General features: G+C 50.8%; 3 protein-coding genes, 1 long non-coding RNA gene and 1 pseudogene across 6 annotated transcripts; 2 read left to right on the forward strand and 3 right to left on the reverse strand.

Annotated features, from left to right (window-relative positions):
- Positions 1-296: 296 nt before the first annotated feature.
- On the reverse strand, positions 297-12492 carry LOC138099869 (uncharacterized; annotated as a pseudogene).
- On the reverse strand, positions 12427-14691 carry POLE4 (DNA polymerase epsilon 4, accessory subunit). The gene is made up of 4 exons (XM_068997253.1): positions 14470-14691; positions 13526-13610; positions 13193-13234; positions 12427-12871 (listed from the first exon to the last, which is right to left on the reverse strand). The coding sequence occupies exons 1-4, from the start codon at positions 14689-14691 to the stop codon at positions 12858-12860; spliced, it is 363 nt and encodes a 120-aa protein (XP_068853354.1). The 3' UTR covers positions 12427-12857.
- Positions 14692-15884: 1193 nt separating this feature from the next.
- PRAM1 (PML-RARA regulated adaptor molecule 1) lies at positions 15885-23645 on the forward strand. Of its 2 annotated transcripts, none has more exons than XM_068997057.1 (10): positions 15885-16080; positions 17717-18401; positions 19888-19960; positions 20365-20477; positions 20782-20836; positions 21114-21207; positions 21485-21647; positions 22273-22306; positions 22879-22913; positions 23368-23645. In XM_068997057.1, the coding sequence occupies exons 1-10, from the start codon at positions 16078-16080 to the stop codon at positions 23370-23372; spliced, it is 1260 nt and encodes a 419-aa protein (XP_068853158.1). In that variant the 5' UTR covers positions 15885-16077; the 3' UTR covers positions 23373-23645. The 2 variants fall into 2 exon arrangements, with proteins under 2 accessions (XP_068853158.1, XP_068853159.1); XM_068997058.1 differs by lacking the exon at positions 15885-16080 and having other exon boundaries at positions 17734-18001; positions 18115-18401.
- A 438-nt stretch (positions 23646-24083) lies between these two features.
- On the forward strand, positions 24084-53578 carry LOC138099543 (excitatory amino acid transporter 5-like). Of its 2 annotated transcripts, none has more exons than XM_068996824.1 (11): positions 24084-24668; positions 27331-27410; positions 30115-30327; positions 31009-31051; positions 31862-32084; positions 35049-35148; positions 35335-35568; positions 37054-37248; positions 37871-38005; positions 38774-38867; positions 38948-53578. In XM_068996824.1, the coding sequence occupies exons 1-11, from the start codon at positions 24492-24494 to the stop codon at positions 39113-39115; spliced, it is 1662 nt and encodes a 553-aa protein (XP_068852925.1). In that variant the 5' UTR covers positions 24084-24491; the 3' UTR covers positions 39116-53578. The 2 variants fall into 2 exon arrangements, with proteins under 2 accessions (XP_068852925.1, XP_068852924.1); XM_068996823.1 differs by having other exon boundaries at positions 24085-24668; positions 38774-38873; positions 38978-53578.
- Positions 36012-37904, reverse strand: LOC138099545 (uncharacterized). Its single transcript, XR_011146738.1, has 2 exons — positions 37819-37904; positions 36012-36596 (listed from the first exon to the last, which is right to left on the reverse strand). It is a non-coding gene; the product is annotated as an uncharacterized lncRNA (long non-coding RNA).
- Positions 53579-58589: the final 5011 nt, after the last annotated feature.

Consider the following 58589-nt stretch of genomic DNA (forward strand, 5'->3'; position numbering starts at 1 on the left):
CTCCAAAGTTTGTTAGCGGGAGCAGCCAACCCGTGCACACCCCAGCCCGTGCCAGACGGCTGCATCCTCCTGGGATGCTGGATGCAGAGGAGCTGTGGAGCTGCCCAGCGGAGCCCCAAGGACCTGCAAATTGCCCATGATGTTTATTTTACAAGCTACAACACATTTTGTAGAGGGTTCATTTATACCCGCTGGTTAAAGTAGCTTTTATTCAAAAAATAGCCTTCTCTCATTTACATATCCCACAGACAGTCTGGCGGGGTTTCCAGGAGCCCCACCCGCAGCTCCCAGCCCCGCTACCCCCGGCAGTGGCACTCCCGGATGGCAGCGACGGTGCAGACGTGGCCCCGGCGGCTCCGGAGCCGGTGCATGTCGTGGCCGTGAGGGGCACAGCGACTCGGGGCAGCTTCTGCCCGGGCCAGGCATTCCTCCCCGTCTTGTGACTCCCTGCAGTTAGAGAAAAAACAGCACATCCCCAGCACACCAGTGTGTACACAGTACACCACCGGCCCCCCATATCCTGGGCCTTCTGTTCCCACTCGGGAAAAGGGCAGATGCTCTGGAGCAGAATGGGGGAGAAGGGAGGCAGCTTCCTTCCTGCAGCATCTCTTCCTTACTCGTGGAGTAACTCGTGTCATCTCCTCTGCCTGAGCAGAGCAGGTCTTTCTTCCTGCATAGTTTGATTTGCTTCCCTTTGCATGCAAAGAATCCCAGAATGGTTTGGGTTGGAAGGGATCTTAAAGCTCAGCTCATCCCAACTCCTGCCATGGGCAGGGACGCCTTCCACCGTCCCAGGCTGCTCCAAGCCCCAGTGTCCAGCCTGGCCTTGGGCACTGCCAGGGATCCAGGGGCAGCCACAGCTGCTCTGGGCACCCTGTGCCAGGGCCTGCCCACCCTCCCAGGGAACAATTCCTGCCCAAGATCCCATCCATCGCTGCCCTCTGGCACTGGGAAGCCATTCCCTGTGTCCTGTCCCTCCATGCCTTGTCCCCAGTCCCTCTGCAGCTCTCCTGGAGCCCCTTTAGGCCCTGCAAGGGGCTCTGAGCTCTCCCTGGAGCCTTCTCCTCTCCAGGTGAGCACCCCCAGCTCTCCCAGCCTGGCTCCGGAGCAGAGGGGCTCCAGCCCTCAGAGCATCTCCGTGGCCTCCTCTGGACTTGCTCCAACTTTCCATGTCCTTCCTGTGCTGGGGACCCATGTTTTTATGTCTACAATCAACACACAGTCCTATCCTTCAGCCTGAGACAACTGTCTGGACCCACCCTGCCCCAGCCACCCCCGACTCTTCCTGTCCCACAGCATTGCCAGCAGGTGAGGGACAGGAGTGGCACATCCCAGGCTGCAGAAGCCACTGTCAGGATCTGTGTCGGCTATCCTGGGACACCACAGGCTCTGTAACCACCCACCCAAATCCGGCCCCATCCCGGCAGGTCCGGCTCTCCCCCCCGGCACAGCACAGCGTGGTGGGTGAGCTGGGGGTGCTGCCCAAACCCTGCTCCGTGTCCCCCCCACCCCGGCAGCCGCAGATGCGTTGGGTGAGAGGAGCAGGGGCAGCTCCCACCTGGCCCGGGGTGCGGATGTGCGGGAGGGAGGGCGGATGGGGCCTGGCAGCTGTGCTTACCTAAGCAAGCAGGGATCCCCCGAGGAGCAGCTGCCCAAGCACCTTCCCACATCGATTTCCTGCAAAGATTTGCAAAACAAAGGCACGAAAATCCCCTGCAGCACCTCAGCAGGGACACCCCAGCACCCTCCACCCTCCCTCCAGCCTCAGGCTCAGCATCCATCCCCAGAGAAGAGCAGCAGCAAGGCACAGCTGGTAAGAAATATTTTGGGGGCATAGCAGTGTTTTTGAGTCAGAGGTGCCTGTGCACAAAGGTATGCTCAGCGGGACAGCAGGGTCTCTGTTGAACTGAGGACATACTTAACAACTAAATATTTTAAAATATATATATAATTGTTGCTTAATTACTTTTTTAAAGAAATCCTCACTCCAAAGAAAAAGCCCTTTGTTCCTTTATGGCCCCGATGTATGCACGAATTAGTGGCAGCAAAATACATTTTATAGCACGAGAGAATACAAGTGTGAGATTTTTACCTCTCTAGTTTGATGCCAGTGTGAAGCTGCCGACATTAGAGCATCCACCCAGCAGTTCAAAGCTCGCATGAGGGCCCAGGTGAGCTCACCAGAGAGGAGCCAAACCCCTGGAAACCTGCCTTGAGCCGTTCCTCCCCGTGTCCTGCAGAGCTCTGGACAATTTCATAGTAACATTCCACCTGGGAGACAGGATAGCATTTTTCCTTCATTTCTCAGTTTTCCAGTGTCCGAACCACCTCCCCACCATGTGGGGTTTTGACCAGAGCAGTGCTGAACTTTGTGGGCACACAGAAAAGTCCATCTGTAAGGAAACAATAAGGAAAATTAACCTGGAGCTGCACCCAAGGCTCCTGTGGCAGCAGCACAGACCATCCAGCTTTTGGCATCCAGCACCCACTGGAAAAGGCTGTTCTCTGTGTCAGGGTCCCAGCTGGGAGTCTGGGGCTCATTCCTTCACCAGCTCAGGCCTTCAGTGGTAGGTTTTGTTCCTCCATCCCAGTTTCAGGCCATGAGGAAAGGGAGGTTATTGTGGGTGCAAGTTGTGAATGCTGTCCCTGACCCTGCAAAAGCTCCAGTTCTGGGGAGCGAGCACACGCCGCTCCGTGTTATCTCTGGGAAAACTGTATTTGAACACAAAATACCGATGGCAGTGCTTTTCCCAGAGCCACATTCTTACACCAGGGAATGGGGGAAAGTAACTTAGCACTTACTCATTCAGCATTTCCCTCTGGATTTGCCAGGGACTGTGCCCTGAATGGGCTTCTCGGATGCTGGAGCCAGTGTTACGGGCTCTCCTGGAGATACATTCCCCAGGCACCTCCAAAGGGTGAGCTCTGTGCTGGGCTCTCCACAGGAGCACCAGCTGTGGCATCTGCCACCGTGGGATGGGGGATAGAGGGAAGGGAAGGGAAGGGAAGGGAAGGGAAGGGAAGGGAAGGGAAGGGAAGGGAAGGGAAGGGAAGGGAAGGGAAGGGAAGGGAAGGGAAGGGAAGGGAAGGGAAGGGAAGGGAAGGGAAGGGAAGGGAAGGGAAGGGGGAAGGGAAGGCCCCAATTCTGGAGTGTGGGATGAAGTAAGGCTGGTAGCAGAGGGGTGGAAGGGGGAGGTGGGCAATGGCCCCAGCTTTGGGGGTGCAGAACAAAGTCCTGCTTTGCCTTTTCTTTCCCTATTCCAGCTTTAACTCAATGAAAAATTCCCAGGACACAAAGCAGTTCTGTCTGGATTTGACATTCCCGGTTTGGTTGCAGAGAGTGGGGTGGGGGCCTCTGGGTGGGCACACCAACAGCCACATCCCTGCTGCTGTGTCACCACCACACCAGGACATGCCACCGTGGCAGGTCCTGATGGCCCAGGCAGGGGCTCAGCAACTGGAGAGAAGGAGCAAGGGTCCTCCAGCTGCACCTACATCCACTTGGAAGGGCAGAGGCACAGACTGTCCTGCCTGGCTCAGTCTCAGCTGATGAGAACATCAGAAAGAAACAACCTTGTTTCTGTGTTTTTCTCCCCTCACCAAATAAATTAGGGTTAAAAATCTCCATTGCATGAGCTAGAGGAAGGGGAGAAGGATGGCTGAGCTGATGGCCACGTGGGTTTGGGCTCTATCTAGGACCTGGTCCTGCCCTGCCCCAGTCCTCGGGTGTGGGTCCTTCATGGGTCTGTGTTTGGTTCCTGGCTTTGAACAGTTTCCTGCCCCCTCCCAACCACTTCAGCAGCTGCTGGAGGAGATTTCGTTGTTCCATGATGGAGCTGTTTTCAGGGGAGGAAAAAGTGATTTCTGAAAGCAAGTATATCTGGGATGCCTTAAGAGTGGGACACAAAATGACAACGGATTTCTGGGTAAGATTTTAACACCCTTCTCCAGCCCCGCGCCCCCCACCCCGCCCCCGTTCCTCTCATGTTTCCAAGTTTTTATCATGTCACTGAAAGTATCAGCCCGACTTTGCAGGGGAAGATCCAGAAGGAAAAGCGCAGAGACCTGCCTAGGGCAGAGGCAAAGCTGGCGGCGAGTCCGCATTTGCCAGCCCTGGGCTATTACCGTGACTGAGATTCTCCCTCCCCGCTCCGTGAGTTTCCTCCCCGGGGCAACAGAATCGTCCAGCACCTTCCACTAACACGTCTGGGAAGTAAATGCTGATTCTCCCAGCTCTGGAAGAAAGCACTTCACGCTGCCTAATTGCCTTTTCCACTTGCAGCTGGATAACCAGCTGCTGCTGCTGCCGCCCGTGCAGGCGCTCCTGGCGCTGCCCCAGGAGGGGACCCGGCCCCAGGCACAGCCCTCGGGGGGCTCCGCCGTCCACCCCCAGCCCCTCCAGCGGACAGAATCGCGGAGTGAATTCCTGGGCCCCTGCGCTGCTCTCCGGGCTCCCTTTAGCACTCCCGCGGTCTCTGTCCCTCTCTAGCGGCGGTGCCGCAGCAGCTGCCGGGAGGTTTGAGGCTTGGGTGTTAGAAATGCCAAAAAAACTACATCAGCAAATTCCAGGACAATGGATGTGAAAAACAGGGCCACAACCTTGATAATTTAATGAATTTATTAAACACTGAGGTTATTAACTGGAACACAGACGATTGGAAACCACTGTGGCGGTCTGCGTGGCACAAAACAAATCCCAGCGCCAGACTCGCATCCCAGAACAGCTGGGCCACCCCCACAGCCCATGGGCGACACATTTTATACCCCAAACCCCGCCCTTACACCGCCCATTCCTCCTCCCACCAAAGTCTCTTGAGATTGGCTCGTTGATGTCTTGGGTATCTTGACTGGCTCCTTTCTGTTGGATCGTTGTCTAGGGTCCTCCTGTTGGTCCATCCAATGCTGCTCCTTGTCTTACCCTTTATGGTAATTCCTCATCGAGCCCGCCCCTTACCTTACTTCATTTGGGTTCTGCAAAGTTCTACATTCGATCCTATGAGGTAAACTCAGCAACTCCTTTTAATAATAAAACATTTTCAACATTGAATCCCTGAACTTATTTATGAGCAAACAATTAAGGTTAACTATAACAACCAAGCCCACTATTAACTTTAAACAAACCATCCTAATTATAATCAACTCTTTCCCTCTCACCGATTAATTCTTTATTGAATGCGAAAACCACATCCCAAAATTCATTTATAACAATGGACTTTGTCAAACAGTTGTGGTAAATCATTTCAACACAACTTTCCATTCTGATCAGTTCATCTCCACTGACGTGTCTTGGGTTATTTTATGAGTGAACTCACAACACGGCTTACCAGTTCACAATGAACCAGTTCAGCTTTCTCCCAGTGGGAGGTTTTGACCTGTCTGGAATGATTTCGTTTGGAGTTTCCATTTCCAAGTGATTTTTGAACCATCAGTGTAGTTCACTGGTACTAAAAGGGCATTTCAGGCTGTCAGTAAGGAAATTACATTTTCCAAGCTCTGTTTCCAGCAGAGCTTTTATCATCAGGTTGGTTTCCTTGCTTTGACTGGGAGGGTTGGAGCAGAGATCCCTGAGGTCCCTCCCGGCCTGGGTTACTCTGATTCCATGCTCTCTGGCTAGAGGACATTTCCCTGTCCAAAAGGTGGTTGTATCTCCATCCTCACCCATGCACAGGGCAGAGAATTATCACTGTGCCTGCAGACCTGCGCTGTAAAGGCCCAGCAACAGGAAACCCAACCCCAAAACACAATCCCAATACCTGCAAAGGCAGAGGCTCTGCTCAGCAGACTGGGTGCCCTGAGCTTGGACACTGGTGCTGGTCACACAAGAGGGCTCCTTCCCATATTCCCAGAGGGAAGGAGAGGAGCTCTCCCTCCTTCATACCTGCACTGTACGTTGGGTCAGAGCATTTCCCCACATCGATCACGACCTCCCAGGGAGAGTCTGGAAAGGTTTTCAGGGCCAGGAGCCGAAGACATTCCTCGGGACAGGTGCTGCAGTGCCTGCCCTCGACCACCTCCCCCTCCCCAAGGCCTTTGAGGAGCAGCAGCCGCTCCAGGTGCAGCCGGGCTGGCTCACAGCAGGACCCTCGGGGCAGGAACACAGGGCTCTCACCTGCAGCAGCACAGGACAGGGCCAGGGGCGTGCCCGGGTGAAAACACAGCACAGGGAACAACCTCCAGCATCAGCTCCTGACACAAACCTGCCCTGACCTGGAACTGGCTCAGCTTTTACTCCTCTCTCTCCCTGCCTGCCTGGAGGATGCTGCACCAGCAGTGCCACGGTGCTGGTAACAATGAGACAAATGGTAAAATGATTTGTCTTAGCTACAGGTGATCCCTCACAGGATACACAAGTGCAGCACCCACAGAGCTTGTTTCCACCCCTCAACAGAGTCTTTTTGGGTAGAGATAGGACTTTAGGCAATGTCACCTCTCCTGGGATGAGGAGAGCACCACAGCCGTGTCCCCAAATGCACAGGCTCCTTTGAGTCCCTCCCAAGAGTGACACATGGCACATCAATCGGGAATGACATTCTGCCATTCTTGCTCAAAGAGGCAGAAACAGGCCTCCAGGCTGTCTGCACGTGGGGAGCAGCTCTCAGGTACAGCAGCGGTGGCTGAAAGCTGCTGGGCTGGGAGCGGCCAGAACCATGCTCAGATGCTGCCCGGGCAGCCGGGTGGGCACTGCCACAGCCCCTTCCTTGGCTGAGCTCTGGCCTTTCCTCTGCCCCGAGGTATTGAGCATTGCTGGAGAGTTTCCATCTGTCTCACCTGCACAAGCCACTGCTCGGGCCAGGGGAGGACAAGAGATTCAGAGATGGGTTTTCTCAGAATCCAAAACCAGGTCTTTTAAAACACGTATAAAACCACAGCTCCAGTAACCAGCACATGACCCTCCCCCTGCCCCAAGCACTCACCTTCCTCCTCCTTAGGAAATCGAGCATGGAGCACTGTCTGGAGAGCCCTGGGAGGCCGAGGTGGAGGGAGCTGATCTGCTGGGATGGGCAGCTGGAGCAGCACTTCCCGACGTCCACGCTGATGGGACTGCCAGAGATGTCTGCGAAACACCGCATCCACCAAGGGTTACCACTCATGTTTTGGGTGATGCTGGGGAGGCCCGAGCCCAAACCAGGGCTGAGTACCACACATTGACAAAAAAGACATGGCCCACCCCTGGGAAGTCTGCCTGGGAGAGAGATTCCTTCAGTCTGAGGAGGAAATTCCTAAGGACAGTCTGGCAGTAGCAGTGCAGTGACATTGAACTGGTGTTTGCAGACCAGGAGTAAACCACTTCATATTAGACTGGTCAGTGCACACAGACTAAAAAAGAGTGCAATTAAAATTCCACTAGGAAACCACAGGCTTTTTCTTTAGTGAGCACGTGAGGGATGGGGTGAGAACAGGTGAATGCCCTGATTAGCAAAGGGAAAAGGGGATGCTCAGGCATGGCTGAACCACAGACCTTGCACATACTGAGCAAGCCTCAGCCCAGCAGGTCCAGGGCAGAGGGCTCTGTCTGTCCTGGAGCCCAGTGAAGCTGCTCGAGCTGGAAACAAACCTGTCCCCCCCAGCCAAACCCCAATTTTGCAGCTCTTCACACCTCCTGCACTGGCACATCAGCTCTGCATCAGAGGATGGGAAGTTGGGATCAGGTGTGGGAGTAGGGGAAACACAGGACCATGGCATCTAGCTTTGGATTGGTTTGCTCTGCTGTATTTTGAGTTTACAAATTATCAGCCTTAATTGGCTAAAGGCTGTTTCTTCTGGAAATCCTTTTGAAATGAGCTATTTTTCCTTAATAGCAGTGTCCGTACTCCAAGATTTATTGATGTAAGTCCTTATTTCATTAGATAATAGGGAAGAAAACTTGCATGAGAAGTGCCCGTGGCATCATCCAACACCACTGTAATCTGTTTGCTTTGACCTGCTGAAGCCACAGACCCAGTGTGTGCTGCAAAAAGATAAGTTTTGCATTGACTTAAAAACGGATTTTCAGTGTCCCCAGCACCGACTGTGATGGACCAGGAAACATGAAGGGACATTGAAACTCACACTTGGGGTACAGCTGCTGCTGGCTGCCTGAGGGTCCCTTTGCTCAAGAAAGGAGTGAGCAAGAAGCCAGGCAGCAACTCCCAGCTTATCAGCCATTCCAGTGGTGACTCCTGTGGATGCTCCTCGCCCACAGCAGGGTGCAGACAGCTGGCACTTGGCAAAGGACACCATGCCAGCTGATGACACCCCTGTTCTCCCAGCTCTCCTGCCATACAAGCTGTGATTTTTATTTTTAGGCAAATATTTTATATATATATCTTGATGACTTTTGAGCACTCTTGGAACTCCAAAGACGTTGCAGCTGACCGAAAGCTGGTGAACACTGTGCTGATTTTCAAGAGCAAGGAGGATCCCAAAAACTGCATGCCTGTCAGTGTCACTTCAGTGCTTGGTAAAGTTATGGAGATTATTCTGGGAGGTGTTGAAAAACACCTGGAAGACAACACAGTCACTGGTAACAGCCAGCACAGTTTCCTGAAAGTCCTGCTTGTCATACCTTTTATGACAAGGTGACCCACCAGGTTGACCCAGGAAAGCCAGTTGATGTAATCTTTCTGAATTTCAGTAAAGCTTCCAATACTGTCTCTCCCAGGATCCTTCTGGACAAACTGTCCATCCCACAGCTGGATAAACACATCATGGAATGGGTGATAACTGGCTCATGGGTCAGGCACAAAGGGTGACAGGGACTAGGGTAACATCAGGCTGGCACTAGTCACCAGTTCTGCAAGGCTCCATCCTCGGCCCTGTGCTCTTCAACATCTTCATTAATGTCTTGGACGCAGGACTGGAAGGGAGACTGAGCATGTTCACAGACAATACAAAACTGGGAGGAGCTGTTGACTCCCTCAAAGGCAGGGAGGCCCTGAGGAGAGACCTCAGAAAATCAGAGGGCTACATCATCACCAACCATATGAAGTTCAACAAGGGCAAGTGCTGGATCCTGCCCTGGGATGGGGCAGCCCAGGATGCAGGGACAGACTGGGAACGAGAGGCTGGAGAGCAGCGCTGTGGGAAGGGACCTGGGGGTCCTGGTCGGTCCAAGTTGGATCTGAGTCCCCAGTGTGTCCTGGCAGCCCAAAGGGCCACCGTGTCCTGGGGGGCACCAGGCCAGGGAGGGATTGTCCCGCTCTGCTCTGCACTGGGGCAGCCTCACCTCCAGTGCTGGGGGCACTCTGGGCACCACGAGATCAGAAGGATCCAAAGCTGTTGGAGAGTGTCCAAAGGAGGGACACGGAGCTGGGGAAGGGCTTGAGGGGAAGCCATTTTGAGGAGCAGCTGAGGGCACTTGGTCTGTTCAGCCTGCAGGAGACTGAGGAGAGACCTCACTGCAGTTACACCTTCCTTGTGAGGGGAAGAGGAGGGGCACACACTGATCTCTCCTCTGTGGTCACACTGACAGGATCCAAGGGAATGGGCTGAAGTCATGTCAGGGAGGTTGAGGCTGGGTATTAGATAAAGGTTTTTCCCCCAGACAGTGTGCAGGCACTGGAACAGGCACCCCAGAGAATGATCACAGCCCCAAACCTGACAGAGCTCAAGGAGCATTTGACAATGCTCTGGGGCACATGATGTGACTCTTGGGATGGCTCTGTGCAGGGCAGGGAGTTGGACTTGATGATCTTTGTGGGTCCCTTCCAACTCAGCACATTCTGTGGTTCTACTTTCATCATTATTTATTCTTCTAAAGTTGTTGTCTCTGGAGATGACAAGCTGTCACTGCTTGTAACAGCTCTTAATTTGGATATGATAATTTTATCATTCCTATGACACACAAGAAGCTGGTATTTGGCAAACACTAAAGGCTGAATTTGTACAAGTGCTGCTCTCGTGCACTGAAAAATCCTAAGAAGCCTCAGAGCATGAAGCTGTTGTGTCCTTACAGCCACTGCAGAGGGGATGTGGGCCCACAGGCTGCTCCTAAAGGCCACAGACATTTTTCTGATGAACAAATGGAACTACTGTCTACTTCCTCTGCTTTCTCTACTTTGTCAGGGCAGCTTGTTGTCCTGCTAATAGCACTTACAACATCAATCCTGGGAAGCAAAAGTCTGCAGTTGTCCTGAACTTACACAGCAATAAACAGGGAATTCAAACAGAATCAACCATGGTGCAGCTCATGTCCAGGGAACTGAGCTCCTCTGTGCAAAGGAACAGACCCAGGGGTCAGGCTACTCATCAGTTCCCATGCTACACAAGATGTTTAAGTGTTGGATTATCTGGGCAACATTTCTGTCCTAAATCCCCCAAGGGAAAAGTCACTTGGAAAACTTCAACATAAAAAACCCAGCTATCGGATGCACAGGATGTGAGTGTGGAAGCATCAAGGATCTTTGTTTCTGGAGAGTGAAGGGGAACTCAGAGGAGCTGTGGCTGTCCCATCCCTGGAAGTGTCCAAGGCCAAGCTGGATGGGGCTTGGAGTGACCTGGTCTAGTGGAAGGTGTCCCTGCCCGTGGCAGGGGGTGGAACAAGATGAGCTTTAAGGTCCCTTCCAATCCAAATAACTCCATGATTCTATGAACTCACCGTGCCCAACGTGGAGGAAATGGCTCTGCTTCCTGCAGCAGCCCCTCTCTGCAAACAGATTCCCTTGCTCCTCCACTCTGCCGACAGCTCCCGCACCTGCGGCCACAAACCACCGAGCCCAGCATTACCCCAGTTACAACTCCCCACCTTTTCTGCCTGAGCTGGGGTGAGGCACTGGGTGCCCAGCACAGCTCCAGCCACCCCCTACCCTGAACTAAATGGCGCCAGCACAAAGAAGAGAATTTGTTATAGATGGACATGGTGCATCTGAGCCTGGCCAGGTGGGCTGAACACCCTGTTTAGTTACTTCAGGAAAACACTCTGGCACTGTTTATCTCACTGTTTGTCTGCTCTCTTCTACTTCCACCTTACTGCAGAGCTGGGTAAGAGGAGAACCCTCCCACAGCACAAAGGAGTTCATGGGCACGAACCCCCCCAGATTCCTGTGCAGCAGCTTCCCCTGACACAAACCCCACACTGTTTGCCAAGTGCAGGCAAGTGCCAAGTGCCAAGTGCCAAGCCCTGTGCTGTTCACTGAGGAAAGCACACACCAAGCCCTGCAGCAGCATCGCACGCGAGTGGAGCGCGCCGCAGCCCCACACCACACCTCCTCTGCTCTGCCACGCCAGAGGCCGAAGCAGTGCCAAGGACAAGGAGGAAAAAGGAACTTACTGGCAAAGGTGGGAGCCTGCAAGAGCCCCAGCTTGTGGGTCCTGCATGCTGCACGTTGGGAAGCACAGGAAAGTCTCCAGTACCTCTGGCACTTATAGCTGCCCTCCCTGGCAGGTGAGAAGGTGAACAGCTCCAAGCCAAATGGGTTTGCATATCCCAGCAGATGTCCCCAGACTGTGATCTGAACAAACACCTCGGCAGCCTGGGCCGTGAGCACCTCTCCCACATGATCAGGATTGTGCTCCCAGCATGACGAGGCTTGCATCAGGCTCCCAGCAAACTTCAAAGTGTTTCTTGAGAGCCACTGGATTTGCTGACAGCCTGGGGAAGCTCCCTTGGGGGTCTTTGTTCTTACCACCACTTCCAAACTAATTTAAGTTTGTGGTGACTGGGAGCCACTCTCAAATACCCTCATTTGAAAGAAACATGCATCCTTCCTCCTCCTTCATCCCATTCAATGGTTTTATCTGGGGACAACCCAGACCAAATGGAGTCAGAGCTGGCACTTTGGACAACGCTGGCAACACAGCAGGATGTGTCACAGCAGCGATGGCAGCGTGCTCCCCACAGCCACACAGTTCTGCTGTTACATCCACGTAGGAAAGCACTAGTTAAAGTAGGAAAGCTCTAGTCACCAGAGTCCTGGAAGCAGCAGAGGCAGCTGGTGCCCGTGTGCTGTCAGGGGCTCTCGGACGTGGCCAATGGCAGCAGTGTTCCTGAACACAGGATGCACACAGCTCCTCATCACAGAACTTGAGATCTCTGCACCAACCCCTCCAGGGGCACAGGGCAGGGAACAGATGCAGCTCCCACAGAAAATGTTTTTGCCAGATTCAGGAGTGAGAGCACACAAGGGAACAGTGACAGCAGCATGGACACTCCTCTGGCATTCAAATGCCGACTGGGGGGTTGGGTTGGGATGTTTTTTGCTACAATTACTTACAAGTGCAACAATCACAGACACTTATGGAAGCTGCACAGCTCTCGGAACTAGCCGAGTTCCCCTGGAGCTCATCCCAGTTCCTGGAGGACAGCCGGGTTTCTCTGGGATGGATTCCTTGAGAAAACAATTAGAAAAACTAAAATGCTAGAGAAGGCATCCTATCAAAACCACACGATTTAGCACCAGGCTACAGGAACCCCAGCCCAGAGCAGAAATCAGCACAGCTGCTCAACAACAACAACAACAACAACAACAATTTAATTGTGTTAAGAGACAAACGTATATAACAAAACCCACACATTCATTAAAAAAATTCCTTGTGCCTGGGCACCTGAGCCAAGCCACTCTCTGTTCACAGCTCTGTGATGCTGCAGAGTACCCAGAGAGGCTGGGACTGCTACTGGGAGTAACTGCTGTGTAACCTGGCCAGAGCAGAGAGCTGCACTGCAGCCACACGGGAAGTGACATACAAAATAGTTATGAAAAAATATGCATTTTAAATAAAGAACTTACAACAACTTCAACTTCATACAAAATATCATGGTTGCCATGTCTCAATTTCAGTGTCTCAATTCTAGGAATTATTTCTGAACTCTCAGCATCCTGTTTTCCATCTCACACCACCTCTGCAGTCTCCTTCTCCAGAGAGCTCTGTCTCTGTCCAGCTCAGTCCAAAGTACCTGAAAATGAAAACACACATTATAGTCTTAGGAATCAGAAGTGTAGTTCTGTGAACAAATAAAACTTGTTTATAAGCTGGCAAAAGAAAGTGCAGTAACTTTAAAGTTCAAGCAAATCACACACAAGTAAAACGAAATCTAGCCAAAAAAGTACTGCACATGCCTCAGGGTCCAGCTGAGCCATTCCAGTGCTCAGAGGGGCACAGCAAGCCACACCAGGAATTACTGAAAATGTGGGAACAGAGAGCTTTGCAAATGATTCCGTTCCTTCTCTCCCAAGTCAGTGATTACACAAAACACTGAAATCAAGTAGAAACTCACCTTCCAAAAAAGCAAATTCATCAATAGCTTCAATGGCATTATCTGAAAAGCAAATTGAGAACAACATAGATAAACTGACTCCATATTTGCATCTGTTTCAAACAGCAGCATTTGAAATAGCATCACAGCACAGTGACCAACTTGAAAGAGATTTACTTGTTTTGGAGATGGTGTGTGACATTATCAGTGTAGTCTTTGGTAGAAGTTTATCTCTCCCATCTTCAGGGAAAGAAAGAGAAGAATCCATAATTGCTTCAGCACCTCCAGACAGGTGGAAAAATCCCCCACCCCAGCAACCCTTTGCTAAGGCCAGCACAGAACATGTTCCCATACCCAGGTCTTTTCTTTGCAGGGTTTTCCTTTTTCCTTGCTGGGCATACACATAAGCATCTTTGGCTATGGTTTCAACAAACAGCTCCTGCAACGCAAAACAGGACAAGTTCACATAGGAGATGAGAGAGAGAATATCCTGAGGAAAAAGAAAAGTCCTACAAGACTTCAGGATTAAATCAGAATCTTCACCCTAACATTACCCTCTCCTGGTAAACAGCTCTGAAAATACTGAAGGAAATGGTTGGACAGTGATGCACAGGACAAGCAATGAGGGAGAAAGCTGGGAATGTGGGTTCCTTGAAACCCACATTCTCTGGGAGACCTGCTCCACACCAGGGGCTCCCAGGGCACCTTCTGTAGGGGGAAAGATGTCCTGTGCTCAGGAGATGAGTGATGGAATCCTTTAGGTGGAGAAATACCTCTAAAATCATTGTGTCCAACCATCAGCCCAACACCACCTCCATGTTCACCACTACCCCATGTTCCCAAGTGCCACAGCCATATGTTTTTTGAAGAGTTCCAGGGATGGTGACTCCCAGAGCTGGACAACTCTCTCCATGAAGGAATTTTCCCAATATCCTAAACCTCCCCTGGTGCAGCTTGAGGCCGTTTCCTCTTGTCCTGTCCCTTGTTGCTTGGGAGAAGCGACCGACCCCCACCTGGCTGCCCCCTCCTGTCAGGGACTTGTGCAGAGCCACAAGGTCCCCCCTGAGCCTCCTTTGCTCCAGGCTGAGCCCCCCCCCCCCAGCTCCCTGAGCCGCTCCTGGGGCTCCAGCCCCTTCCCCAGCTCGGGCCGGTCGCAACCGCTCCGCGGGTCCCTCGCTGTGAGAGCCGTGAGCAGTCGCCGCCCGGGAGAGAAGGAAAAACCTCCTGGGAAAGGCCGAGCAGCATCCCCGCACCCCGCAGCGTTTCGGTCCCCAGGACGCCCGGGGGCCGCCCCTCACCGTGGCCCGCGCCAGCACGAACACGGCCTCCTGGCTGGCCAGGGTGACGTCCGGGTCCGCCTTCACCAGCGCCTTCACCCGCGCCAGCGGCAGCCGGGCCAGGCGGGCCGGACCCGGACCCTGCGGCCCCGCTCCCGCCGCCTCCTCCCCGGGCGCCGCCGCCTCCGCGGGCCCCGGCCCCGGCCCCGGCCCCGGCCCCGGCACGGCCGCCGCCGCTGCCATCCCGCCCGAGCGCTGCGCCTGCGCGGGGCCGCGGGGCCGGGCCGAGCGCGGCGGGGCCGGGCTGCGCCCTCAGCGGGGTCCCGGGGCGCCGGTGCCCCGAGCCGGGCTCCTCGTCGTCCCCTTCACCCCATCGCCAAGCATGGCCCCTCATCCCCCGCTTCACCATGTCCCCTAACAGAGCCCCTACACCCCCATCCCTGCCCTTCAGTGCCTCCGTGCCACCCCTCGTGCCCCAACGTGGCTCTTGGGCCTCCCTCCCCCCACAGACAGGGACGTGCCCTCCCAGGAGCAGTGGGGCAGCTGGGAGGTGGCTGTCGCTGCTGTTTGCCCTTCCTGTGCCCCAGCGTCAGCTCTCCGTGGGTCCAGTGTGGGACTTCCCAGCACCCCCTCTCCATCCCATCCCCAGCTGGTGGGATCAAGCCCTCCAGTGCCCACCTTGGGCACCCACCACCCTCCACAGGACCCCCAGGACCACCACCCTTGGCCAACAGGTGCCTGCCCCAGCCTTCTCCCCATCCTCAAACTCTGTCTTACCCTTAAAATCATCTGCAGGCAGGAGCCACCAAGGGCACTGTTGGTGGGACACCTTGCCAAAGGGCTGTAGGGACACACCATCCTGGAGCAGGGACACACCATCCTGGAGCAGGGACACCAGCACCAACCAGCAGGCCAGAGCACCCCTGCCAGGGCTTGACTCAACCTCTCAGACCATTTGTGCCTCAGGGGCAGTAAACAGTGACACCAGGACAGTTAGACACTGCAATGGCCCAGCACAGCACCCTGCCGTGCAGAGCTTCCCCTTGCTTCCCAGAGGAATTAGGCTCTTCAGTGGAGCACATGTCCCGCAGTTTTGGATACTCCAGGAAGCCGTAGTCCTCACCCAGCTGTCCTGTGCTCCCACAGAGCTCAGCTGTGCAGGGCTGTGCTGGTTTTGCCATGAGACCTCCAAGAATCACCTCCACCTTCTGCAAGTCATGTGCAGCTCTGAGACCTGAACTGCAGAGGAATCCTGGGCCACCATTGGACAAGGACATTGCCCACCCTCCTGGTCCCATCCCCTTGCATCCTGCAGTCACTTCCCCAAACTGGGGCTTTTCTCTGGATATGACTCTTAGGCCAGCAGGACTTGGTGGGCTGCGAGTGTCCAAGAGCAGCAGGGCTAAACTAGTGGTACACCAGGAGCTCCTCCTCCTCTTTCTCCTCCTCCTTGTGCTGTCTCACCATCAGGCAACAGCAACTTCCTGGCCTTGCACACAGCTCCTCACCAGCCGTTAGGAAAGAGCTTCTGGTTTCAAGGGAGGGTGACCTGAGAGAGGCTTGTGCCAAATGCTTCAGGTGGTCTTTAGCAAGGAGACGAGCACACAGGAAAGCATCCACTGATGGAAGATGGTGAGTAAGAACCAGACCTGGGCTGTACTGGACATGGGGATGGGACACTGGGAGCCATACGTCCTGGCTGGAAGGGTTTTGGGAATGTCCTTGTGAGGGGCTGGGTCTGGCCAACACCCTCGCTCCTCCTAAAAGACAAAGTCCTGTACATCTGAGCTGGATGGAGCTTCAAAGGTCTCTGAGCAGTTCCTGGGCTCAGAGGAAGGTTTGCAGGGTGAACTTGGGCTGAATAATAAACATCTGAAAGGAGGAGGCCACACTCCCACTGAGTCCAGGAGAGCCCCCACCAGCACAAAATGGATTGGAAAACCTGGAACTGATCACATTGATGGCAGCGCTGTACACCCAAGGGTTCTTAGCATGTCCCAGCTCATGGAACAGGCTCAAAACTGATCATTACAAACCACCAAATCATTCAGGTGTCAAAAATCCCAACGGCGTGTTTGGGAATCTGGAAAACATTGCTTTTTTCACCAGTTGGAGTGAAAGCCCCACTGCTGGTATACAGGAAATGGCACATTGGTGCTGCTTCAGCACTGCTATGCCAAGTGCTACATTTGAGGGTTTACCAGGAAAACTGGGGTGTCTGTTTGGGGAACTTGCACTTTTGTAAGTATGTGTATATACATTTGATCAGTTATGTCTAAAAACATTGCATCAGCTTCTCTCCATATCAGCCCTTCCCCTGTGAAAATAAAAATTATGCAATCACAAACCCAAACTGATATCCCAGAAGGAGAACTCCAAAATCAGAGCATACAGCTCCAGCAAAGCAGCCAGCTCTGGTGCAAAGGGACACTGTGGTCTGGGGACAAGGGGGTTGGAGAAAGATGGGGAGGGTAAGGTGATCCCTCCCCTCTCACAAGGTCCATCTGAGAAGCTTAGGAAAAATGTAGCCCCGTCCTGTAGCTTTGTGCCATACCTCCAACCTGGCAGTCTTCTTTCAAGACCTGTTCAGCCTCCTCCTGGCAGCTTTTCTCTGAAAGCTCTAGCAAAAGGGGAATTTTGGCCACTGAGGAAGCTAAAGGCAGCTCTGTGCTGGAGCAGATGTGCCCTGGTTCGTGTGTGCACAGTGTGAACCACACAGGAAAGACACATGTCAGAAAAGTAGGGCAGTCTGCTGCCTCTTGGCCTTGTTTTTTCTGCACATAGGTTTTGGTGGGATGAGTCTCAGCAGTGCCATCCCAGTTTTTCCTTCAGGGAGGGATCCAATGGCCCTGTGTGGTCTCCCCCACCAACTCATCATGGAAAACAGGACCAGGGCAAGGCAGATTGCTCCAATCTGAGCCCTGGGCAATCTCTGGATCTCAGATTCTGCCTTCAGGAGCTTTGCTACTACCACCCAACCCATCTGATTTGATGGTCCCTGGTAGTGGACAAAGGGTGGGTCAGACCAAAAGACGCTATGAAACGTCTCCTGGATGCCCTCGAGGTGGGGTAACCTGGTCCCAGTTTGGTGCAGCCCAGTGTTGTTTTCTCAGACATGTTTCAGGACCTTTTTGAGCAAAGACCTTGTTTTGTGGAGAAGACTTAGTGTGAGACCATGTTGAAGGAATACCACATTCCCCAGGGGGAATTTTGACTCATTTTCCTCCATGGTGTTTTAACTGGAACTGTTTTTTCTTAATGGTTGCAGACGCATGTGGAGGAGAGAGACGCGGTGGTGAGGCACCTTCGGGCAAAGTTCCAAGAGAACAGGAAAGAACCTCCCAAAGTGGGTGGCTGGCCAGAGAGTCGCCCTGCAGCCTCCCATGGACCAGAGCCAGGACAGAAGCCTGCCATGGCCTCCAAGGGTGATCCTCCTCCAGAGCCCCCCTGGAGCAGGAGGGTGGACTGCAGCAGGGCCTCTCCATCTCACAGTACAGGTCAGAGTCTGGGACAGCCTTCACCACAGCCTGCCTGTGAGACCCCGTCACAAATGGTGCGTCAGAGGAAGTGGATGGCTCAAGATGCCAACTTCCACCCAGTGCCTGCAAAGCCAGGAGGAGATGTGTTCAACAAGAAGGTGGGACCTGGCTCTGCTCCTCCCCACAGGAAGGCAGCCCAGCAGACACGGCCACCCACCAAAGACAAGGGGGCTCCAGCGGTTCTTGCCAAAGGCGCAGCTGTTGCAGCCCCCCTGTTCTCTGTGAGAGGCCCCCAAAGGACAGAGCACCCAGTTCTGCCCCGGAGGAAGCCTTTGCCACACGTCAGGGCCCTGGGAGTGAAGCCGGCCAAGCCCCAGCGCCCTCCTGTTGTGGATTTGTCCAAGTTCAGAGCAGCTGCACATCCTGGGACATCTGTCCGTCCTGCCACAGAACCACCAAGGAGTGCTCAGCTGGGTATGGCCAGGCACCTGGAAGTCCCTCAGGGAAGAGTGCTGCTCATTCAGGAAGGAAAATCTCACCAGTTAGAGCCTGCAGCTCCTGGGAGATGGAAATACTGGGAGGGCTGATGGAGAGGTGGGGGCTGGTATTACCAAAGGGACTTTTATAGGCTATAGCATGAGGATGAGAATGAGAGAGAAGGAGAGCAGGTGAAGAAACAAAGTGCCCCGGCCCTGGCTGGGCACAAGTTTCAGGCTCTGGAGTGTTTGTAGGAAGTAAGGTTGGAGTAAATAACATGAGAGATGTTGCCAAACTGGAGTGAGCCCAAGATGGTTGGGGACTGGAGCACATGGAGAAAGAAAGGCTGAGACCCAGGCTTGTCCAGCTGGGAGGAGAGGGCTGAAGGGGAGACCTCTCTGCCCACAGCTACCTAACAGGGAGAAAATGGGAGCCAGACTCTTCCCAGAGGTGCCTGGGGACAGGCCTGGATGTGATGGGCATGAGCAGTAGGGGAGGTGAGTTAGACACTGCCCTGCCACGCTCCACAGTGGCCTTCCAGATCTAGGCTGCTGTGGTGGTTTCTCACAGTTGCTGTTCTGCTAATCCACGCTCCAGGTGATGAAACCTATTTCAAATCTTGCTCAATTTCTCTAACCATGAGAATAGACTTCCCTTCCTTTCCTTAAGAGAACTGAAAAATCAAGCTGGTCTGTGTTATAATTAAAAGGTGTTATCAGGGCTGGCCACGCTGTTGTGCTGGGAGATTCTCACATGACTGGCCCTGACCCGGGGCTGAGCAGCCCTGGTAAAGGAGGGAAGGATCTGCTCTCCCCGTGCCCTACAAACCAGCAGTTTTTCACGTATTTATTTGTCTCACGGGTCCTGAGGGAAGTTGCAACATCTAGAATTACACCTTGCCTTGATTTGATCATTTTTGTTATTTTTTAGGGCAATCTTATGATTTTTAGGACCAGGTATCTGATTGTATATTACTCGGTACCATAAACCAGCAGAGATTTGATGTTGTACTCAGGTCTTCGTGCCCATTTTTGGTTGGTCTGGCTGATCAGGCTGGAGACAAGGCTCATGATACAAATGTTAGCATGTTAGCAGGGGTGTGGTCATGCTGGCAATCCTAAAGGGTGCAGCAGCATGTTCTGGCGGATGATAATCCTGAGCACGTGGAGATATTCAGGATTTGCCCTGAATCTGGTACATATCTGAAATTTAGGGGTTTTGCCACATTCATGATACCTGTTTTGGCCTCTTTCCCTCTCCTTCCCTCATTTGTCCAGGAGGAAAGTAACATTAGAAATATACAAATAGGCTATGGAGTAAAAACTCCTTGCTCTATCAAGATGTGCAGTCACTTTTATCTCCCCACCTCCCCCCGCACTGAATCCAGCCCAGAGTGGCTCTGACCTCAGGGTGGCTGATAGAGCTGAGGAGAAAATATGAAATAATCCCTCCCTGATCCCTCCTGTTCTGCTGTTTGCCACAGGTGACCTGAAACCAGGCTGTGTTGCATCAGTGCCCACACAGTTCCCACTGCAGGATGCTCCGAGTGGCACGGGGTAAGGACTGAGGCAACACTGCTATTCCAGGTGGCTTCCAGGCTGTGCCAAGCCACTGGGAAGGACACGAGAGGGGACAGCAAGAGGATATTTGGGTTTTCCTGCCTGCTGCTGGAGCCCAGGGTGTGCAAGCAGCCCCCACAGTGTGAAGCGTGGCCATCCCCTGGGGCTGTGTTACCTCACTGTGGCCATTGCACCCTGCTGCCCATCCACATCCAGCTGTGTGAGGAGCTGCTGGCACAGGGCATGGAGCTGCTGTCTGGCTCTGCCCCAGAGCCAGGGCCAGTGCATGGCCAGCCCACCTGCTTGTTGCCCACCCTCCTCCTGGCAGCCCTGATTCTGCCCTCGGCCCCCAATGCCCTCGTTGCAGCAGCACTTCCTAACCATGCTCTGCCTTGCCGCAGGGATGGAGATGAGATATACGACGACGTCGAGCCCGTTGGGTTGGCCAGGAGAAGCCCAGGCCTTCTGCTATCTTCTGTGTCCCAGCTGCCAGTGCATCCCCGCCCCAGAGGAGGTGGGTACAGCAGAAGCTTGGGTGCTGTTTGGGGTGAAACCTGCAGCTTTGAGAGCTGTGAGGCCCCGACGAGCCATGGGCAGCGGCAGGGCCTGTGCTAAACCTACTGCTCCCCCACACATGAGGGCAGTGGGTTCCTCTTGTAAATGGGCAGGAAACCCTAATGCCCCCACACTTGGGGGCAAACTCAGGGTTTGGTCCCAGGAGGAGAAAGCTCTTGCTGCTCTTTGGATCCTGTTTTGGCAGGTGCTTACACCTCACAGCAGCCTCATGGCAGCGCCTCTCCCGGGGTTTGGTTTTACAGGTGGAGATGCTGGCCGAGCCTCGAACAGGGTTACCTTGCTGGCAGCTGCACAGAGGTAACAGGGTTTTTTTACTCTTTCTAAGGGTCCCAAAATGGCCAGGGCTCCTTGCTGTTGTGACAAAGCTGCTGCTTTAATGGTCTCTGCTGGGCTTACAGTAGGAAGGTCTGTGGCGAAGAGCACAAGCTGCAGGCTGTACACCTGGCCAAGAGCCCCCACAGCCTCAGAGCTGGCACAGGGAAATGCAATGGGGAGCAGCCAGCAGGGAGAAGGGGACGGGAGGGAGCAGAGCATGGGGTCATCTGAACCTTCCCATGGCTTTCAATGACTGCAGAGAATCCCAGGTCTCCCAGAAGATGAAGACCATGACACTCAAGGAATGCAAGAAGGAAGAGAAGATGGACAGGGAGTTTCAGAAGAAATTCAAGGTGAGCAGGAGCGAGTGATCACTTTTCCCTCTGAGCTCCTTCTCTCCTCCTGGGAAGGGTGCAATGCAATGGCAGAAAGGAGCTGTGCTCCACAGGGACCTGTGATACCCAGATCACATCCTGCCTTGTTCCCCCAGGTCACACCTGCCCCGTTCCCCCAGATCAGACCAGTCCCACAGACCATTTGGCTAGAGAGCAATCTGCTTTTTTTCAAGGAGGGAGAGCAGTCAGACCTGCCTGACTCAGCTCCCCTGGGGCACTGCTGTTTGTGTTTCAGTTTGAAGGCAGCATCAAGGTCCTGACTCAGATGATGGTCGACCCTGCAGCAACAGAGAAGAGGGGTGGAGGGAAGAACCTGCCACTGAGAAGGGGAGAAATCCTTGATGTCATTCAGTTTACAAATCAGGAGCAAATCCTCTGCCGGAACAAACAGAGGAGGTGTAAGTCTGGAGAGGGATGGGGTTTGCCTGCAGCAGGGAGCACAGCACAGTTTTGGGAAAAAGTTTCTTCATGCAAACACCCCATGACAGGCCTCCTGACAGACCTCCTCCACCTGTTGGATCTGACAGGTACCCTGCTACCCTGAGAAGGTTCTCACTTTCCTCTGCACAAATGTCCTGCTCTTCCTTCCACTCAGCAGTGGCATTTCTGCTGTGAGCTGGGCTTGTCCTTTCCCTCTGCTAAAAGCCTTTGCAGTCCTCAAAGCCTCCAGGCCACCAGCCCAGCACACCACCCTTTGCCATGGACTCGAACTCCACAAGCTGTGTCTGCACTGAGGGATGCTTGGGTGGAATGGGCTGCAGATCCCTCAGGCAGAGAGGAAGGGATCAGGCTCTTCCCTGCCAGCTGCCATTCAGCCTGGAGGGCTCCTTCCTGACACTGCCCAGAGCAGGTTCCTCCTGAGGGTCCCACTCAGCTTCCCAGAGCTGGGTTCCTCCTTGTCCCAGCTTTTTCTGGGAACATGAGGTGTTGCTAAACCCTGGGCAGGGACAGGTGCTGGGGTGATTCCCACTGATGCCCTGGTTCCCAGCACAACCTGACATGTTTTTCCTCACTCTCTTGCAGATGGCTACGTGCCCCGGGCTGTGATGCTGTCTCTGTGAGTACCCTTTCCCAGCCCCTTCCTCTCCACTCCATGAGCTGCAACGACTGCTCCCTGAGTGGCCAGTACCAAACTAGTCCTGGCTGACAACTCAAAACTACCCAGCTCAGGCTGTGACCATAAGCCTAACACCAGCTGGTTACCCTGGGGTGGAATCTGCCATTTCTGATGTCAGGAGAGATTGTCACTGGGGCACTGGGAGCACTCCCCAGGCTGTGGTCCCTCATGTGGGACCTGCCCAGACACTGCTTAGAGGCTGCTGCTGGCACAGGATCAGGGTGCAGCCCCTCTGCATGGCCGGGTCTGCAGCTCCTGGTGGCCTGGGACAAGGCCACCATCCTGAGAGGGGCCAGAGTCATGTTAACCCTGCTCCAGATGGTCCCAGCTCTGCAGGGAGAGCACAGCTCTGGGAGGGGGAAATGGGGCTGCAAGTGGACACCAGAGCCCACAGACATGCCAATAGAAATGAGACAGATATGGCAGCAGGAGCTGGCCCTTGCCTCGAGGTTGGAGGTGGTGGGGACATGGGAGACCACACTGCCCATAGCACCCCATCTTTGTCCTTGCAGGGACGCTGACATCTATGATGACGTTGAGATTTATGGTAGGTGCACAGAACTGCTGCCATACCCCTTCACTGGCCACGGTGACCCCCACACCAGCACCAGGATTCCCCTCCTCCTGACCCTTTGCTGTTTTGCTGCCTTCCCTTTCTCCCTTCCCTCTGTGCAATTCCTCTTCCTCTCCCTGAGGTATCCTTTACTTACTCTCAGTTCCCTAAAGTTCTTCATGTTCCTCTGTTCCCACTTATTTGGACTTCTCTGCACCCTGTTCTCAGCTTGCTCCTTCCACTTGCTGCCAGCCCCAGGGCCCCTTCAATGTCCTTTGAGGTATCCCTGATCCCCCAGACACCTCAGGCTCCCCTTTCCCAAGAAGTTTCTCTCTCCTGACACGCAAACTCCATCCCTGGCTGGCAGTTGGCTCTGAAGATGGAGCTGAATAGAGACAACTGCATTTCAGCTCTACTCACAAGCACACATTTCATCTAATTCTGGCAGGCTGAGCCAACCACACTAGGGCCAAAGGCACAAGACAGCACCACAGAGACCTCCCCAAGGGCTGCAACATGAACAGCATTAGACACCAGGCTGCTTTTGTGAAGGAGCTCTGCTTCCTGTGAGACAGACTGCAAACCCACCGTGTTGCTGCCACAGACAGGCATGGCTGCTCAGCACGTGGGGCTGCCCAGATCCCATCCCATGGGGCAGGGGGCCACAGATCCTCAAGTCACACCTTCACTGTAGCTCTGTTTTGTCTGTGTAAAATATGACAATGTTTCAAGAGGGTTCCATGGCCTTATTTTTTGGGGCGTGGGGAGAGAGGGGTAAAATCAGGCCCATAAAGGTTTTAATATTTTCCCATTCCCAGAGCATCTTCAGCCTGGGACCCTCCTGCCATTTCATTCTGCACCCCGCTCTGGCCCCAGTGACACTCCTGGCCTGAACCAGAGGCGAACTGGACGTAGAAATACTCTAAAATATCACGAATTATGGACCAGATGCTCCAGAAGCACCTCATGGCCTTGGGGCAGCTTCCCTGGAGAGTTGGCAGGAGGTCAGATCTGTTGGGGCAGGTATTTGTGTGGGAACACTCAGCACCATCCGTTGGTGCCTTGGGCTGGTGTCTGCAACTGCTGTGGGAAATCCTCTCATTAACTGGGAAAGCTTCCCTTTGCAAACCCTGCCCTCATGAAGCCCTCACAGATGGGGGCAGGATTGGGGTGCACTCACAGCCGGTGGGGAGCACAAATCTGGTGCAGGACCCAGATCTGGTGGCAGGACCCAACTCCTTCTGGATCAGGAGCAGTGAGAAGAAGGGAGTTCTGGAGCTGGATCTCTGCCCTCAGTCTGCACACTGGCCCCCATCCCTGGGGCTGGAGGGTTAAAGTGGGAGGGTTCGGCACCTCACGGCAGGATGCCAAGCCCAGATTAACCAGTTGAAGACGTCACTTTCCATTATGGGAAAGGCTCCCAAATATCCCTGAAGCTTTTGGTTCTGGGGATTAGCCACCAGCACACTCAGCTCCTGGCACAGAGCAGGGGTCCATCGGCGCTGTGGGGCCCGTGGCCATGAGTGGGGCTGGGAGCAGCTCCCAGGGGCATCATCTGGGTGGCTGAGGACCATGTGGGAGTGGGTCAGGAGAGCTGTGCTGCACTCACTGTCCACCGCCCTCCTGCGCCTCTGGAAGTGGGTGCGGGCTTTCTGGTACAAAAATGGCCTCTTGACTCTCTCGATGCTGTCGGTTGTCACTGGATGCCTCCTGGGGTTCCTGCTGCGGGCGCTGGAGCTGACAGACCTGGTAAGCCTGGCTGGGATGGTGATGGGAGTGAGCGGGATGGAGTGGGGCAGGAGAGCAAGCCCTGGTGCCAGTAAGGGTCCCAGATGGGCACAGCCCCAAAAGCAAAGACTCCTGCTCAAGCAAACCACCTCAGGGCAGGTTTCTGCCCATGGCTTTTCTTTTCTTTTTGTCTTTTCTTTTTCTTTTGACCAAAAAGGTGCCAACAAATGCCCAAGCTGTAGGACAAATCCTGCCTCCCTCCAATGGGAGTGGGGAGGTCTGAGTTGGACTCCATAAGGCTGCAGGAGCCTTGAGGTGGGATGAAGAGGGGAAAGGGGGGAATGTTTACTCAGGTGCTAGATGCTCAGTAACAGGCTCCCCCCAACACCACCAGCAGCATCACGGTCTGAGGGAGGGGGTCCAGGAGATGGGGTTCGAGGGGTGGGGTCCTCCCATTACTCTCCCAAGCTGTGTGCAATCAAAGCACATTTCCGTGTTCTGGAGAGGACCCAGCAAATAAATGGCTGGTGGGGAGCCTGGAGGGCTTTGAAGAGTCTCCTTCCTTTGAGGAGCCTTGGAGACAAATGCATTGGAGAAAATGCACCGAAAAGGCACGTTGGCTCAGCACGTTCCAGGAGCATCGTGCTGCAAAACAGCCCCGAGCTGAGCTCCACTGACATTGGGCAGCTGGGCCACGGCTCAGCCCTGATCCAGGCAGGGGAATGCTGCTCCGGGAGAGCTCGGCTGGGGCTGGAACATCCCTGTGTTGCCCACTAGGATTTAGCAAAGTCTTGTCATTTCAATTAGGCCCTTCAGCATCAGCGCAGCAGGGATGATCTCATTACTTAATTGAAGCTGGGTGTAATCTCTCTGCATCCCAGTGCACACACCCGTGAGAGCCCAGCAGCCACCCACGCTGGCCATGCAGCTGGCAGTCTTGGGGCTCCAGCCCCTTGTCATCAGGTTTATCCATCCTCTGCTCCAGCCCCATCCTGCTCTGTTGCCACAGCTCTGCTGTGGGCCTGGCAGCCACTAGAGACTGTCCCCACTAAGACTTTTGTCACAAAATCTGGAGGAGAGCTGGAGAGGTGGCCGGTCCCTGCTTTCCTCCCTGCAGTGGGAAAGTGTCACACAGCTGAGAGACCCACTGGCAAAGAGATGCTGTTCAGATCTGGCATTACCCCTTGCACCCAGCTGGGCCCATCGCAGCTCTGCTCTGCCTGAGCTCCCTGGGGACATCAGCCATGCCCAGGCCACACACTGGGACAGTGCAGGGACAGCACAGGGACAGCACAGGGGAGCAATTGAACAGCTGCCTTGGCACCCCTCAAAGCCCCAGCATGGGGTGGTGGCTACTTTGGAGTAACCAAAAGCACCTGCTTGTCTTGGGGTCAACTCAGATCCCTCCCTGACACCACTACAGTGGCACAGTGAAATAGGGGGGTCAGGGATGGAGGGAGGGAAGATGATGGATGGATGGATGGATGGATGGATGGATGGATGGATGGATGGATGGATGGATGGATGGATGGATGGATGGATGGATGGATGGATGGATGGATGGAGGCATGGAGGCATGGAGGCATGGAGGCATGGAGGCATGGATGGATGGATGGAGGCATGGATGGATGGAGGGTAGAGATAGGGATGGATGGATGGATGGATGGATGGATGGATGGATGGATGGATGGATGGATGGATGGATGGAGGCATGGAGGCATGGAGGCATGGATGGATGGATGGAGGCATGGATGGATGGAGGGTAGAGATAGGGATGGATGGATGGATGGATGGAGGGTAGAGATAGGGATGGATGGATGGATGGATGGATGGATGGATGGATGGATGGAGGGATGGATGGAGGGTAGAGATAGGGATGGATGGATAGAGGGAGGGATGGAGGGAGGGATGGATGGATGGATGGATGGATGGATGGATGGATAGATGGATGGAGGCATGGATGGAGGCACGGAGGGATGGAGGCATGGAGGGATGGATGGAGGTAAGGATGGATGGATGGAGGAATGGATGGTGGGTAGAGATAGGGATGGAGGGAAGGAGGGATGCTGGCCAGGTTGCTGGTCCCACAGGCCACTCACTCTCCCCTTGGTCATGTCTGTGGGATCCAGACTTTGGGGGATGTCTCTGCAGCCCTTCCCCATGTCCTTGTGAGGGGTGTAGGGGGTGGAGAGATGCCATGGAACCAAGATTGTCCCATGGATGGGCCAGACACCTGGGCTCTCCCTGAGCTCGGCTTTGCCACCTGCAGCCATGAGATATTCCCACCTTTTGTTGCTGCCAGCAGCTTTGGGGCACTTTTGCAGATGCAGCCAAGTCTCTGCTCCCTGATAATGAGTGCAATGACTTTTGGGAGGAGCCAGTGCTGGGGCCATGTGGACTATTCCCTAGATGGCAACAGAACCAAGGATGGTTTTGGGAGGGGACCAACCCCACATGCCCCTGCCTTGTGTACAGCCAGGTTTGCCATGTGGCCAGTATTCCCCATCTGTGACCCCCCATTTAAGGGACAGCAGGGAAATGGCATCATGGAGTGCATCAAGGAGCAGCTGCCACCTCAGAACGAAGCTCAGAGCTCAGACTGGTTGGGGAAAAGGCAGATTTATCAAGTTTGAGCCCTTAACCCATAATCATTTACCTGACACACACTCTGCTCTATGTGCAGGAGAAGCAGTATTTTTCCTTTCCTGGAGAGCTCCTCATGAGGATGCTGAAGATGCTGATCCTGCCCTTGATCACCTCCAGGTAAGACATCACCTTCTGCTCTAAAGCACCATCTTTCCCTCACATTGAAAAGATCGCCCTGTGACCCCCCCCCCCCATTGAAGAGAGAACCCCAAAGCTGCATGAGGTGAGAATAACCCTGGCTCCAAGCAGCTGGCAAGTCAAGCAGCATCCCCTGGCTTGGTGTCCATCAAACCCCGAGATTTCCCAGCAACAGTCTGGGACAAATCCTCACCTGGATTTGATAGGCACTTGTGCCCAGGTCAGACACCTGCACTGGCTGGGGTGTTTCCCTTCTTTTGGGCAGCTGGTGATGCCAGGACCATCCATGGGCAGTTGTGACGGGCTGTTTAACCTCAAAGCAGATTCCCTTAGAGGAATTTGAGAAAGTTCAGGTAAAAAACATAAGCATCCCCCAGTACTGTGTCTGTGTTTGCAAATCCCGATTTTATTGGCCCATACAGACCTAGAAATAAGGAACAGAGCCAGCAGTCATATTGGGGTCTAAGCAAGGTCTTGAAAAGCTTATATGGATTGACATATTGCAAACAATATGTTGTCATGTGCTCATTAGACACACAAAAATTATCAGGTGCTTGTTCCCTCAAGGATGTGTCATTTCTCTGTTGTTAGAGTTTGCTTGTTGTCCCATTTGCCTCTGGTTTATTTTTGAGAGCAGTGTGGTCTCTATCCTGGCCACACTTGGCCTGTTCAGTACCATCCCTTATAGAGATGTCTGTACCTCACATCCCTCCCCAAGATGCCTGAGGGTTTCCCTTCGCTCTCAGCCCTCCTGGCAGCTCAGTTGCTGGGTGGTTGTCTCTGATCACTCTCCTGTCTGTGGGTGCAGGTTCTGCAGAGGCCTCCTGGGAGTTTTCTTTCATGTTGGATTGAACCAGGGATTTTTCTATAATTACTGAATGATGGTAAAGTGGTGTCTGCTCTCTATGCACCATCCCAGAGGGGACTGGGTGAGCTCTGGGGATGGAGCTCTGGAGATCCAAGCCCCAAGTTGGAAAGCACCACCTATGTCAGTGTTGCTTTTGTGGACTCTCTTGAGTTTCCAAGGCCCTTCTCCTCCAGGATGTGTGGCTGCTGAAGGGGATCCATAGGCTGGGCACCACATCAGCCACCCTGTGTGTCCCCAGGGTTGGCACTGACCCTCACAGCCCCTCTATTATGTCCTGACTGAAGGTCAGGGCTTGGCTGGGTCTGCATGCATGTGGGGCACACTGCATCCCCCAAATGCTCACATTTCATAGAATCCTGGAATATCCTGAGCTGGAAGGGACCCTCAGGGATCATCAGTGCAGCCCCTGGCCCTGCACAGACACCCCAACAACCCCACCCTGGGCATCCCTGAGAGCGCTGTCCAAACGCTCCTGCAGCTCTGGCAGCCTCGGGGCCGGGACCATTCCCTGGGGAGCCTGGGCAGTGCCCAGCAGCCTCGGGGGGAAGAACCTTTCCCTGAGCTCCATGCCCAGCCCTGACCCAGCTCCAGCCGTTCCCTGGGCTCCTGTCCCTGTCCCAGAGCAGAGCTCAGCCCCTGCCCCTCCGCCTCCCCTCGGGAGGAGCTGCAGCCCCCAGGAGCCTCCCCTCAGTCTCCTCTGCTCCAGCTGAACGAGCCAAGTGCCCTCAGCCGCTCCTCAGACCCTTCCCCAGCTCCGTGTCCCTCCTTTGGACACTCTCCAACAGCTTTGGACCCTTCTGATCTTGTGGTGCCCAGAGTGCCCCCAGCACTGGAGGTGAGGCTGCCCCAGTGCAGAGCAGAGCGGGACAATCCCTCCCTGGCCTGGTGCCCCCCAGGACACGGTGGCCCTTTGGGCTGCCAGGACACACCGGGGACTCAGATCCAACTTGGACCGACCAGGACCCCCAGGTCCCTTCCCACGGCACTGCTCTCCAGCCTCTCGTTCCCAGTCTGTCCCTGCATCCAGGGCTGCCCCATCCCAGGGCAGGATCCAGCACTTGCCCTGTTTAAACATCACATGGTTGGGGATTGCCCAATCCTCGCATTTGTCAGGGTCTCTCTGTGGGACCTCTCTGTCCTTGAGGGTGTCAGCAGTTCCTCCCAAGTGAGTAACCTCAGCAAACCCACTCAGGACCTTCCAGTCCTGCACCCAACTTGTCCCCACCGCCAGCACTGCTCTCCCTGCTGGGGCAGCCTGTAATGCCCTCTCTATTTTTAGCCCAGTTTTGCTGAGAAGTAGCTTATGGGTTACTTCTTAGGAAAGCTTACATGTGTGTGAAATCTGAACCTGCAGCTCTCTCCAGGGGGTGTGGGGTCCATCCCCACCAGGATTTTATGAACCTTGCTGGTACCTTCCTTTGCTGCTACAGTGACACACAGCAGTGGCACGAGGCGATGGAGATATAAGAGCACAGTATCTCACAAAAAAGGAGCAGCATCATTTATTCAACATAAAAATACACTAAGAATATAAACTTCTTAACCCTTGTAGAAAACAGAAAACACAGCCAGACCTTGAAAAGGGGCTTGGAGGTGTCTCCTGCCCTTCACAACTCAGCTTGGGTTGTCACAAGCCCATCCTGGGTCTGAGATCCTGTGGGCGCTGGCACAGGAATGTGCAAGAGCTCAGTGATGCCCTTAGGCTTTGGTTTAAAAAAACCTATGGAAATCCCTCCCGCCTTGGAGATTTTGCCCATCAGATGCATCTTGTGCAGTTTGGGGAGCAGACACTGACCACTCTGTTCTGTGCTGCAGCCTCATGTCCGGGCTGGCCACCATGGACTCCAAAGCCTGCGGGAAGATGGGAGTGATCACCATCACCTACTACCTTTGGACGACCTTTATGGCAGTGACCGTGGGGATCATCCTCGTGGTCAGCATCCATCCTGGTGCAGCTGCCCAGAAGGACAACTACTCTGTGCAGAAAGTGGTGCTCAGCTCCGCCGACGCGTTACTGGATTTGATCAGGTGTGTCACGATTTCAGCAGGAGCCAGGGTTGTGATAACAAGATCTTCCCAGAAGGTTCTGAGTTCCCAGAAGACACTGAGAATGTGAGAGAAACAGGAGAACCACTGGCCAGGTGCTGGTACCTCCAAGCCCAGCAATGTGGGGTTCGTTTCCCCCCATCCATGTCCCTCTGGCCACTCTGTCACTGCTACTGCTCTCCCAAAGCCATCAGCAAAGAGATGCACTGCAGCAGAGATCAGACAGAGGTGTGTTGCCTGCAAGGCTCAGATTCTCCTCTGTGGCCCCAGCTGGAACATGCCAAGCCTGGAGCTGGCCCAGGGCTGGGTTAAGGCAGCAGATGGGGTTACCTGGGGAGGGGTTGCAGCACAGACCCAGGGGCTGGGGGAGAATCTCAATTTCTGGAGGTACTGGATTGACTGGACCAGGCTCTGAGCAGGGGCCTGCATATGGCAGATGCCCATCCCAGGCTCAGGCCTTCCACCAATCCCATTTACACATGGTTCTGAGTCCTGCTTTGAGTTCACCTTCCAGCTTGCTTTGCTTTCAGCTTGCACAGCTGTCATAAGCTGTTGTTGGCTCTCTTCTCCTCCTCCGGACATTGTGCCCACCAGAAGTGCTTCCCAGGATGCTCCCTATGCTCTCACAACACACTCTAACCCTGTGTCATTGGTCTCTTACAGAAACATGTTTCCTTCTAACCTGGTTGAAGCTTCGTTCCAGCAGGTGAGTTCATCCCTCTGCGTGCAGCCAGGATGGTGCTCAGCTCCGCATGGGGCTGCCTCTTTGCCCACCCACAGCCTGGACAGGAGCCCGTCTCTTCCCCTCCCTCCCCTCCCCTCCCCTCTCTTCCCCTTCTCCTCTGTTCCCTTACCTGAACTTCCCCTTCCCCTTCATCCCCCCACACTCACCCCAGGGTGGGCACCCAAAGGCAGGACGGTGCTGGGGGGGCACAGGCTCACAGGAACCCCCGTGCCTGCCCTCTGCCTGCGAGGCTCCTGTACAGAAGCAGCACACATCTCTTCCCTCATCCCGCTCCTGTGCAGAGGCTTCTTAGTCCCTGGGGAGGGGCGGCAGCGGGGTGGGCAGGCAGCAGGCAGGGGAAGGGACACAAAGAAGGGACGCTTGAGGGAAGGTAGAGTGGTCAAAGGGGACAGACTGAGTGGCCAGGCAGGGTGGAGGGACAGGGAAAAGAAGCGAACCCATGGCATTGGGAAAGCATCGGTAAAGCTCGCAGGAGGAGGGATGGAGGGACCAGAGCGCTACCCCAGGGCTGCGCTGGCGCCCCGCAGGGACCCGACTCACCAACAGCGCCGGTCTGCTCTGCAGCCTTGGCTGAGGACGGGCTGCAGCCAACAGCCACAGCTCCCCTTGCCTGTCTCTCATTGCTTGTTTCCACCAGGCTTTTACTGCCTGGAAACCAAACCTTTAACTTCCAGGAGCACCCAGCCTAGGGCTGGGGCTGGCTTTGCCTCTGTGTTCAGAGCAGGATGAAGCTCATGCCAGCATAACCTCCCTCCTTTGCTTCTGTTTCAGTATCGAACTGTTCTTGTCCCAGTGGTGAAGTCTCCTGGTTTTCAAAAGATCCCAGGAAAACCTGTCAATTTTATTTACTTTGCACCTGATGACAAAAACCCTGAAATCCATCGGCCTGTGTTCCTTGAGCTGACACCATCACCCGAGATGACCTACAGGACCCTGGCTGGGACCAGCAATGAGATGAATGTCCTGGGGATTGTCATCTTCTCAGCAACCATAGGTACCTGCTCCTCCACGGGCCTGGAGGCAGCCCAGGGTGGCCACGGCTGCAGTCACCGAGCTAAAGATGTGGGACAAGGTTCTTTTAGCTTTAATTGCCCCAGTCCCTGGGAACCAGAGGACAGCTCCAGGCCCAGCACAGAGCTTGTACCAAGGCCCCTGTCAGCACCACCTGAGGTGGAGCTCACTGAAGCTGTAGGCACTGGGAAGGCTGTTTCCACCCCCTCTTTCCCACATGAGCCTTCACAGCCCACGTGCAGCTCCTGAGGGTTTTCAAACCATTACATAAGCTGGGGAGTCCTTCTAATGAGGTCTGAAGTGAGGTGTAATTTTGCCTGGGACACAGCTCACCACAATGACCCAAACCCTTCACACTGAGTGTTCAGCCCCTGAACAGGCAGGATGTGACAGTGGGGTCAGACTTGGAGCTGTTATAAATATATGGAAATTCCCAACAGGACTTTCTGAAGGAGGTAGGGAAGCATCCTGCATTGAACAGCTTGCAATCCTGTGTGAACAAGGTGCTCGGCAGCAATTTCAGGAAGGAAGAAGGAGCAGAAGTTGTGAAGAGACACGTGCAAGAGAGGAGGTTTAAAGGGGAGAAAGTCATTGAAAGGAGGAACTTGGAGCTGGCTCACAGTGTAAGAAGAGGACATGGGGTGCAAGGCTGAGGGAGAAAGGGAGGAGGGAGAGATCAGGAAGGAAAAAGAGTAGGAGGCAGTGAGATGAGCATGGTGGCAGGATTATGTGTAGGTTAAGAGGTGAGGGCAAGGAGCTTGAACTTTGTGTATAAGGAACCAAAAAGCCAATTAGAGGATTTGAGATGCAGAGGCAGCGCAGGCAGCGCAGCACTGGAGTGCGCTGGACTGTGGTCAGAGACACAGAGAGCGGCCAGTTCTAAATGTGAGACCTCAGAGGAGTTGGTCACAGCGAGACTGGGCAGAGCCAGACCCACTGACAGATCCTTACAGCCAGAAGATGTCCCTGGCAGTCTCCTGTCCCAGCAACCAACACCCTCTGCAGACCTTGGACACCCAGGAAAGGTGCTGAGCTCCTGCCCACAGGACACGTGCCCTTCTCCAGCCCTGCCAAACCTGCAAGGAGAAGCTGCTTTTCTCTTCTAAGATTACACTTCACCACCTCTCCAGCGTGGGAGTGGGATCAGCCTGAGTTAGGAGGCAGTGGGAGATCACCTGAGCCAGCCCCAGCCACCTGCACTCCCCATGTTTTGCCCAGGACAGATTAGAGCTCCACAAAGCCAGACTGGCAGAGCATCACCTGCACCAGACACAGGCAGCTTGATAAAGGGCATTCGTACACGCACAGGATGCTTTCCCTATGAGGAGAGGCTGAACTAATGGGGTTTGCCTGGCAGAAAAGAGGAGAGGGATAGGCAGGGCACCACAGCCCCATACCTTGGGAAATAGGGATCACCTCCTCCGTGCAGCAAGGTGGGGGGGCCAGGTGGAAGCTCTCAGTAAAGTGTATTTGTGTTCAACACCAAAACTAGGCAGGTTGTGGGGCTGAGACCAAGGTGTCCATGCAGCACCCACTGGGTACCCAGAGGGATTTTGCTTTGAGGGGTGACCCCACACAGCTACTCCAGCTCTGACAGTTCTTCACTGTCCCTGAGGGCCTCTCTGTTGCTTCTGAAACCCATGAGAGGGCAGAGCTTTCAAGATCCTTGCAGGAATCTCTCAATTTGCTTGGGCCGTGTCTCCCAAATCAGCTCTGTAGGACCTGAAATTACTTTCTTCCAAAGCAGCTGTTGTGTCCACCCAATACTGGACGAATATCCACAGAGCTGGTATTTAAACACGCCAAGCCTTGTCTCATTTCTGAAAGTTCTGGCAAATGGGAACCCACCTCATCTCTCTTTTGAGCAAGGCAGGAGATCCAACCACCAACCAAGGGCTTCTTAGAGTCCTCAACCCTGAAGAGTGAAGAGGGATGAGCAGGACAAGATCCTGTTTATATTCTTCTTTTCCAAGATAAAGCAGACACCTGCACAGTGCTTCAAAATTAATTTTAGCCAACACAGGAAGAAGGCCTTGCACCAAGCTGGAAACAAGATGGGCAAATGCTCAAAGGCTCCTTTTCCCTTTACTTGATGGGTTCTTGGAAAACCTCCAGTGAAAGCAATGGGGTTTAGCACTGGCAGACAGGACAGCACCATGCCCATTCCTGCATTTCTGCTCTAGTATTCATTGAACAGAAAATGAGGCTGGTTTAGGTTAATGCAACAATATCAAAAGAAAAAAACAGACTTATGAGAGAAGGCTTAATGCCTGTATCTAAGCAACTCACTCAGATCCTTCCTGACACATCACTGTACAGCCACACGTGTTGTCACCACCATGGCACAGCCTGTGAGCCACCAGTACTGCACAGCCAGCCCACAAGGGAACCGGGCACGGGACTGGGGGCCCAAGCACTGCTCAGTCACTGTGTGGCAGCCAGGGCCCCTTTCACTCCAGAGCAGGGCAGGGATGCAGCAAAGCATCACATCCTCAGCTACAGAGAGCCCTACCACACCTTATCCTTAAAAAAATTCCATTTTTATTTCCAGAATTCATTATTCTTGTATTACCAAAGCAATCCAGCAATTATAGCAATCCAGATATCCACTTAATCCAGCTAATCCACAGTTTATCCATCCCAGGAAATGACTCTTCCAGCATTGAGCAGCAGTGAAGTTTATCTGTTTTCTGTGCAAGGAAGAGTCCAAATCCTGGATTTGGGTCTGGTGGGGCTTTGTGAGAAAATGCCAGGAACACAAGCCAGGTGCTTGTATTTGCTTGGAACTAATGGCCGTGACTCCTAAGAGCACATGGCAACCTGTACAAAATCAGGTTTTGCCCGCTGAGCCCCATTCTGTGGCCACCAGACCCTCAAGACACTCGGCCTGACAGGTGCTGCTCCCGTGGTGCTCCCAAGTAATGCAACCTGCTGTGCTTGGTTGCAGGACTTCTCCTGGGAAAAATGGGCGAGCGAGGAGCCCCGCTGGTTAACGTCTGCCAGTGTCTGAACGAAGCAGTGATGAAAATTGTCTCGATGGCCGTTTGGTAAATCTGGTTTTGATTGATTCATTGATTGATTTTCTTTCCTGCTATCCAATGGCAATGCTGGTTGCATGTCTGCAAGTGTGTGTTGTGAGCACTGAATTTGCTTTCGTACCACACAGTACCAAACACTGCACTGTCTTCAGTGATTGCTGCATCCTCATCATTTTTTATGCTTATTCTTTGCAGGTACTTCCCCTTTGGCATTGTATTTCTCATAGCTGGAAAGATCTTGGAGATGGAAGACCCATCCATTATAGGACAGAAGCTGGGACTGTATGTCATTACAGTAGTGTCAGGACTTGCCGTCCATGGAATCATCCTCTTACCTCTGCTTTTTGTGCTCATCACCAAGAAAAACCCCTTTGCTTTCATTCAGGGAATACTGCAAGCCTTGCTGATCGCCTTAGCTACATCCTCCAGGTAGGAAAACGTGACTGGAACCTGCAGATACCACAGAGCAGGGATCTGGTTTAGCAAGGGAGACATGGCTGTGTCTGGCCAGGTGAGCTCTGGGAGGACAGGTGGAACTCAAAGGAAAATTACGCTCCAGCACCATTCAAAATGAGAATGCTCCTGGTTTAGGAGGAAGCAGACCCTTGGCCCTGCCCTGGGTGACAGACCTGGGCAGCTCATGGTGCTCTTCCATTCACCCTCTCCCAGGGTTTTCCCAGAGCAAACCAGCAATGTTTTTGTGTGTGCATGCACACTTCGTTCAATTGCTGCAGTTTTCTTTCCATGAATCCAAACTAGGACTTTGTAGGTGCTTTATAAACTGCATGGGGTTAAAGCTCTTCTGAACACTTTACTGACAATCTAACATCAACTACAGTGTATCCCAAGTTCATCCACAGAAAAATCTTGCCTACTTTGAAAAGACTTTAATCAATTTAGATTATATTTATCTATTCTATTTTCATTGAAATACTTTCCTTATAACAATGAAAAAAACCTTCACATTATAAACTACCACCTCTTCCAGAAGACACACAAATTCAAACATTTTCCTGGAGAACATTTGACCAGGCAAAGGGTTTTTCTGGCCTGTCTGTTGCTCCTCCCCATAATCCCAATAAAACCACCTAGACTGTGCCTCCCTTCCCCAGTGCCCACCACTGCAACTCTTGCTTCTGCAACTCTTCATGTCCTGGTCTCCTCCTGAACCTGGGTCTCCAGCTCTGTTTCTGTCAGGCTTCTCCTCCCTCTGCTCTGCAGCCAGCTAAGGGAGGGAGAGCTGCCACAGGGAGAACACCCTGCTCCTTGTCCCAGCCCCACGGTCTGTGCCCAGGGCTGGGGCCACCGCGCTGCATCCAGAGCCTTTCCCAAATGCAGTCCCTGCCTCCCAGAGTCTGTCGCAAACCCATCGACTCCTTTTCTGTGGTTTCCTTTCTTCAGCCTGTTCTTCTTCCTCCATTCCTCATCCCAGTTCCTGTGGGACAGGTGTCTTCATGCTAGACAGAAACGAGAAAGAAAGGTCAGGGGTGGAGAAGCTGAGGCAGGCATCCCTCATGGAGGAGACAGGTCAGGACAACAGGGGTCTTGCTGGACCCCAGCACAGCCAGTGCTGGCACACACCTTACAACACTCCAGGAGGTGCTGCAGGATTCATGTGGGCACCAGGGATGTTCAACAAAGCTGCAGCCATGGCACACAGCTCCTTAAAGTGGTGCCTTCAGCCACTGAAATGACATTCTGACATTTTCTCTCTCAGCCTGCAGCTCACTTGGCTAATGATGTCTATTCCCCCGGTGGTGAGAACTGAAGAGACTTTTCACTGCTACAGCAATTTGTGTAACATTGCAGTATCCACCCTTGGGAGGGCTGGTATTTCTGTCCCATCACACCGACTCCAGCTTAGAAAGCTCAACACAAATGACAGACAATTACTGCTCGTTTCTTGTCCTGCAGCTCAGCCACCCTGCCCATCACCCTCAAGTGTCTCCTGGAGAACAACGGCATCGACAGGCGCGTGGCACGGTTCGTGCTCCCCGTCGGGGCCACCATCAACATGGACGGCACCGCGCTCTACGAGGCAGTCGCTGCCATCTTCATTGCCCAGGTCAATGAGTATGAACTGGATTTGGGACAAATTATAACTATAAGGTAAAAGTTTCTTTGTAGCAGCCAGATTATTTCTCTCTATTCCTATTTATAGACATTAGGACAACCTCTTGCATTTTTGCCATTTGCAGAGATCTTGTTAATGCACAGTGACCTTTGCTGGGAAGCTGAGGAGGAGGGGAGGGTGCAGCATGTCCCAGTCCCTGTGCTGTGTGCCAGGGAAAGCTGGACTGGCTCTGCACCCCAGAATCCACTGCAAGTCAAGGACTTTGCCTGTAGGGAAAAGCCCAGCTGCCCAGACGTGTGGTTGGAGCAGGTCAGCGCTGCAGGGCTGAGCACAGAAGGATTTGTGCAGGTGCCATTTACTCCCCTTTAGGAATGGGATATCCTCATTTTATAAACAGGGAAATAAAGCATGGAACTAAATAATAACTAAATACATCTGCAAATATTTAATAATTTTAAGGAGGGACTCCCTACCCTGAAGGCAGAGGAGAGCACAGAGCCAGGGCACCCGCTGCCAGCCCCTGCTCTGCACAGGGGAATTTGTGATAACACCTGGGAGCAGGAAGGTGGAGGAAGTCAGATGCAATCCACACAGGAATAACTCACTTTGCCATGCAAACACGCTGGTCTGAATTGCACAGCCGCCTTCTCTTTGCAGCATCACAGCCTCGGCAGCCAGCATTGGGGCCGCTGGGATCCCGCAGTCCGGGCTCGTCACCATGGTCATTGTGCTCACCTCCGTGGGGCTGCCCACCGAGGACATCACCCTCATCATCGCCGTCGACTGGGCTCTGTAAGTGCTCTCCAGGCCACTGCCACAGGCGGTGACCAGTGTCAGTTCATGGTGATGGATCTTCCTCTTGATGGATGAAACCAGATTGCTCTCGAGACAGAAACTGATGCTGGATTACACTTGTCACAGACAAATAAACACACAGCTTGTGAAATGTGCCATTCTAAAGTACTAAGATAAAAACAAAGCGAGTCATTAGGTGAGAAACCACAAAGAACAGATGCTGAGTTACAGAACCAACACGTGGTTTGTACTTCACAGGCCCCCAGGGAGAAGAGGGAACAGTGCCAAGTATCATGGCTGCTTTTCTCTTTTCCTCATATAAAGGAAGGTTAACACACCACCAATTTGATCTTTCAGCATCACAGGGTACCCAGCACCGCTGGCACCTTCTACTGATGTGAGAGGTAGACAAGAGAGGAGCAGTGGCTGGATCTACAGGATTTCTCCTCAAGAGGCATCTCAAGGAGTTTTATGACTTGCTGAGGCAGCTCTCCCTGCACTTAGCACAACAGTGGCTGTCCCAGTTTGGGAGGTGGCACTGGCAGGTCCCTGCACTGCTCACACAGGCAGGGTGAGACAGATGCTGCCCCAGCACAGGGCTCACATAGGGACTGTTTTCTCTCTGTATCTGCAAAACCAACACAGCCTTTACCAACACCAGTGGGAGGGACATTCAGGACAGGGGCTGACATGTTCCAAAGCCATCAACACCCCGGGCACATTGGCTGTGGCCACGCCCTGCATCCTGGCACTGTCTCTCCGCAGGGACCGACTACGAACAATGACCAACGTCCTTGGTGACGCCCTGGCTGCTGGCATCATAGCACACGTCTGTGAGAAGGACTTTGCCCCAAAGCCCGTCCCAGTATGTAGGGCATGGTGGAGGGCAGGGGGTCGTGGGACATGGCAGGACAGGCATAAGGCACCTGCTCACTCCAGAAATTAAAACTGTGCTCTTTCTTTTTGCAGCAAGACCCAGTGAGCAACACGGACAAGTTTCCTTCTGCAGAGACCTCCCACCTGCATCCCAAAGACAATGTGATTGAAATGATTGATGAAACCTTGTTGGACCAGACAGGAGTTCACTATAACATCTGCCAGGTGTAGATAACAGCATTCCTGCTCCTGGGAATGACATCTTGGTGCTAAACACTGACACTGTGAGTGTCACATATGGATGCTCTGCAAGATAAAGGCCTTACTTGGCACAAAAGTGGAAAAAGCCTCTCTTATCCTTTGAAGACTGTGGGACTCCCAGCAGGCACTCAAAGAGCATGGCTCTGCCACTGACGGGCAGGCAACCAGCTCCTTCCTGCGCCTAAGGACACAGCTGGGAGCTCACTGCCCTGTCTTAAATGGCTGGGTTTGAAGGATTTATAACTCCCATTTTTCCAAGCTCAGCTATTTTTGAAAGTTAAGGAGGTGAGCAGGTGTTAGCAGACTGGATTTGGTGAGAATGCAGTAGGGATGGGGCATAACTCCGAGCCCTCTGGCCAGCAGTTCTTCCCTGGAAGCCAGGCTGTGCTCCAGAAGCTTTTGTTTTCCTTATTATAGAGATTATTTTTTTTTTAATCCTTAATTTTTATTTTACTATTGAGTTCTCATCTAAAAACTAAGATTTAAGTGAATTTTTGTCCAGAGCTCAAAATCTAAGTTGGACATAACTGGATTTCCCATCTGTCAGGTAACAGACAGGATGGCTGAGCTGTTGCACTCTCTCAGGGACAGTGGGATCCACTGGCTGGAGGGAAGGAAGGACCAGCTGTACACCTGTTTCTACAGCTGTTTTATTACAGACAACTAATTAACCAGGCCCAACTGCAACTGCATTGGTTTTCCCAGCTAAGGATCTGTCCCCAAGCTCAAATTCCAATTACAGCCTTAAAATCCAGGCTTCCCAGGGCAGCCTTCAACACAAAAGCCTTTTATACCAAGGATTCATCTCACTGAATTAATTTGTCTCTCAAAATGTCACCTCATCCCTTTTCCCCCTCTTGATCTTTCCTGCCACAGCATTAGGACTCGTAACACAGCTCAGACCCATACTCACATCACTGAACTGTTCTCCAATTGCACATAAAGAAAACATTTTCTGTGCAGAATTCTTTCATGCTGAAGTCAGAGGCTATAAATTTTTTTTTAAGTTAGAAGAAATATTCATTCCAGTTTTGCCAAATGAAAAGCAGAAACTATTAAATATCATAAACCAGCTTTTGCACAAGAACCACTCATCTTCTATTAACTTACAAAAACCTTCACAGAGTTAGAATCCTGGGCAATGTAAGCTTGAGACACTGCTGCTAACTTTGGCCTTTCTCACCCTCTCTCCTTGGTGAGGTTAATTAATACCTTCTTAAACATTACAGCCCAACTACTCTTCAATAGCAGCAGTCACATCATTTGCAAGCCCAAAAAAATCACATTTCAAATCAATCTCTGCAGCTTGCCCAGACATCCCTCCCTCCTTCCCATATGATTTATGATCACCTTGATACACGCTGGTTCAGCATCACTGGCTCTGAAGGGTCTTTGGTTGTTCCTCTGTATCAGTGAGCTCAGCCACCCAAAATGCCCTGGGAGATGCTGGTGAACACTGGGGAGGCCCCAGGCAGCCCCAGCTCTGGGACAAGGATCTGAGTATCCTGTCTGTCTAAAACAGTTCCCCACATCCCCCAAACACAGCTGGACAGACACTTCCAATGCACCTGCTCCAAGGCAGTAATTAAAACAGGCAAGATTTATGAGACCTTGCTGGTGCAGTTGCTGGTGCACGGGAGCGCCCGCATCCCTCACTGGATGCCCCGGGTGAGTCCAGGCCGACCAGCACAGGCAGCAGAGACAAGCCCCACTTTCACAGCCACTCTCCTCTCATTAATGAGCTCTGGATATTACAGCACACAATTAACCCTGCAAGAAAAGGCAGGACAGAATGTCCATGGCAGAGGTCCTTGAGTAAGTGCTGGGGCTGCAGGATGAGCCTCTGGGCAGTCTCTCCCATCACTGGGCTCTGGCTGCTGCAGACCAGACCACTTTATGCCCTGCCCTGGAAGCTGCAAGTCATACTAAAACAACTTAGAGCACATTCTCGAGCTCACTGCAACAAAGAACAAATTATTACTGAAAAAACTGAATATTGTATCTCAGTAATAAATCTAGAGCTGGTGAAGCTAACCCCACTCTGTACAACTTGCCCCAGGAGCTGCAAGGCCGGTGCTTTATCAATCCCAGAATGGTTTGGATTGGAAAGGAGCTTAAAGCTCATCTTCCATTCCCTGCCATGGGCAGGAACACCTTCCACTAGACCAGGTTGCTCCAAGCCCTGTTCAACCTGGCCTTGAAAGCGTTGGTAACATCTCTAAGTATCTGGTGGGATACACACTAGTAGAGAAGTTTTGATTTTGGAAATCAGCAGGAAGTATGTTGGTGCTAGTAAGGTTAAAATAAAGTGTCATGCCCACACAGCCTTGTGCCTTGTGACAAATACAGCAAAGGAGACCTTTTGAGCCCAGCAGCCTCACAACTGGGCTGTCATCACTGTGCCCCTCTAACAGGATAAAACAAGGGGAAAAAATAATTCAAGTGCTTCTGAAAGTCTCTCTGTGGTCTGGTATAGAGGGAAGGCATCGTTATTGATGGGGAAAAGCTAAAGGCAGCAAGGACAATCCATCTTCAGCACTGCACAGGAGAGGCACCTGAACACCTTTAACTGGGTGGAAATTGTGGAAAAGTAAACAAAGCAGATTTACAAGGTGGCCCAGCTGGTGAGGGGCCCACTGAGGGGCCCACTGTCCCAGCCTTTGCCCTTGGGATGGCACCATCCCAACCCCACCTGTGTTTTCAGTAATCTGCTGCTGGGGCAACACTGACACCAGTGTTTATCTGCTGCTCAGGGGGGAACAGCAGCCTCCCTGTGCCAGCCCTGAGAGCCAGTGGCACCCACAGAACCCCAGAATGTCAGCAGGGCTTTTGTAGAGAGCAGCACAAACTCATCAGGGGTGAGGAACAAGAGATTTCTAGAAGACAAGAAAGTAGCAGTAGAAGACAAGAAAGTCACTGGGCATCACCCGGAGGAGTTTTATTCTGTCCCAACTGTATTCAGGAGACCAGGATGGGAGGAAGGTGAAGTTCCACATGTCCCACATCAGGAAAATTGAGGTGTCTTGCTTGGCAAACTGAAACCTGTTTATTCAGCCTCAAAAAAGGTAAAAACAAGGGGAATTGAACAGGCTCCCCAAGAAATCAGCACAACCCCGAGGCTGCCAGAGCTGCAGGAGCATTTGGACAGCGCTGCCAGGGATGCCCAGGGTGGGGTTGTTGGGGTGTCTGTGCAGGGACAGGGGCTGGACTCAATGATCCTTGTGGGTCCCTTCGAGCTCAGGATATTCTGTGGTATTAAATTCTGATATTAAATTCCACTGACTGACACACTTTACCTTCAAAGTTTTTGAAATTATTTTCCCAGGCACCTTTTTTAAGAAAAAGAGGTGCCTCTCTCTATGCTAGCACTGAAAATCTAATTCTTATTTCCATGCAACTGGAGAAGTACAGGCAGCGCAAGGCACACACCCTACAACACAGAAGTCTGCTGTAGAGAAAGCACACAAGCTCAAACCTGTATTCCTTCCTTGGAAATCCTTGTTTTCCTTACAAACAACAAAAATTTCAGCTGCTATGGTAATATAGGTGATCCCTGGGTTATGGTTGCTGTCTATAATATTAGAATAAAGTTGGAGTGCAACTGGGTGAAGGAATTTGGCTGTTACACAAGTGTTATTTTACTGAAAAAAATTCAAGGAAAGCTACTTTGGTGAACTAAAATCCATGTGAAAGGTATTTATGAAGTCTGAGGTTATTAAATGAAGGGAAAAGCTGAAGCAGCCCTTGGCTTTGGGGCACCTCCCAGACATGGGAAGAAAACCCACCCAATGGCCACGTGAGGCTTGACTGGGGAATACATTTCCACAATGGTATTCGGGAATTTGAGGATGTGACTGACCATGAACACTAAGCTTAAAAGAATTTTCATTGAATTGAATGACTTGAGTGTATACTTTACTCAAAAGACATTGGCTTGTTCCTACAGCCCATGGACAAATTGCCTCGATCCTACAGATTGGTTCTTTTCTGTGCATCAGCTGTCTTCCAGAGCACAAATTATTTTTACATATCTGAATTTATAAAAATGATGAGTTTTGATCAGGGACTCTCACTTTTATATTATTTTCACACCTTTTTAGTATGTATAAATGGAGTTGGAAGGGAACAGTCTGCAGAGCACTGCTGCCATCCTTCCTTTGGATCACAATGTGCCTCAGTTTGTGTTTTACTAAAATTGAAAAAAACAACAAAATAATTCAATGCTGTAGCATGTGGCAAAATACAATCCAAACAACAGCTGTGAAAACCAGCCCAAAGCTCCCTCTTCATTTAAAATACTACCTGCTTCAAAATTAGTCTGTGCAAGTTTTCTAGAATCATTTTGAAAATCCCATTCCACATGAAGTTTTGAAGGTAATTATTTAAATCTGTTAAAACCCCAGGTTTTTCTGTAAAACCAGATTTCTAAAGCAGCTCTGAATGACACATATGACTCAAATAACTTTTTTATTTGACAATCACAGCATGTAACCTCCACTAAATGCTCCTCTAAGGAGTGAATGCCTCCCTAGGGATGTTTTCTCCCTCTCCCTTTCCAATTCATTGTACATATTTCTTTCCTTGAGGAATTCCTCATTTTGTCTGATGTGATAATAAAATTTTCTAGAAAATCTGAATGAATTACTTCAGTCCTTCTGCAGGCAGGTGCAGCTCAGTCCATCATCCAGGGGTTACACACACCACAGCCCAGGGTCAGGGCAGATCGTGCTCAGAACGCAGCGCTACGAGAGCACAGCCAGACACATCAGAGCCTGTGTTCATGGCACCATCTGCACACTGTTCAACAGTTAACAGTTCAGATCCAGCTCATACATTGTCATTCAGTGTTTGAATGCAGAGAATCTCATCCCACCCCCTGCCATAGGCAGGGACACCTCCCACTGTCCCAGGCTGCTCCAAGCCCCATCCAGCCTGGCCTTGGACACTGCCAGGGATCCAGGGGCAGCCACAGCTGCTCTGGGCACTCTGTGCCAGGGCCTGCCCACCCTCACAGCCAGGAATTCCTTCCCAATACTCCATCTGCCCCTGCTCTCTGGCACTGGGAAGCCATTCCCTGTGTCCTGTCCCTCCAGGCCCTTGTTCAAAGTCCCTCTCCGGGTCTCTTGCAGGCTCCCTAAAGTCGCATCTGCACCTTTGCTGGGCCCTCAGAGTGGTGTTTAGACCCCCCTCACTGCCCCACAGATCCCATCAGCCCCCAGCCATGCACAGCACAGGGTGCAGAGGTGCCCCATGGACTCATTACCTTGGGCCTCCACCAGCCTGGGCAATTCTGCAGCGTGTTCCACCTCACTGTGCTGGACATTCTCCAGATGCAAACTTCCCAGGATTCAGTGTGGGGAGGAAGCCACAGCATCCCTGTGTAAGATGCTCCAAAATCCATGTCAGGAGTAGCCAGACTTGTGCAGGTGCCGAGGTCCTGGCACCCAAGTGTGCAATATGCACTTACCTTTGTTTTGTAGAAGCTTTGTGTCTCATTTAAACTACACAGATGAAGTGTCTGTAGCCAACAGTGAGAGCCAGGCACCTTTCTGAGCAGTACATCTCAGGCTTTAGCAGACGACTTCAGAAGGCTCTTACTGACGGGTTTGGACCGGGTGCTAAGATTTTAATAGCTTGAGGCAGTAGGATGAATCTTACCCTAAATTACATGTCTGAGCAAGAGAGCTATTTTTAGAATCCTGAGCCTTCAAACTCTGAAAAGCCAGATTTTAGCTTTCACTCTGAGCCATGGACTTCTGTGAACCACAGCTCAACACAGACAGGAAAGAACAGTAAAGCTGAAACATTACACCTAACCCAAAACTTGCTGCTCCACTTACCTGGCCATTTCACCTCAGAGATCTTCTACTCACTGTCCTTCCTTGAAACACAACAAATGGGTATTTGGCCACTCTCCTCTTTCTTTCCCCTTCAATATTCCTGGAGTCTTCAACCATCTGCAAAGCAGGATTTTAAACCAGATTCTGGTGCTAAAACATTGAGAAGAGCAGCATCATGACCTCAACTTCAGAACACTGTGTTGTCTCTAGACATCTCACTCCATTTCTCTGTCTTGCTGTCTCTACCCCAAGCAGTTACTTACTTTGACAGGCTGCAATCACTAGAGACAGACAAAGCACATGCTCTTTGCACTTACAGCCTGGCAGACATCTTCTGGTGGTGTCACAGCTCAAGCCAGGCTAAATTCCTCACAATTCTCCTCCTAATGCCAACAGAATGCCAATCCTGACCTTTAACTGTTGGTTTTTACTGCTTGTGTATCAAAGGATTCATCCCCTCAGGATGCTGCATCCACCCAGTTGTTATTCAACGTTATGAGTTGCTCTTCACGACCACACTTCCCTCTGACCTGAGCACCAATCTGCATTTCCTAGACAGGAAGCCTTAAGTAGGAAATAAAACATTCACACATATCCTTCCCAATCAGCAATTACCCACTTGCTCACAACTAGTTACCAAAGCAGAATTCTGCTCTAATTCACCCCCTCACTTTTCCAACCAGGTGCAAACCAAACACACAGAGAACTGCTCAGGCTCCAGATTCACCTATGGACCTGAATTATTTCACCTTCTGAACCCACAATCATAAAACCTGCCTCTCCCCTCATGATCCAGCAAAGGCAGGAGCTCAGTGAGCAGGAGCCAAGGTAAGTCTCAGCAGTGACACAGCCAAGCAGCAGAGAACACAACCAACCTGGTGAGTCCCACTGCTCAGGGTGAACACCACACATCCCCCAGCAGCTCTACTGGGGCATTAATCCCCCAAAACTGGCAGATATAAAACAACCAGAGACATAAGAACCCTGCAAATGGGCAGATAATCAACAACCAGGACTCCTCTTCCGTTGTCCATCGCACCCTCAAAGCAACCAAACACAGATGAAAAAAAAAGCACCCACCAGGAACAGCTGCTGCTGCTGCTGCCAGCGCCAACAGCCACACGATTCCACCTACTCTGAACTGGGCTGGGGACAAGGACCACCACATCCTGGTCCCCAAAGCAAATGGCCCTGTAACAACACCCTGTTTTGTAAGGAAGAGCCCAGGGCTGGGTGCCTGTACCGACACAGCTGTGGCAGTGAGTCCCGGGCAGAGAGAAATCCCTCCTGTGGGCACAGCTCACTGGGCTGCCCCAGCTGTACAGCCCTGATGCTCCCAGCAGCCACACACAGCAGGTAAGCTCTGCCTTCCTCACCAAACCACCCTCCAGCTGGATTTCACCTGCAACCATCAGGAACACACTGCTTTAACCCAGGATTACAAAGATAGCTCTGAGGAGGAGACTGATTCAGTGACAACCCCTACAACTCCTTGGCTGGCTCTGGACAGCAAACAGCCATGCCCATCATCACTGCAGTGCCAGCACTGACTTTACCTGAGAAATGTGTTGAGCTGGTCAAAGCTGTCAACAGCAGATTTCTGATGTGCACAGTTTATTCTCATCACTACATCCTTACCCTACATGACACTCTCGCTTCCCTCATCTCCCACCCCCATGAGGAAAACCACCAAATTGCTCAGCTGACTCCCTGTCAGAATAAGCAAGGCAGGATGGTTCAGATCAGCACAAACCCGTGTCACAGGGCTTGGGCCTCTCCATCTATTTCCTTGTAAGCAGAAAGAGCTCAACAGCAGAGCCACACACTGCACCTGGGAATGGGACACCCAAAAAGCTTCTCTACTCCAGCTTCTTTGGGAGAAAGAAATCACTATCTGCCCATTCTGAGCCTCCTATGTCACCTGTGTGACCAACCCCTGAACAACAGATGCATCGAGATTTTGAACTTCTCATTAACAGCCTTCCACTGCATTTTCATAAACAAACATGTGACAATATTGACAGCAGATTGCCAAATCCTGTCCTGGAAGGATTTCCCCACTCCCAGCATTGTGCACCCCCCAGCCAAAGGATACAGACTGGTGGCACACACAGAAATAAAATGGACCCCCCCAGCAAGAAGCTCTTCTGGAGAGCTTCAGTCCTGTGTCACAAGATGCTACAAAGCACATGACTGAGCCTACAGGACTCACATGGACTCTCCTACTCCCACAGGCCCTGAGCAATGTGCACCCAAAGCTCCCTCTCACAGCTGTGTCGTAGCTCCACACACCTGGCTCCTGAACACGTCTGTGTCTGTGCACTCCTCTGCGTCACGCTCGGCCCATGCCGTGGGCAAGAGCATTTACACTCCTTCTGCCTCTCCAAAACCTCCCCTCATACAGGAGAGCAGGAACGGGGAAGCCAGGGAACAGCTACAGCATCTCCCCACTATTTCCAGCAGAGGATGCCATAGCACATATGTAATACTTCAACATAGGCAGATGCCGAACATATGTCCCAAAGATCTGGGAAATCAATCATATCCCACCAGCTGAAAACCTCCTGCTTACCCTTCCATGCTGCCTGCCTTCTTTAAAGCAACTCCCACCCTAAATTTCCTGTATTTGTAACTACCAAAGTTTATTTAGTGGTATCCAACACCCTATCAAATGCTTTACAAAAGTCCAGGTAAATGGGATTACAATTTTAAAAATCTATTTACTTATTATTCTTAAAGAAAGCCACCAAATTTATTATTCTGTGACAAAATGTATTTGAACATTTTCATTTAGCTCTGTACCTTTAAATTCTGTTATTCAGAATTTGAAGCATATGGCTTTAGAGTAGCTTTTTAGGCCATGGTGGGATGGAGCCTCCTCAGTTCAGAGCCCCTTGGAAGAAGCTGCCACAGCCTTCATTCCCTGCTTCATCACTCTGCAGGGGTAAGTGTCCTGTCTATGGAAACACATGGTGCAGCAGAGAGATCAGTTTAACAGGGTTGTACCAGCCCATGCCATACACCCCTAACACACATTTCTCTCTGATGAGCCACAAGACACTGCCAGGAGGGACAAGTTAAGGTACCTCCTACCAGAACTCTCGTGCTAATGATGCACTTGCATTCAAGATCACTTCTCTCCTGGTTTTAGCACAGCCATTCCCCTGCAGGTCCTTGCACTTCCATTGCCCCTCTGTCACCAACATGTCATGTTCTCCCTTCAGCTGAACACGGAGCTGCTTCCTTCCCCACTTCACAGCTTACAGATAGCTCCTCTCCTTCCTGACCTTTGACAAGTACCTTTGGTTGCTCACCAGTCCTCCACTACTCCATTTACTCTGATTTTAATACCTTGGGTTGGATTTTTGCCGGTGCAGGTTTTTTGGCTTTTGCCAGGAACATGGACTGACGATTGTACCAGCAGTTTTGACTAAGAAGTGACTCCAACTGTCCCTCAGATCCTTAGCACACCCTCTAGTCTAGCTGGCTTCCCAGAACAATTCATTCCTCCAGTTTCCTTGAGCCTCCAACTGACCCCAGGAATAAGCCAGGGCACTTTTTGACGAAAGTGCCATATTATGCAGCCCCAGCTCAGCTGCCTGATCCCACCCTTTAACTGCCCCTTTAGCGTGCCTGGAATGTGCATCCCTGTGGGACTACAGGGGAACCAGATCCAAGAACTGATCGAGATTTAAAGGAACTACTGGTAAGACTTATCTTTCTTTTAATTAAAGTAAGTCCTAACAACAGCTTTATCAGCACAAATAAGATGATGGTGGAGGGTTGGTGTAGGATGCTGGAGACTGGAGCAACACCAGCACCTAAAACATAACCAGAGCTCACCTCTGGAGCCTCATTTACATCTACAAAGACATTTGATGGTGATTACTATTATCATTAAGGGTGTTTTTTTAGGACCTCAGTATCTAAAAATCTTCTAACACAAAAACATTTATGAAGCTGTACCATAACATTATTTTACCATGTAGCATTATTTTAATAACCTATTAAGCTTCCATACAAGATGAAAATGCAGCCATTGCAAGGAATTCCTCCTCTGTCTCCAAAAAGGAACAGCAGATGGACAGTGCTCGGCTGACACCTCAGTCAGCAGCACTGCCCCACAGGCCCTACTGCCTCCCAGCTGCAGCACATAAACTACAAAACACCAAAGTATTTCTGAGCAAAACCACTTCATCCCTGTCCATGTTAGGACATCACACCTCTTTTCCTCTTGTTTGTGCAGCAAATTAAGCAAACCTTTTGTTAGGACTAGGTGCTGCTCACCGTCCTCACTGAACAAAGGGCTGACACAGCTCCTATCAACCAATTCCCTACCCCATGCTGACCCCAACGCTCCCACAGGGATCCTTCCTGTCACATGTTTCACAAATTATGTCAAGCTGCCTTAATCTCACCAATTCAACAAGTCTGTCCCTTTCTTATTTTATTCCTTCTTGGATACAACCAGCTCTCATTATTCCCTCACCCAAACCCAGAGTGGATAACAACAAAGAAGCTGGACATTGGATTCCACAGAGTGGACACTAGAGATGTTCTTCTGTAATGACAGGATTCATCATATGAACGCAGAAAGACCAAAATCAGGGCAAATATTCCATTGCAAACATTCATTCTTCAAGGCCCCCAGCAATCCAACAGGACACGAGGCTCACACGTGCCCAGCTGAGCACAGAGCACCAAGATCAGGAGGGAAGCACAAAGCTTCTCAACCAGTTTCCACTTTACAGCTCTTGCTCTGCCTTTGAGCATCACTGTGTTTAAGTAAGATAAGATGCAAATCAGGGCAGCCAGGATGTTCTCCAGGAACTATTAGTGTTGGAGGCACCACGGCCCTGGAATTAAACACCTCGTGCAAGTCCTCATGAGCTACCTGAGTGACTGAACAAGGCACAGACATCACAGTGAGTCAAACCTCAAACCTGAGCTTTGTGTTGTTCAGAAAAGCAGCTCTGAACACATTGGGACAAGGCTTTGCTGTGCTTTATCTAAAAAAGCATGAGCAGCCCCGATGTCCCTCCAGGAATCCAGTGGTGGGGGTAGAGGGGCCCGGCCACGCACCCTGGGCTATCATGCCGTGTGCTGTGGCATGCGCAGTCAGTCACTGCCATCTCTCTAGAACCACAGTCCTTCTTGCAGCTGAATTGTCTTCCTTCCTCCAGTCCTGCAGTAAGAAAGGATTAAAACATTAAGGCCCATGAAATACAGTAAAAACAGAACGGGGAAAATACAGAGTAAAGGTGGCTCAAAACAAAATCACTGATTTCCGAAGTCACTGACTCCCATGGAGTGACAGCACTGCATCTCACAGGGAGAAGGGAACGGGAGGTGTCCCCTGAGCAGCAGTGACATGGTATGGTTCAGTACAGGACCACTGCTGAAAAATATTAAGACACAATATACAGATAAGGCTGTTTTCTAGAGTTAGAAAAATGTGCATGTGAAATACTTTCCAAGACGGACATTAATTTTCTTAAACCCTCCACAGCACACTCGTCAGATCACTGTACAGTTGTGACCAATGCCTTAGAAAGCTTCATATCATCTTGTTTAAGGACATACATTCCTGCATGAATTACCTCTGCACTGTGCAGGATGTGGGACAGTGCAGATGTGCCATTCCCCATGTGCTATATATAGCATCTGCACAGCAGCGACACAGCAGGAGCACGCACAACTGACAGGTCTGTGTATGTAAACAATGCATAAATACAGTCTACATGTGTTTCACTACACGCAGGTATTACAGGTGTGTGTGCACACAAACATATATGCACCCTGCCTCTTGAAAGATGCAAAGCAGAAGCAACCACCTGGGACAGAAAGGTAAAGCAGGATACATGGTCACAAAAGTGTTTCATCACAAATTCTGCAAGTCTGGTTAGACCAAGACCAAAGCCCTCCGTGCCAGGACTGAGAAGCACACGAGCTACTTACCACAGCTGTTCATGGGGTGCAAGACAGCCCTGGAGTCCTGCCAGTGCCAGTGCCTGCTCCTCCTGTGACAGCGGAGCTGGAGCCCACGGCAGCAAGCAGCTCAGCACAGCTGACACTGCCCCAACTCTGCTCCCAAGCCAAACCACTCCTGCTCTGCTCTCCTCTAAGAGCCTTCTCTTGGGGCAGAATCTGTTCCAACACATTCCAACAGTAGGTTTAACAGGTTTGTTAAAGTAGGTTTAACAGCTCCTCTGATCCCTACTCTGAGAACACAGGAAGCTTCAAACTTACTTGTATTAAACTCAGTTCTTTGTAAGCTTTAGTTTGAGCACATGCTCTTTTATAAGCATGGAGCTCCAGCCCTGCAGGGAGAAGTCAATCCATTCTGGAAAGTTCAACATTTAAAACATTATAAACCACACTTACAATTCAAATAAAGAAAGTCTGCATTTTAAGTGTGCCAAATTTGGGTTAAATTAATTTTGTTGCAATGAAATATTATTTGCCAATGAGATGTTAGTACAAGTTATGTTCTGACAAACTAGATTCGGAGTCCCATTTTGCTCATCACTGTTTCTATACATAAACACTTTAAAAAAAAAGACAAAAAAGAAAGTGTGTCACAGTGCAAAGAGCAAAACACCATGATTTATTCACCTTCATTAAGCTGCACAGGTAACACACACACATAAAACCAGTCCCAAACGTTCCACTTCCCCTTCCTGCTGTCAGTACAGGATGGAAGGAGAGGACAGTTTAGGGAAAAGAAAGGCAGTTTCAAAAATCAGGACTCTAAAGATGAGGAGATATTTGGGGAACAGGCAGGGCCCCTCTGACATTGAGCTACTGCCGAGCTGGGGAAGCATGAGGGGAGTGACGGGAGGGGGGATGGCAGCCAGGCTTTCCTTAAATAGCTGCTCACTGCCACTGCTGGGACAGAATCCAGAGCACTGTTAGCATGACCTTGCACATTTCTTACAGTCATATTCGTCTTTTTTTTTTTTTTTTTTTTAAGGATAGGAAATACAGAGAAAACGATTCAGACATCTTTCTCTGATGTATCAGTTTAACACCTTTATTCTCTCCCCCCCCTTCAACTGTTCTGGAAACGAAGAGGGTGAAATTTGGAAGCAGGATACTAAAACAGCAGAGCAAGGAGGGGGAACAGTCAAAAGCCAGGGAGTCTGTCAGGAATTCTGCAAAACCAGAGTCCCTGCCTGGGGGTTAATGGGTCTACGCTAAGTTTTTTGGTTTGCTTTTTTAAAAAGAGCCATTTCTGAGGGGCTCGAACTTCACATGGTCATGTCTGTTATTAAGCTTTTTGGAATTTAACACATTTTTTCCCCTCACGATTTTTCATAGAAGAAAAACATGGAAAATACAACAGTGGTCAAAATAAACACAAGCAAAGCAAACCACATGGGATGAACTCTGGTGGGAGCAAGAATGGAGAAGGTGTTCCAGCTCCACGCAAAGGGAAACCCAGGAAAGGTCTAAATCCTGATGAAGCATTCCTCAGTACACCAGATGCTGAACATTCAACAATCCACTGATATACTGGTAGGACAGAAAATTCTCACTTCTGCTCTTTACCAATTTAGCACAATGAATATAATTCCGTATGGTGAACAGTGCTCAACTGAGAAATTCCCATCACAGAAAAATAACTGCAAATCAAAAACTCCTGAGTTGAAAGAGATCCTGAGCTGAGGCAGCATTACCACACATTCTATGACATCATACATGAAACACTCTATATAATTTCTTATTTTACATCTTATTTTTCACAGTAAGCCATTACGAGAAAAATCAGAGGCAACATCTCAAAGATACAACAATTAGCCCAGCTCTGAGAGGGATTATTTCCGTGACTAAAGGACAGGAGGCACCTGCTGAAATGCAGCAGAACAGACTTCAGCTTACCAAAACTAAAAGTTTGTGTTGGTGAAGAAGGGACTAAGACTGGAACAGTCTGTGCAGAGCCAGCAGGGTTTTATGTGTTCCTTCAACCAAAAGGATGCGGTTTCAGAAGCATTTTCTGAAAAAGCCCCTTACAGAACCTCCCCCAGGGGTGTCTGTCCTGCCCCAGCCTCACCCGAGGAACCAGGGAGCCTGACCTGCACTGATGGTCCCTTCTCATGGAATCACAGCTGTTAGGTTGGAAAAGCCCTCTAAGGTAATGAAGTCCAACCATCAACCAGGCACCACCACCACGTTCACCACCAGCCCGTGACCCCAAGTGCCACCCCCACACGTTGTCTGAACGCTTCCAGGGACGGTGACTCCGCCACTGCCCTGGGCAGCCGGTGCCAGGGCTGGACAACCCTGGCACAACTTGCAGAAAGTCTTCATCCAACCTAAACCTCCATTATGCCAACTTGAGGTTGTTTCCCCGAGAGCTCCCTGAAGAAGTCTCACTACACATTTCTGAGTAACAGCATAGCTGGGCTTTGGGGTTGGTTTAATCGGGAAGAAAAAGGTAAGATAAAGACGACGACTTTTTTTCCTGAAAAATAAAAAGGAAACTAAGCCCCTTCTTTTAATTCCATCTTTCTAACAAGGCCACAAGTTACAAAATCTTTAGTGGAGGAACCTTGATTGGCCTATTCCTGAACACAGCTCAGATTCTTCTGAAAACATGTCAAATTCCAAACTGCACAATAATAATCCAATTCCTGCAGGGAAAAAAAGACAAAATATGAGCAATTAAGTAAAAGCCTAATTCTATTTTGAAGTACATCACCCTTCACCAGGGCTCAAGTAAAAGCATCCCAAGTATGTTCCAAACAAGTGCTCAACAAAACTAACCATGAACATGTGACAAAAGTACAAAACTCCTTTGCACTATTAACATAGATAATGTCATTTAAGTCTTAACACCAGTGTAAAATATCTATGAGTTGTTTCATTTAATTTTGAAAATCCATATAGAAAACAATGTTCATAACTCCATCCACAGGATTCTACAAAGCTGCTGCTTCATCAACAAATCTTTGAACTGTTTCAATATGAAAAATTCCATTTTTTTCAAACTGCTCAAAAATCATTGCAGAGAATTTCCAAGCACTTGAATTGAAGCACAACCAAAGTATGAACTTGATACATTTCTGCAGTTATCTCTAAAATACGTTAATTTACATAAATCATCTCAAAATAACACAATGGGATTCAACTTCATTTTAGACATTTGGAAAGCAGTGTCATACTTTATTTAAAGTAAACCCATGTAAAAACAAAGTTTAAATGAAAATGGTACCTGAAAAATAAATTATTTGATATAAAACAAATCAATAACTTAAAAACACACTAAATATACAAAATGTGTAACCATATACTGTACAGTATGGAAAGCAATTGATAAAACCTTCTGTCCCACAAACAGATTAATTTATAAACAAAAGATTACATAAGTTAAAGGAAAGGAAATCAATAAAAAGACTAAAAGTACAGTATTATTCAAATTACTCATCAAATAAAGGTTTATCCCAACTTATGTTTCAAATGTCTCAAGTCATTTTCTTCTCAATGACCAAGTGAAAAAGTTCAGCCATACCACTAAAACCTTGCTCAAAAATGTTTAAAAATAAGGAACAACAGTAGAAGAATACTGAGATTCTAAAATGTGAACACAGAAGCAATTTTCCAAGGTTTCAGGTGGCAGTTCTACCATTACTGTTTTCCCATCATTAGCAACAAAAGAGAATTTCAGTGCTCAAAATTCCACTCAACAGAAAAATATTTCTAAACCTTTGTTGCTGTTTGATCGAGTGTGATCTAGAAGGAATCACCAGGGTTGAACGTCAAACCCACGCACAGGGTGGTGGGTTATGCTTTAGAGATCATAAAGTCTTTGACTGATTTTAAATGATGAAGGAGGAGAAAGCAACACTTTGAATTTGGTTTTGTTTGCCTACGTGAGACTACTACAAAAAGCAACCACCGAAACGATGCCATACCTGATCAACCTAGGAGTGGACACTTAGAAATTAACGCTGATTTTCAATCCACTGGTTGTCATGGAGGTACTGCCTCTTCCGAGCGAGAGGGAGGGAACTGAGACCCTTTTTATGAACTCCACATTTTTTATATTAATAAGGAGAAACCCAGTAAGGTACAATAACCAGAGAAAATAACCACTGGCCTCTTGAGCTCTGGATTTATCCGCTCTACTGTGCTGAGCAGCCAGCCTTGAGAAGTGCAGAGCTACGTTAGAGGAACTTGCCGAAGGCACAAAAAGGCTCTCCTGCTTCCAAATAGAGATTAAAGTACCTTAGGTGACAAATTCAGCTCTTGGAAAATAAAAACAAAACAAAACAAAAAGCCAAAACACAAGTGCAGCTCCACTCAGGGAGCTCAAGGGGTTGGTGTTTCCCTATGCTAAAGGTGAATTTGGTCCCTTCCCTCTAAAGCTATTTGCAGATGCCTAAACATAGAAATGTAACAATAAGGTGCTTCACTGACAGAGTTATAGAGGACACGTTTCTTCATTATGGAAATAAAAAATATGGTGACCTTCTGGCAGAGGCAGCATCCGGACAAACTGCTCCGTGTTCTTGTGATTGAACCAGGCTACCAGCAGCTCGCAAGAGCCGTGTGTTAAAAACCTCCCACAAACCCCAACCTTCTGCAGGCAGAGCTATCAGAGGAGGTACTTTGAATAAACAGTTTATTTTATCATATGATTTGTATATTGTGTTAGAAAAGTAAATGTGGGGACATTCTCCAAGTTTTTGTTTTGAAGCACATATGTAACAATAAACTATCCAAAAAGAAACTTGAGTTATTGCCATTTAGAATGCACTGGAAAAAAATCTCTCCTGAAGTATTTGAAGAATTTCTACTTTATTGACCTTACCCAGAACATTAAAGCAACATAAAATTGTAACAAATGTTGAAGGACCTTAAGGACTATTCATTTTCCAAACTCAGCTTTAAAATAATGGATCACCTTTACAGTTAGTTCATCATTTTGGTTTTGACTGCTGGACATTCTTTCTATAAATTATACCAGTTTTTTTAAAAAAAAGTTTAACTGCTTTGTATAAATAACATTACTACAACGTTCAATCCCCCTACAAAAATAGGTGTCCTCTCCGTGCAAACACCCTTTGGTCATCTGGACAAGGCAAGTGACCACACACTGACCAACCAGTGTTCACTGCGGTGACAATTTATCCTGCTCCAGTGACTTGTCTCTGGATTTTCAGTGGTTTTCATGCTCACAGATGTACAAAAAATGTGTCCAAGCAAAGGGAAGGAAAAGCTGTGTGGCCACACAGCACTGTGGTGATGGTGACTTCTCCCCTCACCCTAAGAGCTGGATCCTCAAGCCTTTCCCAGTCCCAGCACACAGGAGGGCTCAGGAGGCAACAGTAACTGCACTGGCCAGTCTCTGATGGGAGAGTGGAGCAGCTCAAGTAAACCAAACTTTACAATAATGCAGCTTGAAGAACAAAATAAAATAAATCCAACACTTCAGTGCACAGACAGCATCTAACAGGGAATCACTGAGAACTGAACACACTGAGCTGCTCTGATTCTGCTCATGCCTGGATTTCTGGTGTTGCCATTCCCTCACCTGAACGATCTGCACGTGCCTTTGCCAGCTCATACCAAGCACATACAGCAACAACAGAGATTCCTCTTCCATATTTATGTGGGATTTCCCTATCTGCTGATGGTTAACAGGAGGTTTATAGGTGATGAGGCTCGTGGCCAGCGTTTTACACGGTGAATTCCATTCATGTGGACATCAGGGAAGCAAACGCCCTCGGCATCTATACACGAGACCCTGTGACAGCAGCACAGACAACTGTGCTGAAATTCCTGTTTTCAGCAGGAATTACACCTGGTCCTTCAGAAGCTACACCTGGGGCTGTCCCAAGAGACTCTTCACCTACTCTAAAGGACACCAAAATACTCCCATCACAGCTGCTCCTGTAGCACATCTCCAGTACAGACCAACAAAAACAGGTCTTCAAAATCTGATCATCACATCCTAATCCAGCAGTGAAGACTTTCCAGAACTCTCTACCTCAATGAGACCACTGCATCTCACAAGCAAGGTGAGACCTCTGCTTTGAGACAGCCCTTTGGTTCTACAAAGATCCTGCAAGCACTGACTGATAGAAACATCACCTGACAGGAACACCTGGATTCCACCAAATTAATGGATGAAAAAGCAGAACACTCTGAGAATTAAGAGGCCAAAACCTCTCCTGAAACAGATCTGTTCAAGTGGGAGCTTCAAAGCAGGGTCTGCTGAACGGTGTGAGGAGGAAACCAGTTGCTCCTACCTTTTGGGTAGAAAAAGTCCTAGCAGATGTCTTGTTAGAATTTAGTTTCCACCCCCCGAAGTTTCCTTTTGGTCATTACTAGTAGGATGCACAGGCTGCTGTTTAGGACCAAAAGCATCAAGAATACATACACAATTTTTTCTGTACTTCAGCTATTTATGCCAAGGTTTTATTGACTTAGAATAGTGCAGATCATAAACTACTTCTGGTATCACTCTGGATATTAGCAGAAGTTTTTCCTCTTTTCCCAACTCAAGCAGCAGTGCTTTGCTCATACCAATTGCCTGGAAATTATCAGAGCAACTATCAAGGAAAGCTGGAATCAGACCCTTTTTAAAAGAGATTCTTGTAGTAGCAGTACAAAACCATATCCTGTACTTCCTTGTTATTTAGCAAAGAATGAGAGATGGAAAAATAGGGAAGCAGTGGAAAAAGCAAGGAACAGTGATGCCAGAAAGCATCCAAGAGAAGGGGTTTTTTTCAGAAGTGGCAGCACAGCAATGTGCTGCTGCCATAGCCAGTGTGCTTGAAACCAGGACTGATACAGTCATGTTTAGGGGTCACTTGCTGCAAGTCTGAACCCCCAGCTATATATTGTGATAAACAGCAACTCCCATTTAGTTCAGTAGCAAATTTATCTTAAATGGAATAAAGCAAAAGAGAATGGCAGGAATTGGGAATGACTACAGCCCACTCCTGTGGAACAGGACAGTGCAGGGTTCAGCAGTGATGGGACACAGTAAGAGAATTTCTCTGTACTACACAGCTTTAACTTGGGAGAACCCCCAGATTGCTTCCCAATCTCTCTTTGCACACAGAAAAGAAAGAATCATTGACATAATAAATGGATGGTGATGAATTGGTGGAAGGAAACCTCTGGCAGCCAAGAGCAGCTTCAGGGGGGTGGGAGTGGGTTGGTCGCTGTGTCACAGTCACCGTTTCGCAGACTCCACTGAGCTTCTCAAGAGATGGGGAGTGAACAGATTGGCAGGAGAGGCAAGGTTGGATGTTTTAACAGGAAAAATCCCACCTGCATTCACTGCACACAAGCTCAAACTCAGTGGGAGGCTGCTCGCTGGGCCAAGGCCTATCTGTAGGGTTTAGATAAGTCCTGGGCACGTCCAGGAACATCAGCAGCTCCCACAGGTCATCCCTGGAGCTGGGCAGCAGCTCAGCCGCATGTGGAGGCTGAGAGAGCCCTCGGGCTGTGCAGATCCCATGGCAAGGAGAGGACAAGGAGAGGACAAATGGCGGCAAGCACAGGGCAAGGTCAGCTGGGGGTGGAGCGAGACGAGCAGGCAGCATGGACTGGCCTCTGGAGTTTGGAAATGAACTCTGGGGCTGGCAGAG

This window comes from Aphelocoma coerulescens, chromosome 28, assembly GCF_041296385.1.
Source record: "Aphelocoma coerulescens isolate FSJ_1873_10779 chromosome 28, UR_Acoe_1.0, whole genome shotgun sequence".
Lineage (NCBI taxonomy): Eukaryota > Metazoa > Chordata > Aves > Passeriformes > Corvidae > Aphelocoma > Aphelocoma coerulescens.

Bases quoted from the DNA above. Each gene is read 5' to 3' on its own strand.
- POLE4 (XM_068997253.1), bottom strand. From the start codon at position 14,691: ATGGCAGCGGCGGCGGCCGTGCCGGGGCCGGGGCCGGGGCCGGGGCCG. The intron at 13,611-14,469 runs GTGAGGGGCGGC...TTTGCGTTGCAG, and splicing joins TCGTGCTGGCGCGGGCCACG to GAGCTGTTTGTTGAAACCAT. The intron at 13,235-13,525 runs GTATGGGAACAT...TTTGCTTTTCAG, and splicing joins CCTGCAAAGAAAAGACCTGG to ATAATGCCATTGAAGCTATT.
- PRAM1 (XM_068997057.1), top strand. The intron at 20,837-21,113 runs GTAACAGGGTTT...CAATGACTGCAG, and splicing joins TTGCTGGCAGCTGCACAGAG to AGAATCCCAGGTCTCCCAGA. The intron at 21,208-21,484 runs GTGAGCAGGAGC...TTTGTGTTTCAG, and splicing joins AGTTTCAGAAGAAATTCAAG to TTTGAAGGCAGCATCAAGGT.
- LOC138099543 (XM_068996824.1), top strand. From the start codon at position 24,492: ATGTGGGAGTGGGTCAGGAGAGCTGTGCTGCACTCACTGTCCACCGCC. The intron at 31,052-31,861 runs GTGAGTTCATCC...CTTCTGTTTCAG, and splicing joins TTGAAGCTTCGTTCCAGCAG to TATCGAACTGTTCTTGTCCC. The intron at 32,085-35,048 runs GTACCTGCTCCT...GCTTGGTTGCAG, and splicing joins CATCTTCTCAGCAACCATAG to GACTTCTCCTGGGAAAAATG.